The sequence below is a fragment of the Chenopodium album genome, chromosome 14 (genome assembly GCF_948465745.1).
Source record: "Chenopodium album chromosome 14, dcCheAlbu1.1, whole genome shotgun sequence".
NCBI classification, from domain to species: domain Eukaryota; kingdom Viridiplantae; phylum Streptophyta; class Magnoliopsida; order Caryophyllales; family Amaranthaceae; genus Chenopodium; species Chenopodium album.
In genome coordinates, this window is record NC_137847.1 from 41877161 (window position 1) to 41929573 (window position 52413).

At 34.9% G+C, this 52413-nt stretch overlaps 2 protein-coding genes and 1 long non-coding RNA gene across 3 annotated transcripts in view; 2 read left to right on the forward strand and 1 right to left on the reverse strand.

The window, feature by feature from the left end:
• Positions 1 to 577, forward strand: part of LOC145579254 (uncharacterized) — a 5095-nt gene extending 4518 nt beyond the window's left edge. The window contains exon 7 of the long non-coding RNA XR_014099098.1: positions 353 to 577. This is a non-coding gene — a long non-coding RNA (uncharacterized LOC145579254). The remainder of the gene's footprint in view (positions 1 to 352) is intronic.
• A 21675-nt stretch (positions 578 to 22252) lies between these two features.
• LOC145580255 (serine/threonine-protein kinase 12-like) lies at positions 22253 to 38566 on the reverse strand. The gene is made up of 12 exons (XM_081637674.1): positions 38050 to 38566; positions 36480 to 36554; positions 36272 to 36367; positions 35982 to 36067; positions 35773 to 35893; positions 34230 to 34309; positions 32778 to 32840; positions 32521 to 32639; positions 32226 to 32311; positions 30382 to 30503; positions 28842 to 28956; positions 22253 to 22772 (listed from the first exon to the last, which is right to left on the reverse strand). The coding sequence occupies exons 1-12, from the start codon at positions 38461 to 38463 to the stop codon at positions 22707 to 22709; spliced, it is 1443 nt and encodes a 480-aa protein (XP_081493800.1). The 5' UTR covers positions 38464 to 38566; the 3' UTR covers positions 22253 to 22706.
• A 5026-nt stretch (positions 38567 to 43592) lies between these two features.
• LOC145578084 (uncharacterized) lies at positions 43593 to 44063 on the forward strand. Its single transcript, XM_081635480.1, has one exon. It carries the CDS (start codon positions 43593 to 43595, stop codon positions 44061 to 44063), a length of 471 nt encoding a protein of 156 aa, XP_081491606.1.
• Positions 44064 to 52413: the final 8350 nt, after the last annotated feature.

Genomic DNA, 52413 nt, shown 5'->3' on the forward strand with positions numbered 1-52413 from the left:
CACTCTTGATCCAAAATGGACACCATGTATTACTTTATTATAAATTATAAGCAGAGTGCTCAACGATCTGTATAATTTCATATGTAGTTTATGTAATTGTGAACTTGAAATCCTGTATATACTATTACTACACTTTATGCTTTTGATTAGGGATCAATAAATGTCTGTTAACAGACAAAACAATGAGGTATGCTTGTAAAAACAAGAAAACTATCTCAGTATTGATCTAAGCTTGTAACATACTATTCCGTATTAACTTTGTGGTAGAAGTTATATGATGACACTACAAGTGTGATATCAAGAATTCCTTTTCAACTAATATATTTGGTTTTGGTTAATTGGAGTCTTTCAGGTTAATACTCTAAGGTAGCAACTGCAGCTCATTGCATCAAGCATATAGCGATGACAATTATGACTTCAAATGCAACAGGTTGCTTTTCTTTATCTTGTCGTTCAGGCAAAACAAAATGTGTGCTTCAAAAGAGTTCACTGATATGTAGTACGGAGTAGTAATATTGAGCTTCATAGCTTTTTGGCTTGTTCTTTTACACATTTTGAGATTCATTTTTTATGTTAGAGAATTTTCTAGGCCCAAAATTCTATATTCTTTGTAAATTATCTATTGATCGTGTGCTCTATATAGCTTGGTTTGATTCTTCTTTTGGATACATGTATAATCTATGAATATAATCAATTTGTTTTAATCTGGATAATTTGGAGTGGAAGTTGTTGCATGTTAAATTGTTAATTGGTTGTACATTATGCTCTGTTTTTTTTTTTTTCAATAGTTGTACATTAAACTATTGAAGGTGAAAAAAAGAGAGATGAGCCAGGAGGAGGGAGAGAGAGAGTCTTGGAGAAAAAGAGAGAGATAAGGGTCAGAAGAGAAAGAAATAGAGCAAATAAGAGAATGAGGGGCAGGGAGAGAGAGATAGAGTGATAAAGAGGGGGATGAGTCAGGAAAAAGAGAAGGGTCGGGAGAGAATAAGAAAGAGGGAGGCTTACTAAACCGTTTGAGCTATACTAGAAAAGTGGATAGGTTAGAGAAAAAAGGAACAAGAATGTGAAAGAAAGCAAGGATGAATAGAAAAGAGAAATGAGATAGAGTGATAAAGAGAGAGATGAGTCGGGAAAGTGAGAAGGGTCGGGAGAGAATAAGAGAGAGAGAGACTTACTAAACAATTCCAACTATACGAGAGAGTGGATAGAACAAGAAGGTGAAAGAAAGCAAGGATGAATAGAAAAGGGAAATGAGATAAGACGAGGAAGAAATATAAGAGACGGTATATATGAAGGAAGAAAAGATAGGAAGAACTTAAAATCAAGTTAGTGACTATCACACAAATAAGATCTCGTAAACATCAATTTATCATGTTAATAGCACCCCAAGTTATGAAACGCGATCACAACCACGAATATTATATATCATACCATCGGGGAGGCACTCGCGTAGTGTGTGCTCCAGCGACTATAATCTTAAATATAAAAAGTATAAAGCTATTCCCTCCCAACATATAATTGTACATATAAAAATTTATAAATAAATGACCGGTACACAAATCATATTTCTCCGAACCACTTGAAAATTTTCTACTTCAAAAAGTCTAATAAACTAATATACAATTCTATCCTATATTTTACATTTAAAATAATATCTAAAACAATAGTATAGTTTTTTTAAACAAAAATCATTAAATTATAACAAATTCTAGATAACTTCACTTATAACAGTTGTTTTCCCATAGATATTTCCCAATAAAAACTTTATCACTACTCCTTGTTAGTACTTAATTCATGTATCTTTGCTATTACAAAACCCGAATAACAACCACGAATATCACAAAAATGAAGACAACCACGAGTTCTACTTATCTTACCGTTGGGGGAGCACGCGCATCGCGCGTGCTCCAACGACTAGTTAGAGAAAAAGTGTAAACATGTGGCCGAGTGTTAGAAAAATTATTATTGGATAAAGGAAAAAAGATTGTAATATAAAGTCGTGGGTGAATATAAAAAATGAATATATTGAAACAATGAAAAGTGAACTGATAATATAATAAGGTTTGGCGCGTTTTGTGTGCGGATAACCACACCTTGTGGTCACTTGTAAAGAACAAAATAACCCCTATAAAAGTACACTAACCAAGTAAGCCCAGTTATACTGACCAAGTAATCATATATCATTGACCAAGTAATCCTTGGAACACTGACGAATAACTATTATAGCACTGATCGACTAACTCCTATAATACTATTGACGTAACCCCATGATGGCTGTTAATACGGTGTGGCCAACCATATATAAGAATTAGTGATGAAGGTTAATTAGAAAATACGAGTTGTTTTTAAAAAAAGAAAAATACAAATTGTCAAAAATAGAATGAACATATACACAGAAAATATGGTAATAAAAAATATTCTACGAAACAGGGTTTTTGGATTGAACCACTTAGGCCCCGTTCACTTCACCTTGTTTTTGCTGAACTGAAATCATTTTTCTTGAATTGAAATTATTTTTGCTGAACTTAAATTATTTTTACTGAACTGAAATTAATTTCACTGATTCTCTTTTATATTTCTTCTTTAAAATTGCTAATTTTACTGAACAGAAATTATTTTTTACTGAAATGAAATTAATTTTATTGAACTAAAATTGTTTTTATTAAACAGAAATTAAATTTATTAAACTGAACTTTTTTTTACTAAACTGAACTTATTTTTAATAAATATTATTTTTAAAGGTGAAGTAAACAGAGCCTTAGTACAACTATCTAAAATTTCAACATAGCTAGTAAGCTAGACATCATATCAATTCCATTTTCCATCCCACATTAGACTCGAGGTCTAAGTTAAATTAAAATCAATAAAATTAAATTATCACTCAATTAAGGTTCTGATGAATTCTCTTGAACCGTCCGTCGTGATTGTTGTTAAATGTAGATTATACGTATCCGTAAACCCAAAGGGTAAAAGAGGAAAAATGGTAAATTGATAATCATTTTCACAAGTGATTTCCCACTTTCCTTTTTTAGAAACGTATTAGAAAATTGTGCTTCCATAAAAAGGATTTTGAAGGTCAAATTATGGAGCCTTACGAACTTGTACCCTCTCCAATCGATTTCCAAATAAATTTCATTTCATTTTAATAAATTGGATTTTTTAGAAAATAACACCACAAAAATTACTGAATTTTAATTATAACATCACAAATTTTAAAACTTTTATTATAACACCACCAAAAAACTTAAAATTTTGATTTCACCACCACTTAACTTTACCGTCCAAAAAAATCGTTAAATGGGCCCCACACTATACATGTGTCAATCTTCTATTGGATAAAATAAAAGAAAAAATAAAATAAAAAAAAAAGAAAAAGAAAAAAAAAGGAAAAACAATAAAATCCAAACCCAGCCACCAGCCCCACCACCAGCGCCGATTCCCGCTGCCGTCAACCCTATCCAGGCATCGCCATCACCCCAACCCAGCCCCCGTCACCATCTCCCTTACTGAAACCGTCGTCAACTTGGAGAAAATGTCATTGAACCAGCGAAACCCCAACCCAAACCAACCCCGGCCCGACAACAACACATCACCCCCACCACTGTTGCCGAACCGCCAAAACCCCAACCCACACCCATCCCCAAACCCATTAACCGACCTACTCCTCTCACGCTCACCCTCACCTAAACCCTCACCTAAACCCAACCCTGTATCCAGAAACCAAATCGAGGTTGAGGTTGGGTACAGTTGGGCTGGCGTTTTTGATGGTCCACGGTGGTTGCTGAGCTGGTTTCGTCGGTCAACGGTGGTTGGTTGGGAGGGTGACGACATTAGAAGCTGGGTTGGGGACTTGGGGTGACGACGGACGGGCCAGAGAGAACCGGTGCCTGTGGTGAAGGTGGTGGCTGGGTTAGGATTTTAGGGTTTTACATTTTGTATTTTTAATTTTTCTTTTTTTTTTAATTTTTCTTTTTTTATCCATTAGTTAACCGACAATACAGTGTGGGACCCATTAACGGTTTTTTGGATGGCGTTAGCAACTGGTGGTGAAATCAATTTTATGAGTTTTTAGGTGTTGTTATAATCATTTTTTTTTTTTTTTTTTTGTTTTGTAGTGTTATAATTAAAATTTGGGTTATTTTGTGGTGTTATTTTCTAAAATTTCCTAATAAATTCTTATCATAAAAATTTCATCTATCATTATCTATTTTAATCAGTTTTAATTAATCCAATAAGTGAATCAAACTCTCCTTTTCTTATAGGATTGTCCACTACCACCGCAAGGATAAACTGTGTAAATTCGGTTTATGTACATTAAAAAAAAAAATGAATAATTGATGCTGATGATATCTACAATATCATTGCCATTGATCTTTGTCAGGAAAATATATTAGAATGTGCAAACATTTAACTAAACTTTTACATGTTGTCTACAACTTAGTTTGCTTCTTTAAGTTGGCTACAATTTGTTAACCAACACCATAAGAATTTGCATTGCAATGGAACACGAAAAGGGTAAAATTGTTTGACTTCTTTTGAAGAATAAAGGTACTTTTACACTAATTTTTCTTCTACGATTATTTATTTATTTATTTTTTCTAATTAATGTTGCTTAAAAATAGGTTCTTTAATCATAAACAAGAAAGAATCTAAGGAAGAAGAACATGGACTTTCATGTAGAAAAAGAATGTTACGTTAATTTACTCAAGAAAACAAATGCACAAGAAACTGCAGAAAGTACATAGTAATTCAAAAGGAAACCTAATTTTAAAATTGGGACCACCCAAAATAATGCAATAGTATGAATGTAGCCCCGATACAACTATCAAATGATGCTGATATTTTACACAGAACTTCAATGCCAAGACCTAATTCCATTAATGCACCATTTGCCTGTCACACTCACTTTCATCGTACAATAGGTTAATTATTTGTTATAAATTAATTGCATGTAACTTCTCCCTACCATAAATTATGTTTCAAGGTCCACCAATATCCATATAAATAACAGAATTTAAATAAAAATCTATTCGTTTGAAGTCCCTTATAATTCCTCTACTGTCTCATAATATAATGTCTGTTTAATTTTGTACGGTCTTCAAAACATAACTAGGCTTTTGGCCTGTCCGACGTACATGCTTATTATAGAAACAATTTCTAAAGTTTTGTATTTTGAACACATGGTTGATCAGAATATTGTTTGATAGTTAGTTCGTGAGCATGAATAATTTTGTCACTCATACAATTCTAAGTGATTAAAGAATTATTATTTGGAGTAATGAATTCAAAATGAGGCTACTAATGAAGGGTGAAGAAGATTGAGGGGCTAAAATTAAAGGAAAATGAACAACTAAGCTTGATTAAAGGTTGATTTAAAAAGGGAGATGAAGATGAATTGCGTGGGAGATGAAGAAGCTCAAGATGCATTTCTATTTTGTTGGTTTGGAATTTTGTGGGTTAATTAATATTAATACTGTATTTATTTTTAAGAAAATATGAAAAGTTTAGGAAGCATAATGAAGGAGTTAAGACTTGAATATAGGGAGGTTTAGACAAGTGGCTTTTTTGGTTGAATAAGTGAAGAAGATGGGGAAGTGTCATAGAATGATTACATGTGTGTTTTTTGGTTTGAGATTTTAAATACTAAGTATAGATTTCGATCATCAATCCTTAATTATGTACTGACAAAAACTATATAAAAAAAAGGTTAATATTATATAACAATACATTGAGAGTGATCTAACAATACCTTACATGACTACTTTATTCTTTTCATAATGCAACATACTACCTTCATTAACAGTTATTTGCAACAAAGGGGGGTAGCACGGACTACTAGGCAAAACTGTTTAAGTGTGATTATTGAAAAATAAGGGCACTTGGTTAAGTATTAATCCTACTTGGAAAAAAAACAAATTAAACAAAAACCCATAACCACCGACACCTAGAACCACTAAACCCAAAACCACCGACAACCACCAGAACAACCAAACCCACCGACACCTTCCACCACCAAAACCACCGAAATTCGACCATGAACCCAGCCAAAACCACCGAAACCCAACAAACCACCCACGAACCCAGCCAAAACCACCGAAACCCAACCAAACCCAGCAAACCACCACGAACGCAACAAACCACCACGAACCAAGCCAAAACCCAGAAAACCAAAACCAAACCCAAATCCACCCAAAATCGACAAACCACCACCCATGCCACCCACAAACCACCAAAAATCCATCCACAAACCACCGAAACCCAACCACGAACCCAACAAACCACCCACGAACCCAGCCAAAACCACTGAAACCCAACCAAACCCAGCAAACCACCACGAACCAAGCCAAAACCCAGAAAACCACCACCGAACCCAAATCCACCCAAAACCGACAAACCACCACCCACGCCACCCACAAAACCACCAAAAAACCACCCATAAACAACAACTACCACCAGATCTACCGAACCCACCCACAAACCACCAAGATCCACCCACGAACTGAGATGAGAGATGACGATGAAGAAGAAGATGAGAGATGAAAGATAAAGAAGGAAGAAGATGAGAGATAAGAGATGATGATCAGTTCAGAAGGTCGAAGAAGATGAGAGTGATGATGATGAATTGAGAGATGAAGATGGAGGAGAGAGATGGTGGGGGAGATGAAATTAGGGATTAATCTGATTTTTTGGGGAAAAAAGCTTAGATGATTAAGTTAGATTAGGGCTATAATAATTTGTAATTATGTGTAGTATTATGGGTTAATAATTTTTAAATGAGGGTATTTTGGTCTTTTTACCAGTAAAAAGTTACTATATTAGGAAAGAAATATTTTTGTTGCAAATAATAGGTAGAACTATTTTTGGTAAATGTTGCAAATAACTGTTAACGGAGGTAGTATTTTTTTTTGACAAGTCATAATGCAACATATGACCATAGGGAAAGGGTGCAATTTTTTTGTGGTGATGGGAAAAAAGGAAGAGAGACAAAGGAAAAAAAATACAAAATTGCCCATAAAATTATAAGCCTAAACTAATACAGATATACGTGTTAAAAAGTAAGGGTATATAAGGTATTTGTAGTATGAACAAAAATATTTGTTTTCCTACAATAGATATGGTGTAATATTTGTTAAATTTCCTTAGAAAGCAGCAAGTGGTACAATGTTAATAAAATAGATGAAATAATGTTAATGAGATGTATTTGTCAAAGTTCAATTTTAAAATATAACCATAGAGTGGGATGGATGGAGTATTATTTTAAGAAAGGAAGAAAAAAAAAAAAAGTCACATTACTTGTAGTGTAAAGCGTCATGTTTATGATTGAATTTTCTTATACACGGTATGAAATTAAGTAAGGAATAGGTAGAAAAAAGAAGTATATGGCACATTCAATTATTTAGATTGCATGACTAATGTAAACTCAGAGTCTCATGTCATATTATATTATGAACGTTTTAGATAATGTAACAATAACTTCTCGATGGAGGGAGTAGATGATGGGATTAACAATAATCAAATTCCAAATGTAAACTACTAAAGGCTACTCAAAAATTTGGTACAGTTGTCGAACTACTAAAGGCTACTCAAAAATTGCTTTTAATGATTGATCAATGTCATTCATATTCAATCTATATTATTACCTCCGTTTTATATTTTTTGCAACTTTGGAATATTTTATATCTCACAAATAATACCCCAAAGTTGCATATAAAACGAAGGTAATAAATATAATATTTAGTGTCTATATTTAACTACATTTTCAACTTCAGTTTAGAAATTTTCATATTAGTTCCCAATATCATAATTTTCACACTTAATGATAAGTCCAAAGCATATGATTCACAATATGACCATAAATTTGATCTTAATACTAAGCTAGTAAGATGTAAGCATGCCAACAAATTTCCTTTATTTCATTAAGAAGTTACAAAGATAAAATATGTCCTTATCTTTCTATTGTTGGAAATAAGCTAGGGTGGGGTGGTGGGGTGGAGATCTTGGTAGAATCTCATCGGATAGATGTTTATTTTATTGAATTAATAACATACAACAGAAATTCTTATATTATTCACTATAGAATAGTGTAATTCTCCTTAATCGGAGTATTCTCACTGACTGAATATATATAGGTGTGTACAAACCTTAAACAGAGAGAATACAATAATTATTAAATTACACTAGTGTATATCTATACAAAATATATACGGAGAATATTCACATATTCTCTAACAGTCCCCCGCAATTGGAGCGGGAGGAGGCCATACGCTCAAACTGGATCTGAAATCAAGAAATAGTTGCCGCGGGAGTCCCTTGGTTAATATATCTGCATACTGAAAAGAGGAAGGAACATGTAGTACCTTGACTTGGCCGAGAGCAACCTTATCACGTACAAAATGGATGTCCATCTCTATGTGTTGGTACGCAGATGTTGTACCGGGTTGCAAGACAAATAAACAGCAGAGACGTTGTCACAATAAACCAAAGACGCACTCTGCAACGCACAATGAAGATCGAGAAGGAGATTCCGGAGCCAACAAATTTCAGCAACTACATTGGCGACGTCTCTATATTCTGATTTGGCACTAGAGCGGGTTAGTGTGGCCTGTCGTTTTGCGAACCAAGAGATTATCACCCAAAAATACACAATACCCAGAATTGGAGCGACGGGTGTCCGGACAGCCGCCCCAATCGGCGTTCATATAAAAAACTAACCTCGATGGTGCAGAACAATATAAGCGAAGGCCATGGTCAAGAGTTCCTTGAAGAAATCTGAGAATACAGCATTAAAATGTGGTTCCCCTGGGGCATGCATAAACAAGAAGATTTGTTGAACATCATAAGCGATGTTCGATCTAGTAAAAGTGAGATAATGAAGGGCACTAGCCAGGCTTCTATAGAGTGAAGGATCACTTACTGGTTTACCATCATGAGCACCGAGTTTCGACTTTGAGTCGACGGGAGTGACTACAGGTTTACATTGATCCATCTTTGCCCTTCGTATAATTTCTTCCGCATATTTCCGTTGACACAAAAACATGGAATTTCGTGTATGGCTCACTGAGATACCCAAAAAATAGCTGAGTTTCCCCAAATCTGTCTTAGAGAACTCGGACTTAAGGAGAGAAATGATATCTGACTTCACTGAAGAAGCTGTGAGCACAATGTCATTAACATATAGCAGCAGATATGCAACATTCATACCATGACGGAAAATGAAAAGAGAATTATCATTCTTAGTAGACGCAAACCCAATCTGCAACAGATAATTAGCGAACCGCTAATACCAAGCTCGAGGTACCTATTTCAAGCCATAAAGTGACTTCCGAAGTCAACAGACATAAGTAGGAGCTCTAAGATCGACAAAAACCGGAGGTTGATGCATGAAAACAGTTTCCTTAAGGTCACCATGGAGAAAAGCATTTTTAACACCAAGTTGGTGAATAGGCCAATCTTTCCCCATGGCAATGTTCAAAACTGATTGAATAGTTGTCGGTTTAACAATTGAACTGAATGTCTCATCACAATCAACACCAACCTGTTGTGACTTGCCATTAATAACAAGTCTAGCCTTGTACCTCTCCAAGTCTCCATTTTCCCTGTATTGATTGGTGGCATTCCAATTCGAGTCAAGCATGACAAATTTTGGATTTTTAGGAAGAGGGGAGATAACTTGTGTGGATAGATTAAATGGAAACTTAGGCTTGAAAATGCCATGCTTTACTCTAGTGCTCATGTTGTGAGTAGGAATTAGAGAGGGCCGTATGTGAGGAGTGTTTGGTGTGGGAATTGGGCTAGGAGGTAGTGATTCGAATTGGATCATAGGAGAAGATGGGACCAGTTGGAGAGTGAGGAGTGATTGCTGGCTGGGTAGCCTGCAAATTAGCTGTGGTAGTTTGACCTGGGCCGCGGCCCACCTGAAGACTATTCTGCCCACCGCAAGTTGAGTGTGTTGGTGAGAGAGATGGGCTTGGTTGGTTTGTGTGAGCTTCTTGGGCTTGGGCCTGCTGTTGTGCTTGTAAATAGAGGGGGTTGATAAAAATGGAAGAATCCAAAAATTCGTATCCAAAAATTTGTAGTCATTAGACTTGAATTGTTTAAGGTTGGAAAATGGAAAAATGTCCTCAACAAAAGTGACATGTCGCCAGGTGATCATTTTATTAGAAGAAATATCATAGCACAAATAACCCTTATGGTTAGTAGGGTAGCCCAAAAAGACATATGGTGTTGACCTAGGAGCAAGCTTGTGAGGGGAGGTTGTGGAGAGATTGGGGTAGCAAAGGCAACCAAAAGTACAGAGATGGTCATAAGACGGAACCCGACGATAAAGAATTTCAGTTGGGGTTTTGTTACGCAAGGTAGTGGTAGGCAAGATGTATGTTGAGGATATAATCTACCATGTGAACGATGTAAACCCAAAAAGTAGGAAGGAGAGAGGCACAAAAGAGAATAGTACGAGCCATGTTCGTTGTTAATGGTGCAAATAATGCGTTCGACTTTTCCATTTTGGGAAGAAGTGTTGGGGCAAGACAAACGGAAAACCAAACCATTTTCTAGACAGAAATTTTAAAAGGGAGAGTTGTCAAATTCACGACCATTATCGCTTTGAAAGGCCTTAATGTCCTTTTTAAATTGAGTTTTCACATACGCTCGAAAATTCAAGAAAATGTTAAATACTTGTGACTTGAACTTTAAAGGGAAAACCCAAAGAAAGTGAGTTAAATCATCAAGCATCACCAAAAAATATTTATGACCCAATTTGCTATTGGTAGGAGATGTCCATATATTGGCATGTATTATATCAAAAGGAGAGAAAGTAACACTAGTTGAAGACTTAAAAGGAAGTCATGCATGTTTTCCTAAAGGACAAGAATAGCAAAATTGAGAATCAATTCTCTTATTACAACTGATAAAATTATTATTTCTAAGAAAATCAAAAACTGGTGCACTTGGGTGTCCAAGTCTATGATGCTAATAAGTTGAAGGAGAAATAACAGCTAGAGAGAGTTGATGAGAATCATTTGGAGCGAAAGCGGTAGAAAAAGGATAGAGGACACCCACACTATTGCACCTCGTTAGGATTGTTCTCGTATGAAGGTCCTTCACAAAAAAACCAAGAGGGTCAAACTCAACCGAAACAGAATTATCACATGTAAATTTTCGAACAAAAATGAGATTTTAATAATGTTAGGCACATATAAAACATGTTTCAGTTGGAAAGAGGGGTAAGGCAGGGAAGGTGTAGTGGTGGTACCATAACCATGAATAGGAATGTGTTTGCCATCACCAACCATAATAGACTGAGAGTTGCTCAAAGTAAACAGTTTAGGAAAATTACCCGAGTCACGAGTGAGGTGAGATGTCGCGCCCGTATCCATATACCATCCATTGTTAGGTGGTTGAAGGCTCCAGGAGCTGTACGCCTGACCCAAGTCGGTGGGAGCCATGAGTGGACCATAAGCTTACTACGGACTGGAAGCAAAGTACACTTGTGCTGATCGTGGACCAAGAACACCAGGCTACTGTCTCTGGTAAGATTAGGCCGGTCCAGTTAGGTAAGGACAAGGAGGGGAAACCCACTGCCCATAATAAGGTTGTTCCATTGTGGCTGGGCTCCTCATTGTGGTGCGGACTGGGCTTTGGCCTAATTAGTGTTCTGTTGCTGTTAAAGGAATTTTGTTGAGATTTTCCTCCCAGACCACGTCCCTTACCATTTTTCCCATTTTTACAACCACGACGTTTACCCTCACCACGTCCACCGCCATGCTGCTATTGGTCGAAGGCTTGCTGGTGTACCGGCATGGTAGAGGAATTCGAGGTTTGGGATTGTTGAGCAACTAAGGCATACTGACCATGCTCCTCCTGCTTGGATTTTCGTGTCTCCTCCAACAAGAATTGAGAACGAGCCTGATTGAAACTAGGGAGTGGATCGAAATGTTGAATCACGGCGGCAACCGTATCATACTTGCCCTTAGGTAGTCTAGAGATAATTTGAAGGACCATCTTTTGTTCCGAGATAGGGTTATCGACATTACTTAATTGATCCGCAAGCAATTTTATTTGCCTGCAATATTCCGTCATATTGGCGAAATTCTCAAGACGAGTCCCATTAAACTGCTCCTCGAGGTACACAGCACGTGTGTGCTTATTATCATGAAATAGCTCAGCAAGGCGTCTGCAAAGCTCGAGTGTCGTATCCCCAAGTTTCATAACTGTGTGAACTAAGTCCTTGGAAATGGTACCATAAATCCACTCCTTGACAACAATAGCATCAAGACGCTTCCATGTCGCATCATCTATGTCTTTGGGTCGGGAGACTTTGCTGTCAATGTGATCGAGAACGTTAAAGGCATATGCTTATATTTGAAATAGTTCGACTCAAGTACCATATTGGCCTTCTTCTTGATCGAGAGTGATGCTCAACAAATTCTTGATGTTAGAGACAACAATTGCCGGATGGAAGGTTGTGGTTGTGGGAGGAGGAGGAGGAGGCCGGGGTAGGTGTTATCATCATCACCAGCCATTGGAGAAGGACAGTTGGGAAGTAGGAAGAAGGTGGAAGACAACTAGGCACAGGATCCAGGATCACCTAGGGTAGAGAAAAAAGAAAAACCCTAGGAGGTTGTGATACCATGTTAAAGGACCAATTCAACCAAAAGGTTAAGCTTGTGGCTGAAGCGCAAGAATATGTTTTATACTTTATCACTCCTCCTCACATAAGAGTCATTTGGACTTGAAATGTGGATGCAGCATGTGCCCTTCGCATACCCTGCGCGAAATATTCCACTTGAAAGTGGAGGTGAATGAGATTTTAACCCGTGACCTTTGTGTCACACTGGCTTCAATACTATGTAGAATATTGTAATTCTCCTTAGTCAGAGTATTGTCATTAACTGAATATATATAGGTGTGTACAAACCCTAAATAGAGAGAATACAATAAGTCAATAATTACTAAATTACAAAAGCGTATATGTATACAAAATATATACCGAATAACATTCACCATAATTATCAAACTTTTTACTCAATAAATTATGAGTAGAAAAGGGTAATTAATCTTTTTGTTTGAGTAATAGTACTATACTAGAAAAAAGCCATGAATGTTGCATCTTGTTAATCTAGTTAGGTGTTAGTGCTGCTTGGATTCATTAACTAGCTCTTACTTCGACGTCAATTGTGCTAATAAGTTACGAAGTATTTATTATTCCCTCATCTGTTGCGTGTAAAGCTAACTCTAAAATTGTCTTTAGTGTTTTGTTTCTTTTTTCCCCATATAAAATTTTGTTTTTTCATGTATTTTTAATACTTTATTTCTCTACTTTTTTTACAAATCCCGTGTAAATTTATCTTTCCAATATGTTTTTATTTCTTTTTATTTAAATTTCTTAATAACCGCGAAATCAACCCAAAAGGGTCGAAGTTTTGGAAACGGAGGGAGTACTACCTCTATTTTTTTTTTTAGTTGACATTTCTATTCAGGGGCGAATCCAGGATTTTCAAGTCTCGGGGGCCGAACTTATTAGACAATAGATTTATAGAAAAAATTATAGTGTACTAATATTTTATTGTCACCAAAAAAATATTAGTTAAATTGTACTCGATGATTTTTCATAGTAGCAAAATCATCAATCAAAGATTAAACATTAAAATCTACGACAATCTCTTTTTCTATGTATACAACCAAAACATTTCTAAGAAAATCATCCTCCATTTTACTCCTTAGTTGAGTTTTGACGATATTCATTGCATAAAAGACCCTCTTCTCGTTGATTATTAACTTTTTGTAAAAAAAATTTGCCTTTGAAGTGGAACCCTCTTCTTGTTGATTATTAACTTTTTTGTAAAAAAAGGGAGGGGGGGTGCTAAACGCAACCTAGGTTTACTTGACGTAACCCTTTTTCCCTTATTTTTTAACCCTAATAGAAATATGAAAGTTGTCTTTTCTCCTCCTCTTTCAACTTGGTAAAGAATTTGAATAAATTTAAAAACTTTGTCACAAGAGTACCAAAATCAATTTATAATACTCATTGGGATTACAATGGATGATAATTTTGATCTAGAAGATCTTGGAATTAATGTAAGTTTATCGATTTTTAATATTTTATTTTTCGAGTACACTTTGTTCTATACGAGTGAAACAGTTGCTCTATTTCGATCACATTGTACAAAATAGACACCAACATTTTGCATATATTGAACAAAACAATTTACCCTATTTCGTAAAAATTGAACAAATTATTATACTCTGCTTCGTACATATTGAACAAATTACTTCATTCTGTTTCGTACATATTGAACAAAGCAAATATCCAAAATACTACTCGGTACTCTTCTTTGTTCATCCCAATTTGATTCATTCAATGTATTGAAAATTAGATTGATTTGTCATCAAATTTGCATATGGTTCAATATCTTATATGAAAATTGCAACCTTTAATATTCAACTAACAAGCAACTTTTCAAAAAATCTAGAAAAACTGATTCAAAACACACAAATTTAAAATACCTTTTACAATTGTTCATTCAAGAGGAGATCTAATAATAGAATTTTATTACAAAAACTAACACTCCATATACAATTGAACACTTAAAGCCCCAAAATTGTCAAACTCGAGCGCAAAAAACCCAGAAAATAAACCCTAAAATTAATTGAAAAAATGAGGGAGATTGTGAAGATACCTTTACCACAACAATGGAAAATTAGTAGCGAAGATGACGAAGTCACAATTTCTGATAATTAGCTTCAAAAGAATTTATGAAATTCAATTGGCATTATATGAATTGGGTGTATGATTTAACTGAATGGTTTTGGGGTTTTAGGGTGAAATAGAGGGAAGAGACGAAAGAATTAGAATATGAGAAGGTAAGGGCATAATTGGGTTTTGGGGGGGGGGGGGGGGGGGTGTGTAAAGTAGGTGAAGGTTGTGTTTAGCAACCGTGAAAAAGAAAACAAAATCTAGTGTTTTTGATTTCATGATTTAACCTATATCAATACAAAAACTACAATTCTCAAATTAAGTAGAATATAACCCTAAAATTTGGTCCTAAAGGTCCATTCAATAAATTAAAAATTACCCAAAATTAATAAGTAAATAAACATATCACTTTTTATTAAAAAAAATAAAAAATAAAAAATAAAGTAAACAATTAATCACTATCATGTAAATAGGACAAAGAAATTTATTAATTGAATTATATTACATAATTTTAAAAAACTAATGAAAAAGAAGAATTTTAAAAAATACCTAATTTGGTTTGCTAAAAACCCACGTTGAATAAGAAGTTTTAATTAAAAAAATATGTGGGAGATGGGATTCAAACCCAGCCCCCTTGGGAAAATAAAACATTACCCAACCAACATGACAAAGTATATTTATTATTATATAAGTATCTTGAATACTATACATACTAATTTTAAGGGGGCTATAAGATATAATATATGGGCAGCAAATCTGGGCCGGGGAGGCCGGGCCTTCACCAGCCCCCTTACCAACTTTTACCTACACCCTAGGGCAGGGAACACTGCCTGCACCTCCCCCCCCCCCCCTCCGCGCGTGTTCCGTCCCCGCCCCTTTTAATTTACAAATTTTCTGCAAATTTTTATAAAATGTTCGTTTATATATTGGTAAATGTTCATTTGTGTATCATAAGATGTTATTTATATAACAAGGAGTTTTTGTTCAAATTAATATATATTTTGAATTGAAATTTAAGAATTTTCTATAAATAAAAATGAGAGCAAATTTATTTATAAGGATTATTGCGTTCAAATCATTTTTAATATAAAAAAGTATTGCATCATCCAATGTTTATTTTTGTTTATTCGTGTTTCAACAGATGTTCATTTTTGTATCATCAAATGTTCATTTCAAGAGTTATGTGTAAGTTTCATAGTAAAATGTATGCAAATATATATGTCTTAGATTTCTAATTATTTAAATAAAATGTTGTTAACAAATAATTTCCAATATAAAATAAATTTAATTTAATTACAATAATAACGCATTTCTATACAGTTATACTATTACATGTAATTGTTCCATAAACATGAAATCGAACCAAATGTACATATGTGTCTTGCTAAATTTGTTACATTTGATATGATAAAGTGTGTGTGTGTGTGTGTGTGTGTATCATTATTGTTGCAACTCTAATCATATACTTGTGTGTTTTTCCATGAAAATTATAATCTGAGCACAATATATATGTTGCATTTAATTTCCTTACTTGATTATCCTGTACAATGAGAGATCGATCAAGTTTTTCAATATATATATGACAACACATTCGAAACAAAAGTATGTGAAATCTAAGGATTCAAAATTGAACATTTACGCATGAATAAAAATTAGAATTCAGAAATGAACACACTATAAGATATAAAAATCTTTCAATATATGAGAATGAAAATGTATAAAATCTAAATGAACATATAATGTATTCTAAATGAATATTTAAATTACTTCCATTAAACAAAATATGACAATTAAATCATTCACAAAAACAAATTTGAACACATTGCTAGAAATGAACAAATATTAATATCTAAATGAACATCTTTCGGCATAAAAATGAACATATACCAAAAGTCAAATGAACATCTTCAATACGAGAATGAACAAATGAAAAAATTTAATTAAGCATTTTTTAATATATAATAACAAACAAGTAGTAAAAATTGAAACAAATATCTTTTAATATGAGAATGAAAAAGTATAAAAGTAATGAATATGCTTAGATATAAAAATAAATATTGTATTATGCAAATGAACATCTGTCCATATGAGAACGAACATGTAATGCAAAGAGAATGAACATGTATCAAATTTAAATGAACATATATTAATATGAAATGATCCTAAATGAATATGAATTTCATTTAAAAGGATATTTTTTTCATCTAAAAGGAACATTTATGATAGATAAATTCGTCAAATAACACTTTTTAGTGGCAAAATAAGTAATATTAAATAATAATTGACGCTTCAATTTCATAAATCAAATTGATAATTTATCTTTAATTTTAGTTATTATACATTTATAATTTAAATTTTATTTAATTTATTTTATTTTATTGCAATTCTAATTTGAATATTAATCCGGCCTTCTACAATGAACATTTAAGATAATTGTATAAGTTAATATTATTATATCGAGACTTTATTATATAAGTTGTTAATAACACACACTTTATTACATTATTTGTTACAAATTATAAGAAATCATGAACTACTACTATTGAAATTTCATATTATTGAAGAACAAGGAAAATAAAAAGTTAGGGTTTGATTTTTTTTCGAAAACTAAACAAAATCATCAACTTACAATTTGATTGATGGTCATTCTTTTGTAGAAATTTTCTTCGACTTCTTGATTTTTTCTTTTACAAGTAGAGATCTAAGAGCATTTTGATTTATTTTTCAAGAAATATTTAGAAGATTATGGTAGTTTAGGAGAGAGAAAGTGGTAAAATTATGAGGAGAGAGAAAGTGGTAAAATTATGAGGGAGAAATTTTAAATGTTAGTAAAATTATGAAAATACTGATTTATAAGAGGAGAGAGAAAATGTAGGAAACTAAAGGGGAAGGGGTTGTAGGTATTATGGTAATTTAGTGGGGTGGGGGGGGGGATGTAGGCAATGATGTCTAAAAGGGGGTGTAGGTACTAGGTAACAACAACTACCCCTCCCCTCCCCCCCCCCCCCCCGGTCCCTTCACCTTGTTTCTATTATCACGTTTGTCAATGTATGTTTTTAACGCTTAATATCTCTAATTATCAACATTGTAAAATTATAAAAAGTGAATATTAATATGGAAAAATTGCCAAAAATAATATAACAATTGGCCCATTCTTTTGTAATAATACAACTTTTGATTATTTTGTAATAATACAACCTTTAGGAGGAGTCTATTTTAAATAAGACAAAATCGACTTTTCGGTGAGTTTTGAGGTGGGAGAAGGGGAGGGGATATTCTCCCGTTACCCATCCCCACTACCAAAAACTCATCCCTTCCCCTTTCCTAACTTCAAAAAATTCACCAAAAATTTAATTTTGTCTTGTTTAAAATTAACATCCCTAAAGGTTATATTATTACAATATAATTCAAAGTTGTATTATTAAAAGAAAACGGCCAAAGGTTGTATTATTTTTGGCAATTTTTCCTATTAATAAGATATACATCGAGACGATTCAAACAAGATCACACATGACTATTTTTTGTCATATCTATAAATCACAAAAGCGAGTCAAAGTGTAGTATATGAATAGTGTAAAAATCAAACGGTGTCAACTAAAAAAAAATGAAGGTAGTATTTAGGTATATTGTCCCAGATTGATGAAGAGGAACATTAACTAACAGTCAAGTCTAGAGGACCTCAACATCTAAAGGCATATATGTCATTGATTTTAGGATAAAATTTCATTTCACCGTGCTGCTATATTTTGTTACCCCCGCCTAATCTTACTTGATTTTCTAAATCAACTTAAATTATATGTGGCGAGACTTTACTTTGACAAAAATATACTCTATTGTCAAAAAGAAAAAAAAAAAAAAAAAGACAAAAATATACTTATATTCTTGTAATTGTACTCATATATTCTAAAAGAAATAAATCATCGAAAGGGAGCACCACACTCCGTCAAACTTCATTAAATTACAGGAATTATGTTAACCCATCAGAATAAGTGGATTCAACTATAAATTCACAAGGAGTATTTCTCCCATCCCCTAAGGTCAAAAAACATCTAAACATTAGTTGTATATGCTAGATTACTTCAACCTACCATTATATGTGGAATCTAGAGTCCAATCGCCTTGAGTAATATATGGATAGGTAACATACAATGATAGATATACTCATTATTCCACCAATATATATATGAAAAAGGTCATAGCTAGACCTCATAGTAGATTTGTTTGCAAAGTATAGTATGACTTCAATTCCCTAGTTGAGCAAGTAATTTACTCATTATTCCAAACCATAGAAGGATGTTATTTTTCTCACTTTTACATGGAACCTAGCTAGCTACAAACCTTAGACTATTGACATAAACAAGTAGAAGCTTCAACAACTCTACAGAATTTGGGGTGGTAAAATTAGGTAAATATCTTAAAACTATTGAGTTGTAACATATTCTAAGGCTAAACATGTCCAACCATTTATCTTGTTAGTTTATCATTAAAAAGGCACAAAAATTCCCAAAAATAGTTGTTAAAAGTGTGGCCCAAGTATTCTAATGTATGTCTTGTATTATGCAAAGTTTATGCAAGTGCAAATAGTACAAATTGTTTGCTTTGTCAATCAATGGAAAGGAAAGATCAATTTAAAGGTTATATAATTCAATGAAAATAATAAACGGATTGAATTGACTCAACGTGCTTTAATTAGAGGTCAGTCCAATAATATATGAGAGTGTGATTGATTTAGAATAGGATAGGGTAGCATGCATGCACACATAGTTGCGTTTAGGTTATATATTAGGAATATAGGAAGGCTAATCATGTCTTTTAATTTTATGAACTAATTTATGCAATTAATTACATAACAAAGACGTTAAACCTAATAAGTACGTGTGAAATGTGGTTTTCTCATAACTTTGAAAGCGAAAATGGTTTAATAATTGTTAATAAGTTGTTGAATTAAGAAGGAAAATTCTTTAAGTAATAATTAGAGTTCACTTTTTATGGTTCAAGACATCTTGAATAACCCAAACATTTTTGTGCAAGTTTAAACCAACAAAACCAAGGTCGAATTGGGATTATTTGTTATTGAAAGATCATGATGAAGGCAAACGCACGCTTGGTAATATGTCTACTTACACCACACCTAACATTGAATAAGACAGGACTTGTCTTTACAAATATTACCAATTAATGGTTGAAACCATATTGTGGGTGTTAATACATAGATTAATTGGTTCAAACTCTTGAAAATGGGAAGCACAATCGTTTTGTCTTTGAAGGTTGTATGTTGGGTGGCACCCATGATAATTGATCAGAGATTGAATTTTGTCTATAAAATTAATTAACTTTTATGACTTTCTCTACATTAAAAAATTGATGAAATTATCAGATTAATTTACACCCACTAGTTTTTTCTTGGCACATACTATACATCTATGGATAATCATTTTTTTTTCTTTTTTCTTTTTTTAACAATAATCATTTGAATTAGTTTTTAAAGGACATTTATTTAACTTTTTCAATGAAATTCCTTGTAATATAATGCAGCACCACTTGAGTCAAACAATAACTCAAAAGTGAATTTTAAAGACATATTTACATGCCCCAAACAAAGCTTCAAATGTTTTCAAAAAAAAAAACAAAGCTTCAAATAAAAGGTTATGACCCTTTAAAAATGATGGAGAGTTTACAATAGGTTCTTATTAAGTATTTGATTAGGGCCATCTATTTAATTAATCAACTAAGGTCCTATTATATTCACCTTATTTTTATTGAATAGAAATTTTATATTTTGATTTTTTTTTTTTAAAAAAAAACTTATTTTATTAACTTATTCACTATTATATTTGTTTTTCACTTTCTTTCAAATAAATAAAAAAAAAAAAATGTTTTTCACTTAACCTTTAGCATTACTTTTTATTTGATCATAGCTTTAATTATTAGTGACCTTAAGCATTACTTCAATTATTTTTACTGATTAAAGTCAAACTTATTTGTACTAAATTAATGGTTAATTATATTTACTAATAAAACCTTAATTTTACTGAATTAATAGTCTAATTATTTTTTCAGATTAAAACTTATTTGAATTAATAGTTAAATTATTTTTTCTTCTAAAATAAATAATAGTTAAATTATTTTTATTGATTAAAACTTATTTATAGATTAATGGGTGAAGTAACACAATATTGGCTAAAGAATCTCAATCTTCAATGTGAATTCAACTCACTCACAGATAAAGATGTTGAAGATTAGTGAGAATGGTTTTTTAATTTGTAAAGTCAAATCACTTACTATTATACTAAATTATTATGCCGTTTATATGTTCTATGTTCCTGCAAATGTTTCCTTTACACAAATTATTTGACTTAAGTTTATGTATAGGCCTTAGCAAAATAAATCAACTTATGCAAAACGCAAACCAACAATTCGTTTGTTATCGCTGTGGTTTTCTGTTTTTTGATTTTTTTTTTTTTTTTTTAAAAAAAATCATACTATATATGTCATATAAATATACAATGAATCAAAAATTAGTCAAATTTATTAAAATCATGATAATTTTAAAAACTAATAACAGAAAAGTAGAAACACATTTTTCTTGTCTCTTATTTTCGATTTGTTGTTTTCCAAAAAAACAGAAAACTTAAACAAAAAACGATGTCAAATAAGTAGATGCACCTAGTCAAATCTAAACCTTCACTTCAAACTTATTCTTAGGTACAAAATCAATACTTGTGTCCTGGTTAATATAAACAAGCCATATTTTATACTTCTATACATATATATATATATATATATATATATATATATATATATATATATATATATGTGTATATATATATATATGTGTGTGTATATATATATATATATATGTGTGTGTGTGTATATATATATATATATATATATATATATATATATATATATATATATATATATATATATATATATATATATATATATATATATATATATATATATATATATTTTCCTTCCAGTTCCTTTGGTAATTTAAGATGCAAACTTGGTTTGAAGTTTTTCTAAGTTTTTCTTATCAATTAGTGGTTCCTTACATTCTATTTTGGGTTCAAACCGAGACCAACGAGAGAAGTTGCCGTTCTTGTGACCACCTAGACTTGATAAGCCTTAAACTCTCAAGCTGTCTTTCCATAACTTCAGTCAAAATTCAATTAAAACATGCATCCTTGACAAATTGGTGGATAGAACGAGAGACTCGGTAGACGAATGTAATTCAAGATTATGGATATAAATTTGAAAGTTTGGATTCAATGACAGTTTCTATATCTACATTTGTTCAATTCTCTTGCGTTTCCCTCTATTTTTCCCTTTTCTTTTCCTGTTTCGGGCAATAATATATTGTTACTTTGTCAATAGGATGTCAAGATAACAACAGTTACCAACTTTGTAGCTTGTAATCACAAGTACAGATTCTGTTAGGTTACAAGTTTAGCAATGTCATATCAGTTAGACATCATTTCACAAAGAGGTGCCTAGAAGAATGTTTTGCATATACCTGGTACAGAACAAATGGAAACAGATTCACAAGGAAGGTAAAACAACATTTGGTCTTCTATCAACTCCAATGAAGAAAAATTAATTTTACACCGTAAACAGGAAGAGGGTCAGGTCAACCTAAAAAAGTTGAGTAATTTTTCGTCGAAGACTAAACACTCATTCTACACAACTAGATTCACATAGTTGTGTAAAAATTCTCCTGTACTCCCCTTTAGCAATACTGTCAAATATATTCAATAGGATCAAACTATCAATTGTAATTTACATGATATTAGGGCAGATGGAATTACTGTTACAGTGGAAGTTCCGACAATTAGCAATAATGGGATTGGTTTTGATCCAGCTTGCTGTTTCTCAAGCAAGGGCTTCAGATAAAACCTGTTAACTGGTTTCTGCACTTTCAACTATTTAATTTCCCTTTTCAATTGATGGGCAATAATGTTCTAGAAGCCTGACTGTTACTGAATTTGTCGAAACTTTTATAGAGCAGTCACATAGCATAAGATGAACTGCCAAGGCTGGATTCATTCCTTTGAAAACATTTGAGCGGTCTGACCTGTAAAAATTAGGAACAGAAATTATAGAATTGTATATTTACACAAAGTCATCAAATACAAGGGAAAACACACAATTTCAATAACTTAGATACCAAAGCAGATATTACATCAAGTTCCACAACAATGATAACAGAAAAATTTATTCAAAGAGTTATTCAACGTAAACTGGGCAAAAAACGAAACATCAGCCATAACATTATAAAGGGAAGAGGAGGGGGGGAGGGGGGGTGGGATGGCCAGCAAGATCTGTCTCATTTAATTCATATCATTGTCAGTTATTTATAAATAACGTCAGTGTTTTCGATACAACACATCAGTGATTTCAGTATCGATATGAATAAAACTTCTTCATACCATAATACCAAACCACAGAGCCACACCATCACCCTGGTTCCTCTGACCATCTCACAAGATCTGCCTTGAATCCTGGTATAATGGAAATGGACCCATGCAGTTTTACTCATATATGCATGTAGTACCAAGAGGCACTTTAGCCTTAACCCTTGCATTGCATTATTGTAATGAGGCTTTTTCATCTCGTTCTAAGATTAAAAAAACAACGCACTGGCTATGGCTTCATAGCAAATAAGAAAGGGACAGCTCAGTGAGACATTCGATTCAAATCATTACAATTCAAAGTAAGAGAATTGCCCATTGAAAACTATCACACTTCTACTTTGTACATCATGCGAAAAACCAGTGACTCAGTAACTGGGAGCCTCTATTGGTTTTAGCCCACTAAGCTATCTCACTGCAGAGCTATACCTCAAGGATTTGGGGGTGTTTGGTTCAAGTAACTTAGGTATGAAATATGTACAAACCATACATTGTGTTTGTTTGAGAAAATTATAATTTCCAAACCTTACCTCAAAGCCACAAGGACAAGGTATGGCTCATACCACACCTTTAAGTATCATATAAAAGAAAAATTATCATTCCCAAAAAAACCAACACATGGTAGTAAGTATCAAGTTCGAACCCAACCATCACCTTTATCTCATTCCTGACTTCAAATTTCAAACCCATACTAATAAATGTATCGAATAATAGAAAGATTAGTAGAGTTCAGTCTAATTTCTCACAAAAAGCTAAAATTTGAAACAACCATAGTAGAAATGATCAGGCAAATTTTTAAGTGAACTACTAATTTTGCTCCCGGTGAACTGAGCCAAAGAAAGCAGCAACTGGAACATCAATTGTGATGTGCTTATTATGTACAAGCACTTCAATTAAATTCTAAAACACTCTTATTTTTATTTGGATGCTCTTTCTTTTTCTCACTTTACACACCTTTTTTCAAACTCTTTCAACTGATTATCTTGTTTGTCCCTTTTTCTATATCGGATGGTTCCCTATGACGATTCATGTTTTATCCGGCCCCAAATCATTAAGAGACTAAAGCTTTGTTGTTGTTGTTGTCGTTAGGGTGACAGTCCATGGATGTGGTGATCGGGTCGGAGAAATAGAAGCTACCAAATAGGGTCACTATAAGAAAATAGTGAACTTAATGATCTGAATTCGTAACTCACCCAATTCCTTACTGCTTTCCAAGGAAATGAGAGATTTTTAGATACAGGAGGGTGACACTAACTGGGAGAAAATCACAAAACACATGGTTTCTTTGGCAGGGGAGAGAAAGGGGGGGAGGGGCAGGTTGAAACTCAAATAATGTGAGCATGAGATCACGTAACTAAGGACAATGTAAAAGTAAAGAGGATGCAAACAAAAATCCTGGTTAGTAGCACAGAATAGGAAAGTTGAAAAACAGAGAATGGCACAAGTTGACTACGAAAGAAACTATGAAAGCAATGCTGGGTAGCTCAGGGTGGTTCTATTAGATATAAAACTAGAGTTTATATTGGACACAGGAGAAAAGCACATTTTCATATTCGCCAGACTTATGAGATGCACATGTTCAGCAAAAAAACAAGGGCCTTGGTTCAAATGAGATGCATCAAGGATGAAGGAGGCTGATCCAGGTCGATACCAAGAAACGGTGGCATATATTTATTTTCACAGTTGTTTGCAACAAGATAGGAAATAGAACATATGTTTGGGGAGGCTGAGTGGGATGGAACTAAAGTAAAATGTTAGCTTACGTTGCTTAATAATGAAGGAAGAAGAAAAAAGAACATTGAATAAGATAAAAAGAAGGAAACCTGATGAAATATAGTCATATAGGGGCATGGGTCTGTTGCACTAAGATGCTATATGAATGGAGACTAATGACAGTAATATTTGTATAAGAACATCAAACATATACAATATTACTACAGAGCACAATAAGTAACTAATACTATGATGCTATAAAAGATAGAAATCAAAATGACAAATGGTATACATCTATCTAACAGGCCATGTTGATTTTATGCCAGCAAGACACAGAACAGATGTCAACTACCTTCTTAAACGTTTGAGAGTACTATCAAAGGATAACAGAAAATTTTCGTTTAATTCCATACACACCAGGGATCTCATTTAATCTTTTCTTTTAATTGATTTTAGAATGGATCAGCAAAATTATACTTGTAAAATGGAGATAAAGGATTGCTACTAAAAAGTATTTCAAAAGGGGATTTAAGAGGAAACAAACAATAGAAAAGAAATCAGGCCATGAGAGACGAGAGATATAATAAATAATAAGAGAAGATATCCAAGAAAAGAAGTGATGCACTTGCAAAAAAACGGCCAGTTAAGAGAAGAGATTCACTTAAAAAATGGCGGGATATCTAGGGTCCATTTAGAGAAATGAAATGATATAGGAGGGCATATACACTGCACCAATGCTAATTGGAGAAATCAGAGTAGCATAAAAGTCTTGAAACCCTTCCATCCCCAAGTAAAAGTTTCATTGGGATTTGGTTTAGTTGATTATAGGTGAATTTTTTTTAAAGATAGCAACAAGATAGTGGGGTTAGGTTGCTTTTTTTTTTTAGATGAATAAAAAGAAAAGGATTTAGAGACAGAAAAATTTGGGTGAAATGCGACTATTATTGAGGGAGTATGTCAAATAAAGCAACAATGAAGCATAAATTGCATGTACAGTGGCCAATTAGCATAATCCATAAATTAACAGAGGAAAACTATAACAATGTTACATGGGATGTTTCACCCCAACATCAAAAATAAAATTGAGATAATTAAAGTGTATATGAAATTGTTGAAGAAATTAAAAGAATTGAGGCTTAGACGTTATGTACACCTCAATTGACAACATCCAAATGCACATTTGAGAATTGTGAAGTCAATCATTTTAAGGAAAAAGTGGTAGACCAAGACCATTGAGGTGATTAGACAGGATATGACTCACTTAAGACCTACGGAGAACATGGTCCTTAATACTTTGTATGAATTTGTGGCGGCTCCAGGATCTGGGCTGATAGCCTTAAGTAGTAATTTTCTACCGCTGTTGCAAGCTGTGTTATTGCTTATCATTGCTTATCACCATAAAGTCAAACTTAAATTATATGAATTTTAAGTGGTGAGGTGAGAAGACACGTTACAAACGTTACATTAAGAAGGATAAAGCATATGTAGGTCATTATGAGGAGCTAAAACATCCACATATTCTCAGGAGAAAATGAAACATAACGTTATAAATCCAATGCAAAGATTCAATCAAAGCCTTAATCCCATAAGTGGGGTCAACTACATGAACCCAAGTGATTATTCCGTATAGTCATCCACAAAAATCTTCCTCCTCCATCCCTTACGATCAAATACCTAATTCTCATGCAAATCCATATGCTTCATATCCTTCCTAACTCCTTCCAGCCAAGTCATTTTCGGTCTCCCTCTCCCTCGTTTATACTCCCCATGCTCCTACTCTTCCACTCTTTTGCGCCCTCGGGTCTCCGTTTTACATGACATGAGCCAACGCAGAGATTGAAAAATAAATTACTTACAAGTCAAATAGCAAGGAAATGAGGGGAAAATGACAAATTACAAACAGGATAAATCTTTCTTTCAAGAGTAGCAATGCGAAACAATAAATTTTGCTTCAGCATTGTTGGCAGGTATACCAGACAAAACATGACCTTGATCTGACCTAAGAATTCCAAGATTAGGGAGCTTGAAACAAAAATTTTGCACCCAAAGAACCAGCTAACAACAACAATATAGAAGCCTTAATCCCAATACATCTAAACTTTACCTTAAACTGGCATGATGTTAGAAATTTTTCCATGTATAGGTGAAAAAGAATTGTCCCATGTCGGAGAAATAGTAAGGGACTACTTTATAAGGTTAGTGAGCCAATCCTAAATTCCTATTACCATATGAATTTGGCTTGGAACCTCACTTGCTTTATCTGTGGGTCACCTGCCCTCTTTGGTTTCTCTATTTCAGAAGAACTATAGTCACCTTAACGCTATGGACTGAGGACCTATGTGTGTAAAGGAAGAGTAGTCCCATAGACAAATAGGGCAATGACTAGTTATAAGATTAATGAGCCACTCTTCCAAATACCATATGGTTTTGGGTTGGAGCCTCACCTGCTTTGTAAGTGGATCACCTCTCCTCTTCAGTTTCTCTAAAAGGCCAGCAGAACTATTGTCACCCCAAAACTGTGGACAGAGGACATGAGTGTAAAGGAAGAACTGTCTTCCAGAGATATTAGGATGAGGACTAGTTTATAAGGTTAATGGGCCACTCCTCAAAAATACCATATGCTTTTGGGTTGGAACCTCACCTACCTTGTATGTGGGTCATCACTCCTTTTATAGTGGGCCCCAACACATGAAACGAAAGTCAACCTGAATTCAACCCAACCAAAACCTCAAATCGTAACCAAACCTTCTTGCAACACCCATTTCCAATGACGGGGATTATTGGTCAATTAAAAATAATCCCAGAAAGTTTGAAGGCAAGAAAGAATAGCAAAGACAAAGTCACAGAAGGATATTATTAATTATTTCGGCTAAGATTGGGTAATTTAAAAGGGTCCAACATTTTGCTAGTGCAAAATACAATACAGCCTCATGCTAAGGTAAACAGGTCAATACAATGATAAAAATATCTATAGGAGAGATCCCAATAATTGACTATCCAACAGGACCTCAACTAGAGAAAATTATACACAAAATTCTAGTTTTATACTGTTTATACAGACTGATGGTGAAAGGTATTTCATGAATTTTTGATGACTGGATGATGTAATAAATTAATAGTATTGCCGGGACTATGAAATATAAACACGTGTATAACTGTATTTCCAACCCAAGTGGACAAAAAAAGTCCCCAACTTGAAGCATCTACTTGTTAGACAAACTTTACATGACAACGAGTTCATATAAATTTACAGACTAATTTTACTATTTATTTAAGAATTCAGACGCATAATGACATACTTGATGCACCAATACAACAAAGCAAGACCCCCCCCCCCCCCCCTCTCCTTCCACTTTAGTAGCAACATTAGAATTTTGGCACTATTCATACTCTCCCCTATTACAAAATATTATGATTGATACGAAAGCAAAAAATTAAAAAAATTGTGGAATCTTGTTGGATTTGTCTCAATATGTACTATATAAAAATCTAACTTTCTTTTTTTTTTTTTTTTTACCAACAGATAAAAACATTAATAGTTCAAATTGTGCATTGCCAAGCGTGAAACTCTTAGTGTTACAAGTTTAGAGCAGAGAGAGTACATTATTATTAATAAAAATGAATATGCCATTATGACCTTATTCAATATGAAGTATTTACGATCTTTTGTGATTCTGTACAATTCATAACAATCCAATGAACAATGCTACAAAGTCCTTTATGATCATAAATATTCCCAAGTGTGGTCATGGACACTAGAATTTATGAGAATTCTGTGTAACTGGATGCAACTGCTTCATTGGGATCAATGAGATCACCGATTTCTTTGATGAATTTAATAATTAATACCATTTTTCTTTTAAAGCTAAAGACATGCTACACTTCTTTGCAAGATGAGGACAGTCACAAGGCCTCACACCAATCACTGATAACCAAAACCCATTCCCCTTGCCCAGCTCAATTCCCCAAATGATGAGATGCAGATAAGTAAAAGGTGCAAGAAAGACAAGAGAAGGCACCTTTATCCAACGCTTCCTGCGACCAAGGTTACTGTATATATGATCAAGCCTCGCAATTATTTCTCGGAAAGTTGGCCTTTTTGTGGGATCTTCATTCCAGCACACTTCAATTAACCTGATTGCAGAACAAAACAGACCTTATTTGCTTGACAAAACTGATTAAAATTGACAGGAACTTAATACCTAATCAGTTTCATCACATAAAAGCACCTCGAAACAATGCAGGATAATCTATTACAAAAATAGATAAAAAAATGTCTGATTTTATACAACACATAAAATATTTACACTTTGTTTGGATTGAAGGATATGGAGGGAAAGGAAGGGAAGGGAAGAGAAATGGAAGGATGGATTACTTTTCATTCGGATAACAAATGAGGAAGGAAGAAATTGGAGGGGAGAGAAATGGAGGGATTAAATTGTAAGAAATTGATCTCTTTAACAATGGAGAGATTTGGAAGAAAAACTCACCATTTCCCCCTCCCCTTCCCTCCCTTCCCTTCTTTTCCTTCTCCAATATCTATCCAAACACACTGTTATTGATGAAGATCAAATGGCATCATTATGACCCTACTAGATGTGCTCAGAGCTCTATTATTACTAGGCTTTCTATAGCTCCTAAGGCATGCCACAATCACAGGTATTGCATCTAGCCAAAATCTTGGAGAATAAACCTTAAAATATACAATACGATAAGTATTTTGATAACTTCAGGTTCTTGCTAAGCCTACTTTAGTAGTAACAAGCAAGACCTATCAAAAGGGTCGAGTTGGACAGGTTAGTTTGGCATTGAGTAAGTACAGGTCTAACATATATTTTTCGGGTTGTTTCAGGCTTTGGATTGAAAATTTTTAATCAAGTAACCAATTTTCAATAGAATCTGATCAGGGTTCTCAGCCAAGTCGGCAAGTCAATTATTGCGAGGAATGGGTACTAGAATCTCTCCTCCCATGGAGCTTTCTAGATGTGGATTCTGTAAGCATGTAAACAACATCCAAGCAGGTTGATTTTAAAACAATGAAGTCATACAAAGCAAATATGGAGTATATGACGACAAGTGTAGACAGCGGGTACGTGGACTGACTGAAAACTTTATGTTTTAGAAATCACTAGGATTTAAGGTACAACCAAATCCATTTTCATAGTTCTGCAAATAAAAAAAAACCTAATAGAATCCGTCAGCTAGATAATTCACCTTAGGATATTTCTAGCACATACCTTCCTTAATCAAAGACTTCATTCAGCTTTTGTAGGAACCAAAGTATTCCAATACTCACATAAAAGGAGTATGATACGAAAACCTTTAGTGAATTCATAGTATAATACACTGAATAAGAGGTATCAGTAGGCTTTGGGGGGGGGGGGGGGGGGGGGAACGAGATTTACATGCAAACTATGTTATTGAGTACATACAAAAAAAGGCCAGTTAAAAGCATTTTCTTCTTTATCATTTAAGTTTGGGGCATCAGTTTTTGCTATGAGGAAGATAGGATAGAATGTAAAATAAAAGGGTTAATACATGAGAAAAATGTACACTTACTCTTTCAATCGATGTGGATATGATTTTCCTGAAGCTTTAAAAGGTGGACGCTCATTTGCAGCATATGCCTCTTGAGCATTTTTGTCTTCCTTTGAAGCAAATGGTGGACAGCCTTCAATCATCTATTAAATCACCAACAAAACTATTAGACATATCAAAGTCCCAATAAATATATGGAAAGACCGGTCAAAAGATTACATGTGCAATAAAATATATCATGTCCACAATGCTGCTCCTTATAGTAAAAATCACCCCTAAAGCTAATAAAGCATGTTCATAATTTTCTCATAAAATTGATGAAGCTTCCATAAACATGGTGAGAGAGAGTGAGGATGACTGTGCGAGTGGGAAGGCCATTTATAGATGAAATGACCAAAAAAATATACATGACATTTATTTGTGAACAGGGTGTATCAATTGAGAATCAACTCACTGCCTAATCAGTTACTAAAAAAGAAGGCAGTTTTGTCATAGAACCACATGTTTGCATGACAAATACTGACAGACCAAATGGTTTCGAATTAGAAATCCAAAAGAGTCTTCATGTATCACTTCTACACTTCAATATCAAGCTTTGATTTCTACATAGCAAAAGTTTAGTGCCTCAGTTGGAAAACTAAAGAAAATGCTCACAACTAAATGACCCTAACCAGTTAAGGAATAAAGGCAGATCTGAGTATGAGCATGAATGAAGGTTTCAATCAATCGCTAGCACACTACAATGCACAAAAAAAAAAAAAAAAAAAAAAAAAAAAAAAAAGAGTATGCATTAAGGCATGAGTAGAAATTATACTGAACACCCCCACAAAGCTGCAGCTTACTCAGAAATAATATCTAGTAGCACACACACATGAACAAGAGCAATGCAAGTAATTATACTTCTGCATACCACAACCCAAGAAACATGCCCTTTAGAAAGTGGAAGAAAAGAATTCAAACTAAAGTCAAACTAAATAAGAAAACAATGCATAAATGAGAGAAAAAAATATGATGGATCAGATTTATGTGTCCTTAAGTTTACTAGATTGTACGTAGTATTTCTTACAATACTGATTTATAGACAAATGATACCTATAAAATGAAGTATTTGATTGGACTTTTTGTGAAAAACTATCTTATATACATCAAATTTTGTGAAAAACTACCTTATAAAAAAATTGTTGTAAGAAACTACCTTATAAAAAATAAATGTTGTAAGTTGCTACCATGTGCTTAATTTAACAATGAAAGAGGAGAATTAGGGGCTATAAGGGGGTAATGGAGAAATTGGGTGGAAAAAGGAGAAAAAATGATTGAAAATAGGCCATTAAACGTCCCTTATTCAATGCCATAAGGTAGCTTTTTACAACGTTAACTATTTTATAAGGTAGTTTCTTACAATATCTACTGTTTAAAAGGTAGTTTCTTACAACATTTTTTTAATAAGGTAGTTTTTCAAAAAAAAAATTGACTTGTATAAGGTAGTTTTTCACAAAAAGTCCTATTTCATTCAACTTCAATATAAGAAAATGGTAGATTATTAATAGACAGCAGAGGCAGCTACAGCCCCTTGGTCCTTGGAACAGAAAAACCTTCCAGGGATACCAAGGCTATATGGTAAGTTGGTAACAAGATGTCTCACATGAAATTTTGACTAATTCAAAGAGAAAAGATAAAAGAAAAAATTAATCTTTGAGGTATCAAGTTTTATCATTAAAATGTGGTTTCCCATCCTTAAGGATTAAAGATCTGACACTTAAAGCTTTGACACTTTTGTACTGTATTTTGTATGACTTCTACATGCAAACATTAATAACAATAAATAAATAAACAAAAATAAAATAAATAAATAAATAAAAATATACCTCTTGAAGAATTAAAGCAAATGAAAATACATCAACTTTGGTGTCATAATCTTCATTTCGGAAAAGCTCAGGTGCCATATACCGGCCTATTAGGGAAATGAAAGAAATATGACATTACTGATCATGTGACATGAGAATATATACACTTTGTTTCTTTTTTATATAGCCTTATTTGGAATTTAACGCAGTTTTCCAGAGCTATAGTGTAATAACAATATCTCTATGCAAGTACAACAAAAAAATTTAAAAATGGTGGTTATATAAATTAACAATCAGAATTACAAATAATACTTACATGAATATTCTTCACAAGATATGGGTCGATTTCTTTCAACTCCCTTGGAGACTTTAAGCAGTTTGCTCACTCCAAAATCAGCAACTTTAAGATGCCCAGAATCATCACGCAATATGTTGCTGTCATCTTGTTAATATCCAAAGTTAGAAAGTTTGGAACTATTTATATGAACAAAGATCTGTCAGAGCAGATGTGGAAACACCAATCCAACAACGAGATCAAATTTGAAAGAATATTTGAGGTGGAGGGAAACTCACGAAGGTTCAAGGTCACAATGGATTATTGGATGTGGTTTAATCTCATGCAAATAACTCATCCCCCTGCAAAACAAGGATCATTAACAATCAGTCACCCCGAACCCTAGAGCATCACATACCGAGGCATCTTTAAAAGGAAAGGCAAGAAATACTTTTTGTTATAATTAACTGTAGTTCTCTTAGCAAGTAATCTCATATTGAAGGACTAGACTACTGCCAACATACTCCAGGATGGTTCAAGATTCATTTGAAAAATATGAAATTAGTGCATAGGACGATTAATTAACAGACAATAATCCATAGATATAATCAGATTTACATACTTGTTTTTAACCCATGCTATATACTGGTTTGTTTATATGACTATTTATTATTCCCTCCATCCCATGAATAATTCCAAAATTTCTTTTAGTAAATATATAAAAAGGTAGTTGTTAAAAAAGAACATAGAAAAAAAACTTGGTAGTAAATAGAGTAAAAAATTATGTGAAAGTGCCATTAATGGAGAGAGGAGGGGGGGGGGGGTAGATGAGGAAGAGGGAAAGAGAAAAGTTTACTTAATATAGACATGTCAACATAATTTTGGGGCAAGCCATTGGGATAGAGGTAGCACAGTATTCATCTACTGCTAAACTATAACCAATAAATTCACAATGATAAATTCGTTGCATGCAAATCCAGGTAGATACAATTGTACTACATAATGTAATATGGAATAACATGGTTTTTAAATTTTAAATAAGTTATGTTTACCATGTGCTCTATAGTTTTTGAAAACTTTACCTGGTACCCTACTGTAAAAGATACGAAGCACCTGACATACACTATAACTTCCAAGTTGAGATGAAAGTAATGGACATTAGCTCACTACCTGTGCTTTCAAGGGGTATAAAAATTACAACAGGCAAACTGAAGGCTTCAATTGGTTCAGTGGATACCCTTCAGATTCAATTACTACTTCAAAAGACATGAAGAGCACAGGACCGGACTCACTAAAATACAATATTCTGCAAAGTTCCCAGCATAGGGGTAAAAACTGTATGGTGGGTAGCTTGCCTGGCTGTCCCTTGGTGGGTACTGGATATTCGAGGAGCAGGACATCTAGTTGGTAATCCCTGATGGATTGAGTGTTGTTTCTTGCTTTGTTATGGTGCTTTTTTGTTGAGTGTTTTGTAGCTGGATTACGTGATACGTGATGTATAACATGAGTAACTCGCTATATTTTTACATTATGTTTCTTCTAGCAACAATATTTTGCACACAAACAAAAAGTCTCATCTTTTTCATCCATCTTCTAAGCAACTTTTGACAGCTTGATGTTGACAGAAGATATATCCCATATTCATCAAATAAGTTTAATATCTATGTCTCAACAACTAATGAGCCAGAAACAATCGCTAAATGCCACATGAAAAATCAATATCCATTGAGAATGAATCAGAGAAGTTAAACCTTGCAATGTCAAGAGCAAATCTCACTGCTGTTTTTGGTTTCAGCGCACCATTGTCTTTCAGGAACTCACAAAGGTCTCCCTGTAGGCACAGCAAAGCAATAAGTAACCATCAATTACTTGTAAGAATAGCACAAAACCGGTAGTTTCCATATACATACAGTCCATCATATTCACACGAATAGGTGCATATATATACTCTACTAAAGCAATTAGGTGTACAATTATCAATCAAAGAACAGGAACATAAAAGGCAAATTCTATAAACCACTTCCTTCGTCCCATAATATAGTGCTTGTTTCTATTTTTTCATGGGAATTAAGAGTAGTGGAGGGAGTGTGTAATATTTTTAAAAGTAGAGGTATTTTGTATGGACATGTAAAAAAATAAAAAAAAAATACATGGGTATTTTGTATGGAGAAAGGTAAAGAAATAGAAAATGGCACAAAAAGCTGGGGATATGTTGGGGTAATTTATACGGCAAATGTAAATAAGTTGAGAATTATGATAAAATATGTAAAGTAAAAATACAAGGATAAGCAACACAAACATCTTAGGACACCCAAGATGCAATACAGACACTTTATTTTGGGATGGAGGAGATATAAACAGATTAAGGCGTAAAGGTGTGGGTCAGTGGAGCTGTCTTAAGAGTATTCTAAAGGATGTAGCTTTTCTGGAAGGTAAGAACCCATAGTTAATAATGCATGACGTACCGCAATCTTACATCTAACAAGAGGCCAGCATTAAACAAAGCTAAGTGATACTATATATCAGGAAATTGCCCTCTTCATAGAAAATTAGAAAAAAGAAGTATTCGGCATTCCACACCAAAAGAATTCTAACGATGTGACGACAGAAGAGTCTCCCATAAATATACTCCCTCAGTTTCGTTTTGTCTGTACCATTTAGAATTTTTGGGATCTTGTTAGATACATTTAGATGTGTAGTTTCAAAATATTTGGGATCTTGTTAGATTCATTTAGATGTGTAGTTTCAAAATATTTCCTCCATCATTTTTTATTCACAATGTTCGCAAAAATAAAAAGTTTCATACATACTCTTTTGACATTCTTTTGTGATTTTTTAGGAATATATAATTATGTTGGATCTTGTTAAATTCATCTCGATATATTCTTTACAAAATTACCTTTTTACAAATACTTAAAAAAATAATAATAATTAAAGATACTAACGACATAAAATGTGAATTGGCAAGCAGGAAACTTCCAAAGTTGCTTTAAAAGAACAGAGAAAGTTAATTTTTTATAATTTTAACAACCTAGTCAAAGATACTGATCATCAAATATGTGCTTGGATACTGTGTACAAAGTCAAATGAAAAAAAAAAATGGGCAAGTAGGGACAAGAGCTTATACAAAAAGATGAGTCAGCCAACAACAAATGTTTCCCAGAAAAACAAATGAGAACTGCCAATATGAAATTAGAGAAAGAAGAGGTCCAGAAATGAGACTCAAGTCACAGAAATGAAACAAAAACATGAAGAGATAAAATAAATAGAACTAATGCAGACTAGGTGACTAACCTTTGGTAAGAACTCAGTAACGATCATCATCGGTGTGTGTTGAGTCACTGCACCCAAGAACTGAACTACATTTGGGTGTCGGATTCTCTGAAGCAAAGAAAGCTCATCCCTAAATGCTCGTCTGCATTTTATCAGCAGTCAAAAATATCATCTTAAGTATAAACATAAGAGGCACAAAATAAAATTAATACACAATGTAGAGCACTCACAACTTTTCTTCATCAGTGAATACTTCATCCCCAAGCTTTTTGACGGCAACTTGTATCCCTCTCCATGATGCTTTAAGAAAAGTTCCCTAAAGGCCAAACCAGAAAAGAAAAGAAAAAACAAAACACTTTTTCTTTAATCACTTCTAACTGCGATAGTCAGACCTACAGCAGAGGAAGTCTCATTTCATTCAGATAGGAAGAACCTACATTGCCAGAAGCAATTCCAGTAAAATGCAAACTAATAAGCAATGGAAATTCATGCAGAAAGTGAAACAAAATATAAAGAGTACCTTGTTGATGTTTACACTTTCGCTAAAATCGATTTCTTGAGGATCAATCTCATATTCTGGGACATCACGGGCATTTTTGACATGCATAGGAGCCATCTATTTTACAACACACGCAAAAAAGGAGAAGAAAAGGCAGATATGTTAAGCCAAAAGTGTTGTGCAATCAACAACATAAAAGACTGCATTAGAGTTTAATCAAATGACATACCGGAGGTTTGGCACCATGGTCCTCCAGAGCCTTCACCACCTCATGATTCTTGTAGTATATAGCATCTGCAAGTGGCTGTTGGCCCAATCAAAGATTATAACAAATGACAAAATGCATGTACACACATCGTATAAACCTAAATTTTATGAAGTGGCCAAGGGAAACAAATCCAAAACAAAGATTGAACTTTCCTGAGAAGTTGCTGCTAAGGAAAAAGCTAACATATGACATTGTCAAACCTACATGTACTATGATAGCAAATGAATCTCAGATATCTTCAGAAACCAATATAATACCGCAACATACTAACGCACTGACCCCTAACATGACTCAAGGCTTCATAGCTAAGTTATTCATTGCTAACCCAGTAGGCTGCAGTACAAAACCTTCAGCAAGAATTATAACCCATTAATTATGGTCAATGTAAAACTGGGTCCTAAGGTACTCATTAAACCCAGCTTAGTTGAAATAAAACCCAACTTTCACAGTGTGAAAAATCTTTAAATTGGTGAGTAACTTGTAGCTATGTCACAAATAAGCCTATACACTTCAATGATCTTGTAGTTTCTTGAAAGAAAGAACCCAAAATGGATAAAATAAAATCCTAGGAAATGCCCCAGGAGAATATTGAACAAACTACTTTACAGACTCCCAATCCCACATGTTTTCTGGTATACATTGGTGCATTGCCAATTCTTATTTTCCAAAAGACACTTTCTTCCAGGTAGCAGAACATTATCATAACTAAATACAAAGAGCAGATTGAAGCGATAAAATGGCTTGTTTTGGAGGGTTGCATTTTATAATATTTTGTAACAACTTCCCACATATTTGCGCTTTGTTGATCCGGCAAAAACATGATATTTTATAAAAATTCTTCGTATACTATCTTAGTACCATCATTAATCTCAAACTCAACTGAAAAAAAAAACCTCACACTAGTCACACATCACCATAATAATGAATAGTGCATATATCCGAAAGCTCCTCGATACTCCCGATCACCACAAACTCACCAATTACCTCTCACTGTATATCTAAACAATTCCTTAAACAAATGCCGGTTAATTATCAGCCACAATATCACTCCTCACAAACACAATTAAATTTTCTACCAAACTCTATTCCGAACAACAAGAAGCACCACATCCATTAACTAGTCTTCCACCTATTATTTAAATCCAATATTATGCTAAACAGGGCAAAACTACCATAAAAACTTACAAACCAGTGATCTAAGAGATATTAAAAAAATATACTAAAAACACGTTCAAACAACATTGTAAGACAATTTTCCACAACCAAACATTAACCCGATAAACATAGTGGGTCGGCCAATAAACCAAGTTTATACACAACACCAAATTAATCATCAAATCACCTAAAATCCAAACCAACCAATAAAAAAACTTCAAGATATAATGGGGTCGACTGCATGAACCAAGATTATCAAACTAATAAATTAAACAACACCCAATAAATCATAAAATAACCTAAATTCAAACAAACAAATCAATCAAACAAACTTCAAAATTAAAACCAACAACAACAATAAGTTAAAATGAATTACCGTACTACCCCAACGATCTTTAGGATCAACCTCAGCATTCATATTAATCAACAAATTAACAACATCAACATAACCTTGACAAGCAGCAACATGTAAAGGAGTACGATTATCCATATCCTTAAAATTAACATCAGCACCAGAATCTTCAACCAATTCCTTAATCCCATCCACATCTCCCTCATGAGCAGCAAACATCAGTTTCACACTCGCCGGAATCTCAATCTCACCTACTCCGTCGTCTTCCTCCTCAGGCTCCGCCGCACCGTCGGAAGATCCATCCGTCAACTCAATCAACGGCAGTCGGAGATCGTCGTTGGTGTCGTCGGAAGTTGCGGTGGTGGTGGTGAATTTGTCGAGGGCGGCGTAAGAAGATTGACGGCCGAGAGGAAACCTAACCGCCCCCGGAGAATCCATGGTTTCCGGTGATCGGAAAGGTGAGGAGAGAGAAAATGGAGGTTTGAATTTTGGTTGGGTTTTTTTTTTTTGTTTTTAATTGGGATTGGGCTATATATGCGTCGGTAAAATTGGGGAAATGTTGGGGAGAAAAAGAAGGGGGAGATGTGAGGTGGTGGGTGGAAAGTACGGGGGGTTGACTTTTTGACTTAGGGGAAGAAGTGGGGTTGACGGGGTTAAATGGCGCGTCAGATGTGGGGAAAACAATTATATTGGGTATTGCGCTTGGTCGGAGGGACAAAACAATTTTATACAGTACGGACTACGGAGTTCTCTCTGTAAAATAGAGCTGATGTTACGTTTGGGTAAGTGTGTCCAACTGCCAAAATTATAGTAACACAACCTAGGCTGTTTTTTCGTTATTTATAAAAGCAAAATTATAGATATCAAAAACATTAATCGTACTCTGTATAAACTTTGATCATAAAAAATTATAGATATCGCATTTGGCAATGCATATTATATACTCCTTCGATTCTTAATTTTTTGCTCCATTGGTAATATATGGGTCAAATTATAAACTTTGACCACATATTTTAGTTAGTGATAAATTATTAAAACTATTATACTCCATATAAAACTAGAGAGTATTTAATATTCATGTTGATGCATGACATCAATCAATCAATCAATCAATATATATATATTAAAATTTAATGGCAATCATTGTTATCTTGTCACATGTTGTCAATCACGTCACGTATTGTCATGTAACATTCTATTAATTACCAATCACTAATATTTTGTTACAGCCCAAATAATATTTGGCATGGTTTTGGCGGGAAAATTAGTTACAATAATTTGTTATGAGTTTGTTATGCAATTTTTGTCGTTTTCCTGGAAGTTTTAGATTCCTTTTAGCTTTGTTTGTAAGCTTAATTAGCTGGCTATATATATGTCATGCATTGTATTAAGTTCAGATTATGAATTAATACAAGATTCTTATTCCTCTATCTCTCTTCTTTCTCTCTCTATTCTGTTTCTCTTCCTCTAAATTCTGTTATTCTCTCTTTTCGCTCATTTTTCCATTGATTTAGCTCAAGAAATTCTGTAATTTCTAGGTTGAAACCTCCAACTGATTTCACCCATAACAGTGGTATCAGAGCAACTGCTGCTTTCTCTGTTATCTATCAGTCTGGCACCAACTCTCACCACTCGAGTTGGCAAAATGGAAGCTCAACTGGCAGCGTTGGAGAAGAAGCTAGAGGCTTAAACTGCTGCATCTGCTGCTGCTTCTGCTCAGAAGATTGAAGAACTCTTGGGCATGCTGCATCTCTTGAAGGATCAAATAGCTCAATCAAAACCTGATGAACGTGCTGTTCAGCCTAAATTGGGGTATAATCCTAAACTAGAGTTTCCAAAATTTGATGGTAGTAACCCTAGGATCTGGATTAAGAAATGATGCAAATATTTTGATTTGTGTAAAATTCCTGAGGATCGGAAAGTTGATTTAGCATCTTTGAATATGTCTGGTAAGGCTGAAAACTGGATTGCTAGTTATTTAGCTAATCGTGTTAGGGTTGATTGGAGTGACTTTGTCATTGATCTTACTTCACGTTTTAAGAATGAGAAAGGAATTAATGTGGTAGAAGAGTTTAACAAATTACAGCAGACTGGTAGTATTGAATTGTTCGTTGATGAGTTTGAGAGTCTGAGATCCATCATGATGCAAAATAATCTATGCTTACCTGAAAAATACTTGTTGGAAAGTTTTATCGCCGGCCTTAAACCTAGGCTCAGACCTTTTGTTAGAGCTTTCAAACCCCAGAACATTGCAGCAGCTGCTGAATATGCTAGACTGCAGGATGAATCTATCCTTGCCAATTCACAGAAAACCTACAAACAACCTACTCCTTACCAGAAACCTTACCAATCTCCTAGCTACAACTCTAAACAGCCACCCTTACTACCTACTCCATCTACTCCACCCTTAGCTTTACCCAAAATACAGTCCAAACCATACCAAAAACCCAGATATGTCCCTGCTGATGTTAGAGCTGAGAAAATAGCCAAGGGGTTGTGCTATTATTGTGATGCTCCATATGAAAGGAATCACAAATGTCAATTCAAGGAGCCTCAGTTATTCACAAATGAGATCCCTGGGTTGGATGAGGTGGATGCTGCTGTAGTGCAGTTGGAAGAGCAGGAAGTGGAAGAAGAGTTTGAGCAACTGGATCCCAGAATTTCTTGTAGTGCTTTATCTGGGGGACAGAGCTATCATACCATGAGAGTAACAGCCAGGGTAGGTGATACTCTTCTGCATACTTTGATTGACTCAGGTAGTACACACAACTTCCTGGACATTCAGATGGCTAGTAAGCTGGGTTTGTGAAACTGAACCCATTGAAGGTCAGGCTGTCATGATTGCAGATGGTAATCAGCTAGTTTGTCATTCTGTTTGCAGACATTTTACTTGGTGTGTGGGTGGACAGAATTATGTTACAGAAGTGATGCTAATTCCCTTAGGCAGTTGTGATATGGTCCTTGGAATTCAATGGTTGAGTACTCTTGGTTCTATCTCTTGGAACTTCAAACAATTAACCATGAAATTTCACATGGATGGTGAGGATATTGAGTTGCTAGGAATCCCTCCCAAGAAACTCAAAGTGTTATCAACTGGCCCTTCTCAGAAGTTAATGTCTGCTGCTGCTCAGATCTGTTTGATACAGGTGACAGACAGCTCTATTTTGGAAAGCTCGTGTATGGTACAGCTGTGTGGTGAGGGCAGTGACTATCCTGAGTTGCAGAAGTTGAAGCAAAGATTTGCTGCTATTTTTGAGGAACCTGAGGGGTTACCTCCCAGCAGAGGTGTTTTTTACCATAGAATTCACCTTGAACAAGGTGTTGGAGCTGTGAATATTAGACCATACAGATATCCATTGAAACAGAAGGATATCATTGAACAATTGGTACAGGAAATGATGGATAGGGGTATTATACAGTCAAGCACCAGCCCATTTGCTTCTCCTGTTGTTTTGGTTGGGAAGAAAGATGGCACATGGAGACTTTGTGTGGATTACAGGGAATTGAACAAAAGAACTGTTAAGAACAAGTTCCCTATTCCAGTTCTTGATAAGCTTATTGATGAATTGTCAGGAGCAGTTGTTTTTAGCAAACTGGATTTAAGGGCAGGCTATCACCAGTTAAGAATACATCCTAATGATGTGTTCAAAACAGCATTTAAAACCCGTGAGGGTCACTATGAATTCTTGGTTATGCCTTTTGGCCTAACAAATGCCCCTTCCTCATTCCAGAGTTGGATGAATGCAGTGTTCAAACCCTTGCTAAGAAAATGTGTTCTGGTGTTTTTTGATGATATTCTTGTTTACAGCAAAAGCTTGGAAGAACACTGGCATCACCTTACTCAAGTGTTTGATATAATGTCTCAGAATGCTTTGTATGCTAAGGACAGCAAATGCTCATTTGTTACTGAAAAGGTGGAATACTTAGGGCATTTTATTTCTGGAAAAGGTGTGGAAACTGACCCAGCAAGGTTGCTGTGATTGACTCTTGGCCAGTTCCAGCTTCAGTCAAAGAGCTGAGAAGTTTTTTGGGGCTGGCTGGGTATTACAGGAAATTTATTAGGAATTATGCTGTAATTAGCAAGCCTTTGACTGAGTTACTGAAAAAGGGTGCATTTGATTGGCATGAACGTTCTCAGACTGCTTTTGATAACTTAAAGAGAGCTATTGTAACTGCTCCTGTATTGGCTATACCAGACTTCTCTAAACAGTTTATAGTTGAGATAGATGCATCCAAGACAGGAATTGGTGCAGTCTTGATGCAAAATCAGCATCCAATAGCCTTTATTAGCAGGTCACTTGGTGTTAAATGGCAGAAACTCTCAGTTTATGAAAAGGAGCTCTTGGCTATGGTTTTTGCAGTTCAAAAATGGGAACAATACTTGATGGGATCCCATTTTGTTGTTAAGACAGACTAAAAAAGCTTAAAATGGCTTTTACAGCAGAAAATATCAACACTTTTTCAGCAATTCTGGTTGTCAAAGCTTATGGGCTTTGATTATGAGATTCAGTATAAAGCTGGGCATGAAAATAGTGTAGCTGATGCTCTTTCTAGGGTGCTGGGTTCTGAGTGTTTGTTGTTGGCCATTTCTGTGATTGATTCAGATCTTGTTCAGCATATCACTAACAGTTATGCCTTGGATGATAATACTCAGGCTATTCTGACTAAACTGGGTCAGGGTGAGTCTGTAGCTGGTTTCAGTTTGCATGATCATTTACTTAGAAGATGTGGCAAGATATTGGTGGGTCCAGATGCCAATTTAAGAAAGAAACTGATAGGGTGGCAACATGCTTCACTGGAAACAGGGCACTCTGGAAGAGATCAAACCCTTAAAAGATTGAAAAATATCTTTTATTGGAAGGGCATTTCTAGGGATGTGAGTCAATTTGTGAGAAAATGCATTACCTGTCAAGCTTCTAAATATGACACTGCAGCAAAACCAGGAGCTTTACAGCCTTTGCCAATCCCTGAGCAAATCTGGACAGATGTCTCTATGGACTTTATTACTGGTTTGCCTATGTCTATGCATAGAAATGTGATCTTTGTTGTTGTGGATAGATTGAGCAAGTATGCTCATTTTATTGCTCTTAAACACCCTTTCACTGCTGTTGAGGTGGCTCAAGCATACTTGGACAATGTCTTTAAGCTTCATGGCTGGCCTAGGAGTATTGTTAGTGATAGAGATTCTATTTTTCTCAACCAATTTTGGCAAGGGTTGTTTTCTTTGTATGGAACTGAATTCCTATTATCTTCAGCATACCATCCTGAAACTGATGGTCAAACTGAGGTAGTGAATAGGTGCCTGGAGACCTACCTCAGGTGTGTTACTGGTGCTAAGCCTAATGAATGGTGCAAATATTTGCCTATGGCTGAGTGGTGGTATAACACTCATTTCCATACTGCAGCTGGCATGACACCATATGAAGTTGTATACTGTCAACCTGTACCCACTCATCTACCTTACCTCCCTGGTGAGTCTAGTAATGAAGTAGTTGACAGAAGTATGCAAAAAAAAGGAGGCTGTATTAAAGCTTCTGAAGGATAATCTAACCAAGGCTCAGCATAGAATGAAGGTTCAAGCTGACAAAAGGCGTTCAGAGAGAAGTTTTATTGTTGGTGATTGGGTCTGGCTCAAATTACAGGGCTATAGACAGCACACTGTTCAGTATAGGAGCAGTAATAAGCTCTCTGCTAAGTACTTTGGCCCCTTTAAAGTGCTTACAGTTGTGGGTAAGGTTGCTTACAAGCTTCATCTCCCTAGCACAGCAAGAATTCATAATGTGTTTCATGTTTCTCAACTTAAAAAGTTCCATGGTGAGCTGCCTGCTGTGGCTTTTATCCCTGCTGCTCTGGATAAGCCTGTTGTGCATTTTCAGATTCCTACTGCTGTGTTGGACACCAAATCTGTTCTGGTTAATAATCTATCTGTTGCCCAAGTGTTGGTTCAGTGGGTTGATAAACCAAGGCATGATGCTTCCTGGGTAAACCTTTCTGATTTTGTGGCTCAGTTCCCAGGGTCTACTTATCTCTTGACTTGAGGACAAGTCAGCTTAAAGGGGGAGGGTATGTTACAGCCCAAATAATATTTGGCATGGTTTTGGCGGGAAAATTAGTTACAATAATTTGTCATGAGTTTGTTATGCAATTTTTGTCGTTTTCCTGGAAGTTTTAGATTCCTTTTAGCTTTGTTTGTAAGCTTAATTAGCTGGCTATATATATGTCATGCATTGTATTAAGTTCAGATTATGAATTAATACAAGATTCTTATTCCTCTATCTCTCTTCTTTCTCTCTCGATTCTGTTTCTCTTCCTCTAAATTCTGTTATTCTCTCTTTTCGCTCATTTTTCCATTGATTTAGCTCAAGAAATTCTATAATTTCTGGGTTGAAACCTCCAACTGATTTCACCCATAACATATTTTCACATAAAAAATTATAATTTGTTAGTATTAGTATTTGAACTCATAACCTTATAGTCATTAAAATTATACTTTAACCATCACTCCAATAACAAAAGCTAATCTAAAATCTAAAACCCTTTTATAAAATATGAGGAATTGCTCTAGTGTAGCTTAGAAACAGTAGCTGGCATTCACTGTGCTTATGAACAGTTGCCGAAACACCCGTTGCTCGTGAACTGTGCGGTACCGTTGAAAATGAATAGTTGATTGGCTTTTTTGCCCTTCCAAACTGATTTTATTGCTTCCACTTGCCGCTTCTTTCTCTCTCTTCTATTCCTTCTCTCATACTCTATCTCTTTCCTCTGATCCATTGAAGCGTACACTGATTTGGCTCTTCTCATCCTCACATCTCCTACCACCCAAGCATATCCTAGCATTTTCCCAAATTTGTCCTTTTTCAATCAACATCAATTCAAACCCTAATTTCTAAAACAGAAGGAATTTCTAAATACCACCTCCAGATTTTGAGCTTTCTCCTCCATTGAAGCATAATTCGAGCTCTCCAATAAAGGCTTGAAGGGTACTCAGCTTTTTTTTATCTCCTCCATTAAAGCAGCTTCTTGAGGTAAGATGTTTTATCAATTTTTGATAATCTGCAATCAGGGTAATTGGAATTGTAGTTTTCATTTATGATTGCCGTTGTGGTGGGGTCCAACGAAAGGTTCGACGGCGGCGATGCGGGATAAATAGAGGGAGTGTGAGAAGGAGGTGAAGGAGAGAAGAGATGGTCATTGTTGTGTTAGTGGTTTTGTGTTGCCCTTGATGTTTTGATGATAACACAAGTCAAACAAGGAAATTGATAAATGTTGTGAGTCTTGCAGTTTGTATATAAGTCACAGGATTCACTGAAGCCAAGGGAAACAAAGAGCTAAAAGTCCAAGAGATTAGCTGAAGAGTTCCTGGAAAGGAACTGGAGCTTCGGAGTAGAAGCTAAGGAAAGAAGACTCGGAGAAGAGACTTCTAAGAGAAGCATAAAGTCTGAAGTATTTTTCTATTTTAGATTTTATGTAAGTGAAAATTAATTGGGATTAATGCCTAGTGGAATGCGTTTGAAAAAGATAATTATTGACTTGCAAAAAAAATAGGAGATTCTGTTTTAGATAATCTTTCACTGATTTTATCTTTTAAACGCTAAGTTATTTTCTGAAAAGTATATCTTTGCAAAACTGATTTCCTAAACTTGCGCTACTGGTTGTTTGATTAAGTCCTCCCCACTAACAAAGATACTGCTTCCTTAAGTAATAAACGTGCCCTGGTTTTTAGGACACGATTTAGAACTCTGGAAGTGGTATTGAGTAGTGGAGAGGATATGAAACGAAGGTGGTGCAAGTAGTGGAGATTATGGCGTTTTCTCCAAGCAACATTCTTCTATAAATATCGAAGTTATTTTAAGAATAACTTCACCCTTGCTCAAATACTTTTATCCATCTTTTTTAAGGAGTCAAGTGTCGCATTCCACTAAGTGTTTTTCTTAATTACTTTCATTAGAGTTTGTCATTGAGTTGTAATTTGGGAATTGGGAGTTTGAGTGAACTCTTAGAGAAGTTTGTTGAGAAAGAGAGAGAAGAGAATAGAGAAGAGAAGAGTAGCAAGTAGTGGGACTTGTTACTGGGAACTTCGAGTTCATAGAGGAACTTGAAGATTGATTCTTTAGCTTGTAATAGGTTGTTTGCCCTGTTATAGTGGAGAATCTTTCCTAAAATCCCAAGTGGTCGTGGTTTTCCCTCTTGTTAGGGCCAAGAGGTTTTCCACGTAAAATTTCTCTGTGTTCACTTTAAGTTCCTTTAGCTTAATAAGTTTTCAATTCCGCAAAAATTAGCTCAATTCTCTTAAACTACAATTCACCCCCCCTCTTGTAGTATTCTTCTAAAGTAACAATTGGTATCAGAGCCTAATCCTCTCGAAATCAGGACACCCTGAAGAGGAGAATCTTGGCAAGATGAATACTCATGAAAAGCTAGAAGAAGGGTACTCTACGCAACGACCTCCTATGTTCAATGGGAAATTCTACACCTATTGGAAAAACAGAATGGAGATCTTCATCAAAGCAGAGAACTACCAAGTCTGGAGAGTTATCGAAGTAGGAGACTTCGAGGTAACTAAAACCAACACTCAAAATGAGGTAATTCCTAAACCTATGTCTGAGTATGAGAAAGAAGACTTTGATAAAATGGAAATCAATGCAATGGCTGTAAAACTGCTTCACTGTGGACTTGGACCACATGAACACAATCGTGTTATGGGGTGCAAGAACGCAAAGGAAATTTAGGATCTTCTTCAAGTAACTCATGAAGGAACGAATGAAGTGAAACGTTCTAAAATTGATTTACTCATGTCTAAGTATGAACGTTTTGAAATGCAACCCAAAGAATCTATCCAAGAAATGCTTACTAGATTCACTAACATTATTAATGAACTAGTTTCTCTTGGTAGAAAAATTCCTACTGATGAGCAGGTTAGGAAAGTGTTGAGAAGTCTTCCTCAAGACGAGCGCTGGAGAGCTAAGGTGACAGCCCTACAGGAAACAAAGGACTTCACAACGTTCAACATTGAACAACTTGCTGGTTCTCTCATGACACATGAGCTCCATCTAGGAACCAGTAACAGTGAAGGAATCAAGAACAAAGGGCTGGCTCTGAAAGCTGATCAGGAGGAATCTGAAGTAGACGAAGAAGAAGCAGCTATGTTAGTCAGGAGATTCAAGAGAATGTTCAACAGGAACGGAAGGAACTCCAGGAATTTTCAAAAGAAATCGTCTAACTCCAAACCAGACTATGGATGTCACAAGTGTGGATCAACTGACCACTTCATCAGAGATTGTCCTCAATGGGATATTGAGAAAGGAAAAGGGAAATTCAAAGAACAAGGAAAAGAGAAATACAAGACTCCTTTCTCAAAAACCGATGTCAAGAAAGCCATGATTGCTGCTTGGGGAGACTCTGAAAGTGAGGAAGATGAAGATCAACCTGAAGAGGAAACTGCCAACCTCTGCTTGATGGTAAACTCGGATGACATGCGAGCATACCTCAAGGAACTTGAAAAGGAGGTAAGTGAAAGTAACTTTGATAATGCAAAACTTAGGTCCTTGTCCAAAGATGCTTTAATTGACCTTATCGTTGAAATGGAAATAAATCTAAATGATGAGTGCATGCAAAGGAAAGAGTGTCAAAAGGTTCTTCAAATCTGGAAAGATCATAGTACCTGGCTGGAAACAGCAAGGAATGATATCCAAACCAGATTTGGAGAATTACATGACAAATATCTCTTAATGTCTGAAATGCTTGAAAATGTTAAGAAGGAAAATGTCATGTTAAATGTCGAGCTTTCACAGTACAAACTTGTTAATGCTGATATTAATTCTAGTAGTTCCTCTAATGATTCCATGATGAAATTCAATGCTGATTTTGAAAAACTCAAGCTAGATCTTGAGAATTTAAAAACTGACAAAGATAAACTGGAAAGAGAACTACAAGGAAGAAAGAATAGAAGCATTGATCCAAATGCTACTCCAAAATGGATTAAGGATGCTCAAGTCAAAAGAACTGAGGGACTTGGGTATGAGTCCAAACGGAAAGGAAAACAGAAAAAATATGTAGACCTTCCAAGTAGCAAAGTGTGTACTTTTTGTGGAAAGACAGGACACCTACATCCTGACTGTAGAAAGAAAATGGAACATGATAAAAGAAATGTTAAGCAAGTATGGGTAAAGAAAACTGATATTGCGTCAACGTCAAAGGAACCCAAGGATCCCGGGGTTCCTGAAACTAACGCCTAAGTTTTCTTGCAGGTCCTAGTGAGGGGGAACAACCTATGGTACCTCGATAGCGGTTGTTCAAAGCATATGACTGGAGACAAATCAAAATTTCTTTCACTAGAGACCTACCTAGGGGGAACTGTGACTTTCGGAGATAACAAGAAAGGAGAAATCATTGCTAAAGGCAAGATAGGAAAGTCATCCTCCCATGCAATTGAAAATGTGTTCCTGGTCGAGGGCTTGATGCACAATCTACTCAGCATATCACAATTTTGTGATAAAGGAAATTCGGTAAGCTTTACTTCTGATGAATGCCATATCTCAGTTCAGGTAAGGTTATTCTAAAAGGAAAGAGAAGAGGAAACACCTATGTGGTTGACCTTGACTCAATCTCAAAGAGTAGCCTCACATGCTTGAGTGTTATTGAAGATGACTCTCTACTTTGGCACAAACGCTTTGGACATGCTAGCTATTCTTTAATTGAGAAACTCAGGTCAAAGGACTTGGTTGTAGGATTACCCTCTATCAAGTTCCTGAATGATAAAATCTGTGATGCCTGTGTAAAAGGAAAGCATGTCCGAAGTTCCTTTAGATCTAAAAGAATGGTCAGTACCACTAAGCCATTAGAATTAATTCATATGGATTTGTGTGGTCCCATGAGAGTCCAAAGTAGAAGTGGCAAGAAATATGTGTTAGTTATAGTTGATGATTACTCTAGATTTACTTGGGTGATTTTTCTAACAAGTAAAGATGAGATTTTTGATGAATTTGTAGCATTTGCCAAACATGTGCAGAAAACAAGTGGATTCTCTATAATCCATCTAAGATCTGACCATGGTACAGAGTTCGAAAATTCAAAGTTTGATGAGTTTTGCAGGGAACAAGGGATGAACCATAATTTCTCTGCCCCTAGGACTCCTCAACAGAATGGAGTGGTTGAAAGAAAGAATCGAACGCTGGAAGATATGGCAAGAACAATGTTGATAGCAAGCTCCCTGCCAAGGAACTTCTGGGCTGAAGCTGTCAACACCGCATGCTACATAATCAACAGAGTAACCATCAGAGCCATAACTAACAAGACTCCTTATGAATTATTCAAAGGGAGGAAGCCAAATATCTCTCATCTCAGGCCTTTTAGATGCAAGTGTTTCGTACACAACAATGGGAAAAGGAACTAAGGAAAGTTCGATGAGAGAAGTGAAGAGGCTATATTCCTTGGCTATGCCTCAAACAGCAAAGCTTATAGAGTTTATAACAAGAACTCCTTGTGTGTTGAAGAAAGCATTCATATCATATTTGATGAAACTGACTCTCTTATGAATGTGCAGGAACATGAAAATGATGATTTTGAAATTGGATTGGTCAGGAACAGGGATGAAGATGAAGAAGTCTACAAGCAAACCAGAGAAGAGCAAAGAGATCCAAATGAAGGAAATGCTGAAGATCCTCAGGAAGAAGATCAAGAAGCTCAAGCTGTTGGAGAGCAGAATAATGAAGAATAGATTCCTGAAGGACATGAAGCAGAAGAAGAAGATGGAAATGCAAATCAAGAAACTCCTCAAATCGGAGTTCCAGCAAGAGAATTCCATCCTAAACCCTTCAAATATCAAGGATCTCATCCCACTGATTTGATAATCAGTGATATTGGCAGAGGAACTCAGACCAGATCTCAAATGAGGAACTTCTATGCATTCAATGCATTTCTCTCCATTTTGGAACCTCGAAATCATCAGGAAGCCCTAGAAGATGCTGATTGGATTGTAGCAATGCAGGAGGAACTAAACGAGTTTAAAAGTAACAAAGTCTGGCATCTTGAAGTCAAGCCCAGAGAGAAGAAAGTGATTGGTCTCAAATGGGTATTCAGGAACAAGCTAGATGAGTATGGAACTATCGTGAGAAACAAAGCTCGTTTGGTGGTTAAAGGCTACAATCAACAGGAAGATATTGATTTCGAAGAAACCTTTGCCCCTGTGGCTAGGTTAGAAGCTATTAGAATTCTAATTGCTTTTGCTTCTTACATGGGTTTCAAACTTTACCAAATGGATGTGAAATGTGCTTTTCTTAATGGTTACTTGATGGAGGAAGTATATGTAGAACAACCTCCTGGTTTTGAAAATCCAAAATTTCCAAATCATGTGTTTAAGCTTGACAAAGCCCTTTATGGTCTTAAGCAAGCTCCAAGAGCCTGGTATGAGAGGCTCTCCAAGTTCCTTTTACAAAATGATTTTAAACGAGGAAAAATTGATAAAACTCTGTTTTTGAAATCAAAAGGAACTGATCTTTTAGTTGTACAAATATATGTGGATGATATTATTTTTGGTGCAACTAACGATGTCTTGTGCAAGTACTTCGCTGATCTTATGAGTGGTGAATTTGAAATGAGCATGATGGGAGAATTGAACTTCTTCCTTGGTCTACAAATCAAGCAGATAGAGAAAGGAATCTCAATTCATCAACAAAAGTATATCAAGGAACTCCTGAAAAGGTACAACCTTGATCAAGCAAAAACAAATCACACACCCATGGGAACAGGCACAAGATTGGATGATGATCCATCAGGAACTAGTGTGGATCAAAAGATGTACAGAGGTATGATAGGTTCCTTGCTATATTTAACTGCTAGTAGACCTGACATAGCTTTCAGTGTTGGATTATGTGCCAGGTTTCAATCGAATCCTAAGGAATCTCACCTCACTGCTGTAAAAAGGATTCTGAGATATCTGAAAGGAACTGACGAGTTATGTATCTTTTATCGTAGAAGTGATTCTTTTGAGCTAAAAGGTTTTGCAGATGCAGATTATGCAGGAGACTTAGTCAATCGAAAAAGTACATCAGGTATGGTCCAGTTCCTAGGGCCATGCTTAGTCTCATGGGGTTCTAAGAAACAGAACACTGTAGCTTTATCTACTGCTGAAGCAGAATATGTAGCTGCTGCTGCTTGCTGCTCTCAAGTGTTGTGGATAAAACAACAACTCAGAGATTTTGGTATGAAATTCGATTGCATTCCCATTTTCTGTGATAACACAAGTGCAATCTGTATCTCCAAAGATCCAGTACATCACTCTCGTGTTAAGCATATTCATATTAGACATCATTTCTTAAAGGATAATGCTGAGAAAGGCTTAATTAAATTAGAATTTTGTGATACCACTAATCAAATTGCTGATATTTTGACTAAGCCTTTAAACAGAGAAAGACATGAGATGATGAGGATGGAGCTTGGAATGATTAAGTTGTGTTAAGGAAAAAGCCTTGATGTTCCCTCAGGTAAAAAATCTCCAAACTGATGTACATTTTATCTCACACAAATTGGATATGTTTTATTACATAGATATGGCAGATGAATTAAGCATGTATGTTCAAAGTTGTGCATAAGAGTATGATATTTCTTGAAATCCTTGACTGATGGCATGAGCTATGTTGACTTGTTCCGTGCATTAACTTGTATATTCACAAGTTTGTCCTTTCAACAAATTTAATCGTTTTGATAATTTCCTTTAATTTTTATCTTTATTTATCAAACACGGTTTATCTGATGAATTCAATTAATATTCATCCTCTTCTGTTGAAATAATCCCCTTTACATGCAAAATACATTTCATCTTCTAGAGTTATCTTTTATTTACCCAAGGCTATAAATGCAAGTGGCGTATCATCATAATTCACCTCACCTATCCTATATACTGAAGCGACACCTCACAATTACTCCAGTATAAAGGTGATGGAAGACTCAAAAAAATTTACACCGCTTAAATCAGTCATACCTCTCCCTTTCAAAGAACCTCACTCATATTCACCCATGGACATCTCACCAAAAGACCAAACCCTAACCCCAGAAAAATCCTCTGCTGTCAAAATCCAAGAAATTACCACAGATAAAACCTCAGAAACTCTTCACCAACTTCTTCTTGAATATCCTCCGTCACCAGAAACTACAAAAATGGAAGAGGAACAAATTGAGCAGCCCAAAGAAGAAGAGATCGAAGAATTGGGGGTTTCCTACAAGAACAAGACAGCATCGATCAAGCGTCTTGAGGATAATGCAACTCACTTCATATCAGGTCTGAGCTTGAACCTACCCTGGTGTAAAGCTAGTAAGTTCAATGAATTTCTTGAGTTAATTGAATTTCAGAATTGGACTTTTCTGTTAAGTGAATGCTTTAATAAGCCTTTG

Bases quoted from the DNA above. Each gene is read 5' to 3' on its own strand.
- LOC145580255 (XM_081637674.1), bottom strand. From the start codon at position 38,463: ATGGATTCTCCGGGGGCGGTTAGGTTTCCTCTCGGCCGTCAATCTTCT. The intron at 32,640-32,777 runs GTGAGTTTCCCT...ACAAGATGACAG, and splicing joins CATTGTGACCTTGAACCTTC to CAACATATTGCGTGATGATT. The intron at 22,773-28,841 runs GTGCCTTCTCTT...TAATTTTTACAG, and splicing joins GCAGGAAGCGTTGGATAAAG to GTCAGACCGCTCAAATGTTT.
- LOC145578084 (XM_081635480.1), top strand. From the start codon at position 43,593: ATGAAGGTTCAAGCTGACAAAAGGCGTTCAGAGAGAAGTTTTATTGTT.